We start from the raw sequence: 70,770 nt of genomic DNA on the forward strand, positions 1-70,770 counted from the left end.
GCCCAGTGGGGGGCAGTGGGGCCCCCCAGCACGCAGGTCCTGGAGGCCATCTGTCCGTGAGGAGGTTGGTTCTTCTCCCCGTGTCCACGTGCGGTTCCACCTGTTGCTCCGGTTTCCTCCCACACCGCAAAACATGCAAGTTAACGCTCCTGCCCTTCCCCTGAGCAAGGCACGGGCACGACTTGAAATGGTTCCAACAGACACATTTCAAACCTGATGTCAGACTGTGTTCTGCTGCCACCTACTGACTCAACTCGAGCCGGGATTGAATTAAGCTATTTTATTATTTTATTATTTCATAATACATTTTGAATGTAATAAGGTGTGGATGGGTTCGATAATGTGTTGGATCAGTTTACTGCTGGGCATGAAATACTTCGGAATCTCGCTTTAAGTTGAAAGACTTTAAAACTACACTTTTCTGGCTCTCTTCATCTGGTTGGTAAACAAGTTGAGACTAAATTTAACTCCAACAATGATATTTTCTTCTTCTGTGTGTGTGTGTGTGTGTGTGTGTGTGTGTGTGTGTGTGTGTGAGTGTTTGTGTCTACCTGCATGTCCAGACACGTGTGTGCGTGTGTTTGTGGGCCTGCGTGTGTTGATGTGTGTGTGTGTGTGTGTGTGTGTGTGTGTGTGTGTGTGTGTGTTTGTGTTTGTTTGTGCGGACACACGTGCGTGTCAGGGTATGTGCGTGTGTATGTTAGGCTGCATGCCCAGGCGTGTGTGTGTGTTTGTGTGTGCCTGCGTGTGTGTGTTTGTGCGTTTGTGTGTGTCGACTACCCTAAGTCAACCATACAGCTCTTCAAAGTCCTGCTGATTGAATCACAGACCGCTTTGTTTGTCAGGAGAACTCGTGTTTCATCAGCGGGGCCGGCATACTGAACGAGGGGCGTTCTGCCCGAAGGTCTGGACCCGCGACCGGAGACAGCGGACCGTAGACGCTACAGGGTCTGTCTGTACAGACGAGACGCGATAAAGCACTGGGGGGGGGGGGGGTTGTCAACTTGGAGAAGCCTCTGTGCTGGTTGTTGTGTCTCCGGGGCGCTGGGCAGGCCTGGAGGTAGAGCTGCTGAGCCCCACATGATTAAAGTCAAACTCTGCTGCTCTGCTCCATCATGGCCAATACCCTGGCAGAATATTTACTGAAACATTTACAAACACACACACACACACACACACACACACACACACACACACACACACACACACACACACACACACACACACACACACACACGTACACGCACGCACGCACACCCACCCACCCACCCACCCACCCACCCACACGAACAAACACACATTTATTAATATGAATTTATCTAATCTGGTGTTCTTGAGTAAGATATTGGTTCTCTCTAGTGGTCAATATATGCAACTTTTGAAGCCTACTGACTTTTAATTGAGTTTTCCTCAAAAATAATGAAATCATAAGTATGTGGAATCAGTACTTCTGTACTTTTAAAATTCGGTTTCAAGGGCATGTGAAGGAATATGGTAATATAACATATTTTTCTTAATTATAAAGCAACATTTGCTGTCCTGCTCTTCCTCCACTCCGCCCCTAGTGGGCGCTAGAGCCGAAGGGAGATTGTGTGAACAATGTGTATTTGTTTCAAATTGAATAATATATCTATTTTAGGGTGGAAAGATCTGGGGACATAGAGGCTGGCTGAGAATTTATCTTCAGGAGATGTACGTGTACGAGTTCATCCTCGAACCTCAAGGCATCGAGACAATTCTGCTGCCATCATTTCTGATGTTGAAATTATGGTGATATTATGACCTAAATAATATAAGATAAGTTTGATCATTGTAAATCGTATAGTCCAAACCTTTTGTGGAGTGGATTAGTGCGTGGTATAAAAAGATCTACATTTTTACATTTGATACGAGAATCACCTCTTGATTTATATAATGTGTGTTTCATGAACGTGATTTTCACATCTTCAGATTCGTGTCCACCCCATAAATCAAAAGTATTCTTTTCAATATTCTTGGACGATAGAAAAGCCTTAAACATGCTGGTTTAATATGGACCCTTGCTCTGTGGAACATCAGCCTCAGGCTGTTTGACGTGTAGGTGTAAATATGTATATATGTTTATGCAAAATCATCAAATTTATCCTGCAAATCTAACACAGAAAGCTCTCACACTCTCTAACAAAACGACCACCTTAAAGGTAAAAAGGTCAAACTACCTCCAGGGGGCTGGTCTAATATTCATGGTGATCTAATATTGAAGATAACCATTAATACCAAGGTAATATGAACGTATGAAACATATAAAGAAACGAGGAGAAGAATAATGATTGTCTCTTGAATCCTAAAGCTTTTTTATAATCAAACAAACATTTACCTTAGTAAACCCATGTTTGATCCCACAATGATCTAACCCTGTTTCTAATCCCAGAGGCCCGACTCCCCGCGGCGTCTCTTCACGCTGGTTTGAAGTTCCCACGGAAAGCTGGCCCCGCCCCGCCGGGCAGGGACGGCCGCTGATTGGCCCGGCGCAGCTCATTTGCATTAACGTCAGTAAAGGCTGTAGGTCAATCCTTGCGGGTGCTTTCATTGGATGTGCTGCTGTCAAGCAGCACTGAAGAACTGGAAGGGCAAACGCTGGAAAGGCAGAGAAAAGACAAACAAGGAATAATCCTAATGTAGCTCTCTGTGGCCGGCGCTCAGGAACTCATCCCATGCCTTCCTCCTTCATCTGCCCAACTTGCGGACGCCGAGCGAGCTTTCTCCTCCTTCTCCAAGCGGTCACGTTCTCCAACGGTGGAATTACCTCCACATATTAATATATGACAGCATCTGGCTATTTTTTTTCCTCAAAATGAGAGAATATCGTGGGCCCGACACACTGTAGCTTGTTCGAGGGTACCCGGGTTTGTATTTCTGCGGTTAGCATCTCCGATCCGAGCAGCAGATATCTCTAAATGCACACTGGAAACCATCCGAAGGTTTCTACGTGTCCTTCTCGTCCCTTTTCGGGCTGATCCATGGACCGTGTGGCCGGACTCCACCGCGTTATGCTGCCGCCGACGGGAGTCCTGACATGGGGAGGGCTGAGCAGAGGCACCAGCAGCGTGGATCTTCTCGCCTGTTGACGAGCGGCTGGAGAGCGGAGCCAAGTGTCGTAAGAACCGGCCTGTGGCCCATGTCTTGAACTCGAGTGGGAACCAGATCGGCCGAGCGGGGAGAAAGGAGGACTCCCCAGGAACAGTGGATGGCTTCGGGGGTGGGGAGAAGGACGAGAGCGCAGACGATTCCTGGACGAGAAATGGATAAAAGTACTGCATGATCAGAAGAGGACTGGCCGGCAGGCCCGCTCGATCACAGTAAAGTTGAGAATGAAAAAAATATGATGTGGTACGAAGGCAAAAAGAGGGTCAAGCGTTAGGGATGAATTGCGCATGAAGTGATGAATAACGGTGTTCATGTTTTTCTGGACTTGCATAAAACAACTTCAATTAAGTTGAGGTGAATGCCACACCGAGGAAACCAGCTTCCTGCTCAGAAACACACTACTCTTACTCACTCTGTATGCTGTAAGCGCGAGTTTAAGTAACCCTTTTGGATTAGTTTATCTATAGCCAACTATACAACAAAATAGCTCAGAAACAACAAGTGTGAACACGCGTCTAAAAACACAACACCAGAGGACAGTTGTGAATAGCCAATAAGTAAAGCACTTGCGCGACAGAAGACGTCTGGAGTGGGTTGCAGCATGGGCTGTGCTTCAAGTATTCATATCTCTGATAGGGTGGTCTACCACAGTGGAAAAGAGTCCGAGGATTCCCACTCCCCGCAACAGACCAACTCCACTCAGCACCCAGGAAACCCCGCCGCCTCGGGGCTGCCCACAAAACCCGCCAGCTGCAAGGTGAGGGATGAGTATCTCTGTTTCATTCACCTGTGTGTGTGTGTGTGTGTGTGTGTGTGTGTGTGCGTGCGTGCGCACTATACAACTGTATTATCTTCGACAACAATGGACCAAGCGGACGTGCGTGGCATTACTACTTTGGGGATGTTGGTCGTTTCGAGCTTGCGTTGCTCATGGTCAGACGCCCCAGGTGAGGGGTCAGAGCCTGGCCGGAGGTCCAGCCCCCTGAGGCATTGTTCCCTCGGGGAGGTGGAGGAGAACGGTGAGGATATGGCCCCATGCTCTCACACCACCTCTCCACTGATACAGCGTTCCTGGGCCGTGAGTCAGTGGATATGTATTTTCCCACATCTCGAGCTGGCTACTCTAATCAGAATGAAGTAACGTGCACAGTGCACGTTGTGGTGCACGGAGCACACTACTTACCCCTTTGAAGGATGTGATCCAGCCGACTGCGGCACAATCACACAGGCGCTATTCATTCAACAAACACACAGTGCTGTGGCGACAGGCCAGCTGTTGCGGCCGTAGCCTCCAGCAGGATACCTGCCGACAGGTAGAGCTGCTCAAAGCCTCCGCTCAGTGTGTGTTTGTGTGTATGACAAAGGAAGGCCTCATTAAGGGAACAGGGAAGATAATTGGTGATCATCTTTAATGTTTGAGGTAACATTTTGTTCCTTTCATAATTACACAGTGAAGTAAATATGAACCTTGTTAACCACAAAAATGTGGTCGTGTTCAAAAGAAGACGTCATGTTCTGAGCAGAGCTCTGGTGAAGAACAGCATAGTTGGACATAGTTGGGTGGTTAGTGGCTGGTTACCCCTACAGATGACCTCTCCCAAACAGTGTATGGATTAGTTCAGGTATGACCTGATGGTTATGAATCTGATGCACACTTATGTGTATATGCGGGCTTACATGTGCTTATATTTGTACATACATGCATATATGTGTCTGTGTGTGCATATGTGTCTGTGTGTGCTTGCTTCTGCGTGTGTGCACATCTGTGTGTGTGTGTTTGAAGACCTCTGTCAGGCTAGGTTCTGCAGGCAGACGTCAGGGCAGGACAGAGCAAGAGGGTAGACCCCCCGTCCAGACCCCCCTGGTCTCTGATCCAGTTAGGGCCGGACTGAGGTAGACTAAAGACCCGCCCCCCTTAGCTGGAGACGGTTCAGCTCCATCTGGGGGGTCGTCCGTCACAGCCTCGACCTGTCGGACGAGCTCCTCTTGTACAGGCAACTACTGACCGCATCATAGTTACCCTGACCAGTCCACCACCGCTGGCTGTACTGGTCTGTGTGGGACACACTGGGAGAGAGAGTTGTAGTTCTATGAAATCAGAACTTTAATACATTGTAATGAAAACGATGAAAACTTTGTTTTGCCACGTCTTGTATGAGAAACGCTGTTTCACGCACCAAATAGTTTTCCCATAATGAACAATATTAAAACTATTCCTAAACGCATGACCAAAAAACTAAGACGACATAATAACTACCACGCCAATGCTCCTTTGCTTCCAACATGGAGGCGTTCATTTCGACCTCTCAGTGAACCAGTCCTATGAGTCTTATTTTGTCCAATGGCTGCAGTCTGAGATGTCCTCTGATTGTCCATTGGTTTTTTTTAAATCCTAATGTTATCAACGTCACTTCCTGTCCAGCAGACGCGTACAGCCGCCCTCCCGCGGGCTTGGAACCGATAACATCAGGTTTCCACTCCACTTTGTAAAGCCTTCTGCGGGCCAACACCCAGCCGGGGAGCGCTCCTTTATCTACGCTGAACCGATCCTCAGGATGAGATCACACCCCCTGTTGTGTCCTCGTTGGAGGGAATGGAGACGCGCTCTTATTGTGGAACTCTAGCCTCCCAGTCCAGGAGCTTCTCCTCAGATTGGGGGCCGGTTAAGTTGTGCTTGGCCCCAATATTTATCTTGATGTGTTCATTTGTGTTTTTATCTAGGCTTTATCACTTTACACTTTTCATGGTTTCCTTTTGTGACAAAATCATAACAGGAAAAAAATCGGATAATAAGTTTTGGGAATGAACACATCAATGATGATGGTTATATTAGCCGACGTCCCTGCCATGAATTTTTGATAAAAGTGTAATTTATAAAAATTAAGCTTTATAAAAAATGAGACTACTGAAACTTAGAACAGGAATTTAGGGATGCACCGATTTATCGGCCGATATTCTCAATAAGTCTATCAGCCAATCAGATGGTGTGACCGATGCCAGCGGCCGATCTGTTGTGACGCATGAATGGTGTCAGAGACGGTGTGGTGAAGGTAGGGCTGGGCGATATTGCAAAAATTATTTCGCTATTATTTTTTTGATATTAATCACGATATATAATTTGATACTGCTGAAGCCTGAAGAAACTAGAGTGTTCATTAGTTAAACCATACACTTTTGTTTACCATATTTGTGATAAGGGAACATTTAATCACATTTAAATATAAACATTTAACTTCACATGATTTATCTGCCATCAACAGAATAATTTAAGGTAGCTTGCCTTGTAACCTATTGAAAATAATGTAAATAAAAGCGCTGACTTCTTTAACATTATACTCCTTTGGCAGGGCTTCAGAAAACATCTAAAATCAACACAACCAACACATAAAAAGTAAAAAAGTGGATGAACAAAGGCCCTGGCACATGAAATCAACTTTAATATATATAAAATATGAACTGTAAGTGCAAAATGTAAACATTGTAAAACCAGATATTATACTACATAAAATAATGTGTTTAAAACTAGAAGATCTGTGAATGACTATCACATCAAACTACTTTGGCAGGGAGGCAAAAATCGTCATTTCGTCGTAATCTACGTGAGTTTTATCACGATTAATAATCGTAATTGAATTATTGCCCAGCCCTAGTTGAAGGGCCGTATCCCAGTTACCCTGACCAGTCCATCACCTCTCCCTGCACTGGTCTAAGTTTTCCACATTGAGAGAGAGACAGTTGTAGTTCTGTAAAATCATAAAGTGAATATACGGTATATACCGTAATGAAAACTTTGTTTTGATTCGTCTCGGATGAGAAACAAAACACATACTAGTGTGTGGCACTAGGGTATGTTCCTAGAGGTGTGAGGCTCTCCGACTCTGGGAGTGTAACTCCGCTGCCATTGCTCGTTTGCGTGTTCACTGAACAAAAGTATCACAAAGTTCATGATTGGAGCTGAAGCAGAGTTCAGTTCACCTTTAGTACACAGAGAGACGGAGGCCGACAGACAGACAGACAGGCAGGCAGACAGACAGAGAGTGACAGACACTAAACACACTAAACAACGGACAGAGCTAAACACACTAAATGAGTCTTCCTTTGTCAAGGGTACACTACCATCTGGGCTGCTCCGGCTACGATAAGACCATCGCACAAGGTCTTGTGGGTATATGTGTGTGTGTACATGTGTGTGTAGGCGTGTGCCCGCGGTTGTGTATGTGTATGCACGTGCACATGCGCGGACGCACAGACAGAAAGTTCTCAGCCAGACACAGCGGTGTAGATCTGTCCTTGACTCTAGCATCGTGAGCTGTCCGGCTCTGCCCTCCCGCTCCCCCCAACTCCCCACCCCCCAGTCCTGAGTATAGCACCGGATCCTGCTCCATCCTAACCTCCGTATCTCAGGGGTAGGATGGCAGTGAACCGCCCTTAGCCTGGTCTGATCGCTCGGGCCTCAGGGTTATCTTCTGAAGGTCAGGGGTCACCGAGGTCAGGGTCAGGGTTCGCCCACTCGTCTGGAGACCCAGCTGGGCCCCTCGTGACAGAACACGGAGACCGGGGCGCTCCGACCGTCTGGGGGTCCGGGGTCGATGTGGCTGTCTGTGCTCCGTCCTGTGGGTGGAGGCTGTCTGTACTCCGTCCTGTGGGTGGAGGCTGTCTGGGCTCCGTCCTGTGGGTGGAGGCTGTCTGGGCTCCGTCCTGTGGGTGGAGGCTGGCTGTGCTCCGTCCTGGCCTGTGGGTGGAGGCTGTCTGGGCGCCGTCCCGTGGGTGGAGGCTGTCTGTACTCCGTCCTGTGGGTGGAGGCTGTCTGGGCTCCGTCCTGTGGGTGGAGGCTGGCTGTGCTCCGTCCTGGCCTGTGGGTGGAGGCTGTCTGGGCGCCGTCCCGTGGGTGGAGGCTGTCTGGGCTCCATCCTGTGGGGGGAGGCTGTCTGTGCTCCGTCCTGGCCTCTGGGTGGAGGCTGTCTGTGCTCCGTCCTGGCCTCTGGGTGGAGGCTGTCTGTGCTCCGTCCTGGCCTCTGGGTGGAGGCTGTCTGGGCTCCGTCCTGTGGGTGGAGGCTGTCTGTGCTCCATCCTGGCCTGTGGGTGGAGGCTGTCTGGGCTCCGTCCTGTGGGTGGAGGCTGTCTGTGCTCCGTCCTGTGGGTGGAGGCTGTCTGTTTAGTCTAAGTTGAGAACCATTGGGTAATTTATTCCAGAGGAAGGCGAGGCCTTAAAGTGCTGATGAATTAATCCACTGTGCTTTTTCTACTGGCTGAGAGGACTCTGGTGCCTCTCTCGCTCTCGCTCTCTCTCTTTCTCCCCCCCCTTTTTTTTAATTCTTTACTCTGTGCTGGATCTTTTCTCCGGTCGGTTTGCTAGCTCAGCGCTCGCCCCCAGACAGCGTGGAGTCGTCTTGGTCGTTCACCCCGGTCCCTATCACGTTGTGGCCTCCATTATTCGCCCATACAATAGGGCTAATCTCGCTCCGCACACCAATAGTAGGGCTATGTTCTCCAAGTGCAGCTGTCGCCTGCACTTTAGGCCGAGCACAGGATCTGCTGCTGATAGACTGCGCTTATCTGCTTCTGTCAAGGATCTCGTTCATTTACAATGGGTAAATACTGGTGGTATTTGATGACGTTATTGACACAGAGAAGGCCTGTGATGGGCCACTTCTATATTTTCAGCTGCTCACGGAGGCAGGGTTCGGAGTTTGTTTCCACACTTGGCTGCTCGGCTCTGCCTGACCTAGGACGACCTCACGGTTCCATATGGTGTGATATCATATCTCCCACCTCTGAACGTACCACCTCTGAACACACTCTGAACACACGCAGAAACAGAACCACTTGTGTTCTTAACAACCTCAATGAATTGGAAATTGCCAAAGCTAAGTCAGAAAATGTCATTAGTGAGAAAGTCATGAGCGGTCTTCTCTGTTGAGTTTCTGTCTGGGACAGATGCTGCTATTGTTGTTCTCCTCTGGTACTGCCATATTCAAAAGGCCTTCTTTTTCTCTCCTACCCCCATTCCCCTCCAGGTTAAGAACTCTGCATCATAGGGTCAGCATGTGATGGTTTCATAACATTGTGGAAGTTGTGTTCCGCCAAAACAAGTGTGTACTCTGTTGCCTGCACCGGGTCCTAGTGTTGTGATTCAGAAGATGTGTTCTGGGGCCCTCGTGTTCCTCCATGGAGGACAGGTCCCTAGGCGCGAGGCTCGGACCGGTCTTCACCTGGTGTGTGTGTGTGTGTGTGTGTGTACCTGGTTTGTGTGTGTGTGTGTGTGTGTGTGTGTGTGTACCTGGTTTGTGTGTGTGTGTGTGTGTGTGTGTGTGTGTGTGTGTGTGTACCTGGTTTGTGTGTGTCCTGTGTGTCTGTACCTGGTGGGTGTGGGTGTCGGTGTGGGTGTCTTGTGTTGAGCGGCCTCACAGCTCACATAATCACCGTGTCTACGTTTGAAACACACTAAACGTGAGGAAAAAGTGTAAAGGTTTAAATATTGTTTCAGATGTATTTACTCTATCTACACAAAAGCCCTTGTGAGGCAAAGGCTCACGGTCCAGTGTGAGAGCAACCAAGTGAATGTGCGGTTGATGTTCGCTGTATATAAATCTACGTGACTGTCGTTAGTCTCTCTCTCTCTCTCTCCCTCTCCCTCCATACAAGAGGCAGAGGAGAGACCGTGTTCCCTGTACGCGTGACGTTGATCCGGGTGGACACATCAGGCCTCGGGTCTGCCAGTATGCTCAGCGTTGTGTTGGGGAAAACCAGGGCTCACAGGATGGAAGTACGTCTCTTACCGTCATAGCGGTGCTTCACTCTTTCATTGAAATCCTTGGAAAGGGCAGCGGGATCGTCTCCGTGACGGACACGGAATCCGGAACCGTCGCGCGCGTCACGCAAATTCTAGGAATATTGCTACATTTCTGATCTGTGCAAAGCATTAAGATATAATTAAATCTGGAAATCAAATTATTAAAACCTCCATAGTCTGAATCAGGCATTTCAGATTATCATTTCATTAAAGTAAATACTAACTGCATCGCTGATGAGACGTTAATCTTGGATCGCTCTAAAGGAACGCTGAACCGTGTTGAGGCCGGCATTCCTACACAAGTGAATGTGTGCGGTGCGTGCCAAGCCGTTAGCATAACATAACATAGCCTAGCCTAGCCTGGCCTAGCACGGCTCATGTTTCACTCATCCCCTATGCCGTTAGCCTATCCTAGGGTGTATCATGGCTCACTGATCCCCTTTGCCGTTAGCCTAGCCTAGCCTAGCCTAGCCTAGCCTAGCCTAGCGCGGCTCATGTCTCACTGATTCCCCATGCTGTTAGTCCAGCCTTGCCTTAGGTGGCCTAGCCTAGCATGTCTCACTGATCCCCCATGTTGTTAGCCTAGCCTAGCCTGGCCTAGTGCGGCTCATGTCTCACTGATCCCCAATGCAGTTATCCTAGTGTAGCCTAGCCTGGCACGTATCCCGTCTCGCTGATCCCCCCATATTGTTAGCCTAGCCTAGTCTAGCATAGCCTAGCCTGGCCTAGTGCGGCTCATGTCTCACTGATCCCCCATGCCGTTAGCCTAGACTAGCTTGGCCCAGCGTGGCTCATGTCTCACTGATCCCCATGCAACGGTGACATCACGGCTCTACTTTTAGCCGGGCAAGAGGAGGGGAAGTCCAGTGATTAACTAGCGTAGCGCCGCCTTGCAGCTCTGGGACTCCGCACTCCATGGTTTGGAATCAGTTTGGGACACGGCGCAGGCCAACCGGGGAGGCACTCGTCAGATGGAGTAAGTAGGGGGGGTAGGGGTGGTGGTATGGGGGCGTGCGAGTGTGTGTGTGCGCTCAACTCACTCCTATACAACTCTGTGTAATCTCTTTAGTCTAGAGGACAAGGGTGGCCAATTAAGAGTTCCGCCCGCCAGCGCTGCTTCCTGTTACAGAGGTGCGATCGCAGGGTCCGAGGGGGCTGATGGCCTTAGGGCCGGCCGTCTGACTCCATGTCGAGGTCCTTGAGCGCGCTGAGGCCCCCCTGCCACCGCGAGGAGGAGGAGGAGGAGGAGGAGGAGGAGGAGGAGGAGGAGGGGCAGGCGGCACTGGAAGGCTTCTCGGTAAGATTTCCCCAACGTTTCCCTGGATGGGCCCCTTAGTGTCCCACCCTTAGTGTGCTGCCTGCCTTAAGGGATCCAGAGCCGGCCCAGAGAGGAGGCTGTACGGTGGGAGCACCGTTTTGTTGAAGAAAGCCTGGTTAACTTGGTTAACCTGGGTGCCTTGGTTAACCAGGTAAACGGTTGACCTGGCGTAGGGGAGGCCGGGGGAGTCAGAAGGCGTGCTGTTGACATAAGAGAGGAACGGAGCGGGCCGGGGTGGACTGGTTCAGCGGTGTTGTCCTGGGTGCCGGTGCGGAGACGGAGGGGTTTTTTTGGAGATGGGGTTGCGGTTGTTTGGGTGGAGGTGCAGGCGGCTGTCAGAGACAGCACACCAGCGTTAACTCTGAGAAAACATATCTTACTTGGAAGGAGGCGTCTGGCCCCAGGGGAGTTTAGGTGCGGGCTGCAGCCCGGGGAGGCTCAGGGTGGTGGAGGTATTAGCAGGATTTCTGGGTAATCTGGATAAGCGCAGAATTACCTAGAAGGTGAGCACTGGTGAAAGTGCTGCTCTCTTCAGGGAGCGCGTCGGCCGTTTAATTTGCTGAAAGACTTTGTACAGGTACACAGAAGGGATTGCCTCTCTATTTCCGAACCTGCCCGCCCACTATGCTGTGTGGTTTTTGTAGTGTGTGTGTGTGGCCGTCTTTTGCATACTGCTCCACAAGTGATTGCCGTCAATTCTTGCAGTTACACATGTTTCAATATGACCTTTATCCTTCAGTCTCAACAGGATGCATCGATACAGCTGGCATACAGAGATGACTATCAGGGCTTAACGGAACGACCACAAAACATTCAGAACAAAACCAAGCTGTCAAAGGTGTCCTTGTTAAGTAATCCAAATCGTGACCACTTTATTAGAAAAGGCCCAATGCATATATCTAGGGACCCCATTACCAACGCAAACAGACAATGTTTTAAACTACTTTAAACTACTCAACAAAGCTCCTTGAAATCGTATCCCCTAGATATCTTTCAGAAGTCTTTCAGAAGCCTCCCATCAGATAGATGTTTACTATCACACCCCTCAGCTTGGCTACGTTCAAGAAGTCCCGCACAGTGACAATCCTGGCAGCACTGCACTCTTCATCCAACCCCTTGACGTGTGTGTGTGTGTGTGTGTGTGTGTGTGTGTGTGTGTGTGTGTGTGTGTGTGTGTGTGTGTGTGTGTCTGTGTCTGTGTCTGTGTCTGTGTCTGTGTCTGTGTCTGTGTAAAAGTAATCTCTGTCTGTCTGTCTGTATAAAAGTCCTGGTGGTTCTATGAGTGTGTTTTTAGTGGAGTGGTCAGAGCGGCTCAGAGAGCGCTCCTGTTCCCAGCTCTCTCTCTCCGGCTCTCTGGCCATCGGCAGGAAGCGATACGCAGCCGGGCCTCGCTGGCTCTCATTGGCCGGGGTTCATGAACACGGCTCTATGCTGGCTCTCATTGGCCGGGGTTCATGAACACGGCTCTATGCTGGCTCTCATTGGCCGGGGTTCATGAACACGGCTCTATGCTGGCTCTCATTGGCCGGCGTTCATGAACACGGCTCTATGCTGGCTCTCATTGGCCGGGGTTCATGAACACGGCTCTATGCTGGCTCTCATTGGCCGGGGTTCATGAACACGGCTCTATGCTGGCTCTCATTGGCGGGTGTTCATGAACACGGCTCTATGCTGGCTCTCATTGGCCGGCGTTCATGAACACGGCTCTATGCTGGCTCTCATTGGCCGGGGTTCATGAACACGGCTCTATGCTGGCTCTCATTGGCCGGGGTTCATGAACACGGCTCTATGCTGGCTCTCATTGGCCGGCGTTCATGAACACGGCTCTATGCTGGCTCTCATTGGCCGGGGTTCATGAACACGGCTCTATGCTGGCTCTCATTGGCTGGGGTTCATGAACGAGGCTCTATGCTGGCGTGGGGTGCCTGGCATCGTGCTGGTTAGCTGGTTAGGGCTGTCTGTCTGTCCGTTGGTCCGCTAGAGTATAGAGGCAGACGTACAGACGCATGCCCGCTCCACTGTTCAACTGTCAAGGCCTCGTTGTGTCAAATCGAACAATCCACTGAGGAAAGTCTGTAAACAGGAAATTACATAGATAGTGAGGATGGTTGAGTAGTAGTGAATCTTCTTTAGTGGTTTTGAAACAAAGTCTACCGTTGACTACTGGTGAATGTCTTCAAACAGGAAATTAGTTTGTTGAGATTGTTTATTACTAGGGATCCATCACTGGTGGTTCTGAAAAGTATGTGATTTAAAAACGTTTAAGACGTGTTTTTAAATAAAGTATAGTCACTGGTGAATCCATCACTAGTGGTTCTGAATTGTTCTACCGTTGACTCCCGTTAACGGTAGAACCTTTCAAAACCACTAGGGATTCACCAGTAATAGCATGTGATTTAAAGAGCTTCACACAGCACATATTTCCCGCCTGCTGCTCTGGGCGAGAAAAAGAGGGCAGGTCAGCTCTTGAATGTTCTGCCCGCCACCGTAACGCTATCGCTGTATTTTTAAATCGGTGGGACGTCACTTTAGAGGCGGTAGGGACGTAGTTTCAGGTCAAGAATTAGTTCACTCTCCTGTTACTTCTGCGTCATGAGCCTCCTGCGTGCGTGAGAGTGACCCCCCCGCAGAGGTGGAGGAGGAGGAGGAGGAGAGAGGAAGGGAGGGGAGGGGAGGGTGGAGGAGAGGAGAAGGTGACGCTGCTTATACCTGCTGCCAAGGGAGCACTTCAACTAGGAGGAGGAGCAGGAAGAAGAGCAAGAGCAGGAGAAAGATCAGGAGCAGGAAGAGCAGGAGCAGAAACTGGAGCAGGAGGCAGATCAGGAAGAGGAACAGGAGTAGAAACAGGGGCAGAAGCAGTAGAAGGAGCAGGAACAATAAAAGGAACAAGAGCAGGTTCAGAAGAAGGAGAAGGAAGATGGCAGTGTTTGCCGGGAGAGTTTTGGGTCTTTCTTCTTGAGCGTGTTATCAGCAGGAATGTCCAGACGGGCTGAAGGAGAGTTCAGGAGAAGGAGTCAAGAACGGGAACGCCATAGAAGTCCCAAGAAAAGTAGGAGATGTAGAGGAACATAAAGGGACATGGAAGAGAGAAACAGGAAGAGAGGAGCGGAGGACCGCGGCGAGGATGTTCTGGGACACAGCGCTCTACGTTGGCCTAGTTTTAGTTTCAGCCGAGCCAGTGAGTCACCGCCCGGCTTCTGCTGGGCTGACTGCCGGCTGGATGGAGAAGGCATTCTCACACACACACACACACACACACACACACACACACACACACACACACACACACACACACACACACACACACACACACACACACACACACACACACACACACACACACACACACACACACACACACACTGTAATCACATTAGCATGCTCGGCGGGTACCTCCGCAGCCGGAGCGATGGGGGTTGGTCGTCGTGGTGATGACGTTGACGATGATACACATTCTGTTTTTTTCACTGTTCTCTCCGACTGCGGTACCAAGGGCGACCAGGGGACCTTGGGAGTGTGGCGTTGTGATAGGGCGGGTGGGCGGGCCTGGTGAGCCGGTCAGAGGTCATTGATTGGTTGTGATGTCACCCTGGGTGGAGTCAGCCCCGCTGTCATCGATCGGTGGGCCGGCTGTAAGGGCAGAGAGGGGTGAGGGTCCAAACATCAATGTGGATTATGCTCTTTGAGGTAGCGCTGTGCCCGCCACACAGCTAGCGCCGCCGTGGTAGTGCCGCTGGTCTGACCTGTGCAGTTAAGCATTTAGCAGCGTAGCCTTGCGGCGCGTGTGCTGGACCGGCTGGCTGACCGCCTGGTACACAATGTGCAGGCCCACACCTGGAGTCGCTCCGTGTAATCAGTCCTCCTAATGAGGAACATTGAATCATGGCCGCATATTTAGATCTCGGAATGGGACACGTCCAGACCGCTGGCTGGAACGGGCACTTTGTCCTCATTCACACACACGCACACGCATACACACGCGCATACAGACACACACATAGACAGACACAGTCAGTCACAAACAATCAGTCACAAACACACAGTCAGACACACCACACACACACACACACACACACACACACACACACACACACACACACACACACACACACACACACACACACACAAAGCTTTTATCGTCCCTGACGGTAACGTGTGTGTGTGTGTGTGTGTGTGTGTGTGTAAGAGAGTGAAGGAGGCAGTGCAGGCTTTCCCTCGAAGCACGGTGGGGTCAGACATCCCAAGATTCCCTGCATCCTGGTCCCAGCCCGGGCAGGAGGAAGCTGTTTACTCTCTATCTCTCACTGCTGACGTCTGCACACCCAACAATGTCATCCAATTTCCTGTTTTTCTCTTCAGTGGAAAGCCACTCTCCCTGTGTGTGTGTGTGTGTGTGTGTGTGTGTGTGTGTGTGTGTGTGTGCGCCGTGGTTGTGTGCGTGTCTGAGAGCAAGGAAGACGTATAGGGAGGGACGTGTGTGTGTGTGTGTGTGTGTGTATGAGAGGGGGACGGGGAGAGGTAGATCCATAGGCCTGAATGAGCGGGCAGCAGGAAACAGGGTAACCGCTCCGTTGTGTAAATACATGAGGTGGAAGGGAGGCTTCACACTGCACACGTTGAGCTGGGAGCCTCCAGCATGGCGCTAACCCACATGCTAGCGCCCCATGCTAGCTCCACATGCTAAACCCCCATGCTAACTCCCCATGCTAACCCCCACATGCTAGCTCCACATGCCAGCGCCCCATGCTAATACCACATGCTACCTCCCACATGCTACCCTCCTTATGCTAACTCCCCATGTTAGCTCCACATGCTAGCTCCCCATGCTAACCCTTCATGTTCATGTTTTCGGGTTCATCCACTCTGTGCGCCAGCGTTGTGATCCGCTGCCGTGCGTGAAGGCGCTGGAAGGGTAACTTCCTGACAGGAAATGATGCGATTGCCTCGGTAGACGTTCCTCCCGTTGAAGGTTACTATGGTGATGGGCGTTCTCGCGCGGGGGGGACAACAAGGGAAGCGTCCGTTTGCGGAGGAAGAGACAGAGAAGACGGCGTGACCCTGATCACAGACCGTCTCAGCCTGCTGGGGTTTTGGAGAGGGGCGGACATTAAACATAACGTACAGATGCCAGCGGTTCTTTAAACTTTGACCCGTTAACACTGGCCAGCGGTGAACTGGCTACAGTACGAAGTCCTGTCCAACCAGTCTGAAGTACTACAATGTACTACTATGAATTTAGTGTGTGTGTGTGTGTGTGTGTTTGTTGGGTAAGAGAGAATGGCAGTACTCTGAATGAACTGTTACGCACGCAATTATGGTTGGAGGGAGGACAGTCACACACACGCACATGCACACACACAGGACTTTTACATAGACACACACACATGACTTTTACACACGCACAAGTTTTACATGGACACACACACAATGTCCATACGGCCTGGTCTGCATACACACTCACTTCCTCCATTCTGTTTGCCCCTGGCTGGCTGCCAGCACAATGTTTGCGGGATGCAAATGCATGGTGATTCATTTGTGGGTATGTGTGTATGAGAGAGTAAGTTACCGTGTGTGTATGTGTGTTCCACTTTGTGTGTGTTCCTGAGTTTGTACAAAATGTCCAGGTTGTATGACATTATTACATGCTAGCTGTGTGTGTGTGTGTGTGTGTGTGTGTGTGTGTGTGTGTGTGTGTGTGTGTGTGTGTGTGTGTGTGTGTGTGTGTGTGTGTGTGTGTGTGTGTGTGTGTGTGTGTGTGTGTGTGTGTCCGGTGTGCACTACATCACTTTACAAGGTGAGCCCGGTTTTGTGTAGAACCAGCCGGCCTTTTCCTGGCGGCTGCTCTTCCCGTTCCCCTGGGCCGGTGCGGAGCGTCGCTTGTGTCGGTGTCATATAGAGCGGGAGTCCTACCAGTCCAGACAGAGCGACGCATTCTGCTGCTCGGGGCTCAGGGGCCCCACAGCCCGGGCCCCTGAGCCAACCCCCACGTCACTGACCCCCGCTGCTGCTGCTGCTAGCGCTCTCACTAGGAAACATTGTGTGTGTGTGTGTTTGTGTGTGTGAGAACTTTTCCTTCTCCCGGTGATTTCTGAAGGAATGTCGTAGGAATGCCTGGTTGGGTCTTCCACTGGCAGACTTGTCTGTTCTGAACGCTCCCAGAAGTCCGACCGGCCGCTGGAGCCGCGGCTCCAAGACGCGAGATAAAACCGGGAAATTCCCGGGAACGTTAAACGCAGCAGTCCCACGCGGCCGGCCGGTGCTCCCAGAATAAGGAGGACTATTGGGCTGCACTTTTTTACACACACACACACACACACACACACACACACACACACACACACACACACACACACACACACACACACACACACACACACACACACCCACCCTCCCCCCGCGCCCACAAACCCACACGGCCGGGTCAAATGCTTCACATACGTCTCCGCGCTGCGGCACACATGAGCTTATCATGGGACCCCAGCCTGGGACGCTGTGGAATATCGGATTACCACGCTGCCTGAAAAAAAAAAAGCCATCTTGATGTCACCCACTTTGTTTGCAGACGCGGAGCGAGCGGGCCCAGTGTCCCGCTGACGTCAATGGGCGCGCTGCCGGCCTGCTCCGGACCGCTCCGGACCGGCCTCTTTGTGCTTTTTGTGTTCCTTTTCAAAAGGCTCACAACTTAGAGGGAGAAGAGATTTTTAACTGTGTGTGTGTGTGTTTGTGTGTGTGTGTGTGTGTGTGTGTGTGTGTGTGTGTGTGTGTGTGTGTGTGTGTGTGTGTGTGTGTGTGTTGTTTATGGAGAACAGGGAATTTTGCTGGGATGGTATTCCGCGGGGGGCTGGGTTGCTTTGGTTACTAACCCCTGTACTGAGGAGCGCCTTACAGGAAGGAAGCGGAGATGTTTGAGGACCGAAGAGGGAACGCTCGTTTAGGGAAAACCTACTGAGAGGAGAGATGAATCCATTCCCAATCTGGGATACGGATTATTATCTGTGTTTTTCCAAATGTTAAACTACACTTTGTTAGAAGTCTAGCTCTTATTACAGATTGTGGTGTATCAACAGAAGAGGAACATGATTTTGTGTTTGAATGTTGTACTAAAAGTCAAAAAGTGTATATTTTCCTATATTTATATATAACGGTTTGAATGCGTGTGTGATTCTATCTGCTGTGCGCTGAGTTTTCTCCTCTTCTGTTTCAGCCCACATTAACAGAGGTGCCATTTGGACCAATGAAGTTATTTAAAGACCAGCTTCAGGTGAAGTACAACATTTCTAAATGTCTCCACCATGGCTCTGGTGACTGTATAGATTAGTGTCTTGTTTAACCGATGAGTGCCTCGGTTGAATGTCTCTGGAGCATTAAGAAGCCATTAAGCAGCTCCCTGGGCTAATGGTCTCCAGTCATTGGATGGTTTCCCCTTGTGATGCTCCACTAAGTGTTTCTCAGTACAAACATTGTATTGAGAACTTCAGACTCATCCTGACGGCAGCGGAGATGACGCAGCTTGCCCAAGATTTCTGAAAACAAGCCTGGAACGCTGAAGAAAAGTGGAACGATTCCATAAAGGGACACGTCGTCTCATGTACCCTGAGGGTCGTCAAGGCAACGGGACCATGAGAAGCAACATACCATAATGAACAATGCGTGTCATGGAGGAGCTGCACAGAAGAGTCATAGAGAGGTTCTGTGGGGCTGGGAGTGCGTTGTCTCTCAGCGGTTCATGATGCACTATTGTACTGGGACTCTGACCCCCAGTGAAGAAGTTGTGATGAAGAAGCCCCTTCCTCCTCCTCTGTGTGATTGCTGAGGCAGGACTCCTAGCAGGAACGTGAAGTTCACCCCCCCAGAGGTTGAAGATCCTCATTCTTTGCTGCTGGGTCGTGTGTGTGTGTGTGTGTGTGCGTGTGCGTGTGTGTGTGTGTGTGCGTGCGTGCGTGCTCGCTCCACTGTAGGAAAACCAAGAAGAGAGATATCCCCTTCCTGTTGTTGTCACTCAGCTGATCCTGTCAGCCTCCTCCTCCCAGCTCACAGGATCTGGCTCGGCCTTCTGGATCTAACAATGATGTTTTCAAGGCTGGCCCGCCAAACCTGGCCAAGATGGTTGCCCTGGTTACCCCCTGAGAATCTCTCTTTCTTTCTGTCTCTTTTTCTCTCTCTCCCTCTGTCTGTGTGTGTTTCTTTCTCTGTCGCTGTCTGTCTATCTGTGTATGTGTGTCTCTCTCTCGCTCTGTGTATGTGTGTGTCTCTCTCTCTCTCTGTATCTGTGTGTCTCTGTCTATCTGTCTGTGTGTGTGTGTGTGTGTGTGTGTGTCTTTCTTTCTTTCTTTCTTTCTTTCTTTCTTTCTTTCTTTCTTTCTTTCTTTCTTTTCTATGTTCCTCTGCCACACTGCGTGTTTCATGTAAACTCAGAAAGTAAAGCCTGAGATGGACTCCGGGCTCCAACGGGTTGGGTTTGGTGTGGTCTCCTTGAACGGGACCTCCAGTAGCTATCTGACCTTAAGGAACAGGTAGCCTACCTGAGACAAGTTATGGTCCCGCGGCCAGTGGTCCGACTGTATCCTCACAACGTTTCCACCATCCCAGTGTGGACCCTCAGCTCTTTGAAACTCGCCCCAACTCATGCCTCACTCCTACACTGATGGTTGACTTGGTGAACCGGCCCAGTGGAGCCCTACACATAATAGCACTTTGACGGTCGTCTTCAGGTGCCCTGGTGTGGAACAGCCAGTAGGGAGGATCCCTCTTTCTAGCGACGAGGACATAGGGAGAGCACAGTGTAAGAACCAAATTCAAGGAACCAAATTCCAAATGAAGGCAAAGTAATGCCAGTTAAACGTCAACAAAGAAGTGAATGAGTTTGTGATTGGCTGACCACTCATCCCGTCAGATTCCCCAGTGAGCCACTAGGACCTGGTGGCTCTTCAAACCACTTCTCCACGTAAACACTGATTCGTCTCCATTCCAACACTGAATCAAAAGTCATGGTGCCCTGAATACCGTGCGTGTCAGAAGCCAACCCCGGCTTGGTTGAACAGAGCTGCTAGTCTCTGTGGCCCAGCAGAATGTACAGGTGCGCCACCAGACTGGGACTGCGGAACAAACTTCCCCTTTTGTACGTCGGTGCCGCTGCCTGCCAACAGCCGGGATGACGTCCGTGGCCGGTGACTCATGAGTCCTCTCTTAGTGGGGCAGCTCGCTGGGGCCCCGCCGGCATTCTGCTCTGGTGTTTACGCAAGTACGGCAAGAGTATCGCATGGAGGTATGCTGGCACAGGGAGAGAGGGAGAGGGAGGGAGGGAGGGAGGGGGAGAGAGGGAAGGGGAGAGGTTAGAGAGAGAGGGAGGGGGGGAGAGAGAGGGAGAGAGGGAAGGGGAGAGGTTAGAGAGAGAGGGAGGGGGGGAGAGAGAGGGAGAGAGGGAAGGGGAGAGGTTAGAGAGGGAGGGAGGGGGAGAGAGGGAGAGTGGGAAGGGGAGAATTTAGGGAGGGGGAGAGAGAGGGAGGGAGGGAGAGAGAGGGCTCTGAAAGGTGGGTCTCTGGGTTCCTCTGCACATCTCCACCAATGGGGACAGAGTTCACACCAGTGGACGGTTCGAAGCAGCCGTGCTCTGAGATGAAAGCCAGGCCTGACGGTTGAGCCCAGACCTCACAGCCTGACTGAAGGTTTAGAGGCCTGATGAGTCGAACCCAGACCTCACAGCATGAAAGCTTTGATGGTGGAAAAGAATGATAAAACACAGGTGTATCAATCTATTCACTCTAGACTTTTTAAAGTATATTCAACTTGCAAAACTACCTCACCATACTTACGGTACTTGTTAGCACCGTTCTTTCAAATTATATTCTTATAAATCAAATCCAGCATCTGTTGATTTGATTGACCTCTTTCTGAAACAAAACAGACCAAACTGACATCACCCTTGGCTCCTCCCACACTCATATCCCCAGCGTGTGATTGGCCGGTGATCCCATGACTTTATTCCAGGTGTAGCTCTACAATTCCAGCACTTGGAATAAAACCAAACCACCCCGGCGGTGCTGTTGTAACCACTGTTCTCGAGGGCTCTGGAACCAGTCTGGAGAGGGGTCTGAACCGGACTGGTTCCAGAGCCCTCGAGAACAGTGGTTACAACAGCACCGCCGGGGTGGTTTGGTTTTATTCCAAGTGCTGGAATTGTAGAGCTACACCTGGAATCCGGAGAGGGGACTCTGAACCCAGTCTGAACCCAGTGCGGAGAGGGGTCTGAACCCAGTCTGAACCAAGTGCGGAGAGGGGTCTGAACCCAGTCTGAACCCAGTGCGGAGAGGCATCTGAACCCAGTCTGAACCCAGTAAAGAGAGAAGGGTCTGAACCCAGTCTGAACCCAGTCTGAACCCAGTGCGGAGAGGGGTCTGAACCCAGTCTGAACCCAGTGCAGAGAGGGGTCTGAACCCAGTCTGAACCCAGTAAAGAGAGAGGGGTCTGAACCAAGTCTGAACCCAGTAAAGAGAGAGGGATCTGAACCCAGTCTGAACCCAGTGCAGAGAGGGGTCTGAACCCAGTCTGAACCCAGTAAAGAGAGAGGGGTCTGAACCTACTCCTGCCTCGAGTCCTGTGCGTTGTGGTGTCACGTGAACTGCGTTGTGATTGGTTGTGATGTGTAATGTCTAAAGTTATGCAGATGACATGCTACTGGTTGGTTGTGATGTTATGAGTTATTTGATGGTTGCTCCTGGTAGTCCCAGGTGTTGTCTGACCCCGGGGTCTCCCTGTCTTCAGGTACTGTTAGTATTTGCCAAAGAGGACAGCCAGAGCAATGGGTTCTGCTCTGCGTGTGAGAAGGCGGGCTTCAGGTGCAGTGTTGTGCGGAGCGCCGAGTCGGCCGCCGAGAGCTTCCAGGAGAAGCACCACGACCTCGTCATCATGGACCACCGACATTCCAGACACTTCGACGCTGAAGCGCTTTGCCGGTAAGTGTAATTAACATAATGATGAATGAGCGGGGGGAGGAATTTGTGTGTGTGTGTGTGTTTGTGTGGACTCCCAGCTGGGTGGGGGGGGGGGGGGGGGTTCGGGGGAACCCAAAGGCGTGTTTTGGCCCCCAGGGCTGTTCACATGCTGGGTCACGATGGGGGCCCCCGCTGCTAAGTAACAAGTGGCTCCTAGATCCAATACCTCTCTCTGGCTCTCTCTCCCTTTTGCTCTCTCTTTTGCTCTCTCTCGCGCTCTATTTTTCTCTCTTTTGCTCACGTTCTCTCTCGCTCCCGCTCTCTCTCTCTCGCGCTCTCTCTATTCCTATCTTTAGCTCCGGCCTGAAACCAAAAGCACGCTCACAAACCTCCCTTTACCCTAGTCCCGCCGCGTACGCTCCCCCTATTCATCTCCAGCCAAGTCCATACGTTCAGCCCACGCTCGCGGCCCCTCCTCTCCTCCTCCTCCTCCTGCTCCTGCTCCTCCCCCCTCACTGATGGAGAACTAAAGGCTCTTTATTTCCACTGACTTGTGGAGCCCACAGGCCGATGAGTGCCACTGTACACTGCATTCTTTCAGGGCCCCTGAGGGCCGACCCAAGCAGCAGCACGGGGGCCCGCCAGCCTGGGGGCCACCGGTCTGGGGGCCCGCTGGCACAGGGGCCCCCAACCGGCCATGGGTCCTGGGGGCCTTCTGCTGTGACATATTGAACACGAGATTGATTTGATGCCACTTCTGTTTTGTTTTTATTTTTTTATTTTTCCTCTAACCCCATTGGCTGCCCTGACTGGGACCCTCTGTGTTTCTCTTGTAGGTCCATTAGAGCGATCCCCTCCTCAGAAAACACTGTGATAGTTGCCGTGGTGAAAAGGTAAGGACATCAAAAGAAAGCCTAAATAAATGAATCCATGAATCAGTAGGGATATAGTCTGCTTAACTGTGTGTGTGGGTCAGTGTGTGATGATTCAGACCTGTGGGCCAGTGATGGAGAGGACTGTAGCATCCCTTTAGCTTAGCGTTGTGCTAACACATGTTCTCCTGCTGAAGGCCGGACAGAGAGGAGGCCTCTGTGATGCCCCTGATCAATGCTGGTTTTAATAGGGTGAGTTGAAGTGTGTGTCTGTGTGTGTTTGTGGGGGACTGGGCTAAGACGGTAAATGTCCAAGTGTACATACATAAAGTATAGTTAAATTAAAAAAAAATCACGTGATATAAAGTTGTGTGTCTGTGTGAGTGTGTATGTCAACACTTGTATTCATCCATAACCTCCTGACTGTATGGGTTGACTTTGTATCGCTGTTCCTCCATCTCCACGTGTCTGGATGAGATGTGAGTTCAGACCTGTACCTTAACACGGAGAGATGCTCTCTAGCAACACAGCCTAGTGGTCTTGGCTGGAACTGCAGGCAATCATTTCCCTGGACCAATAACAAAGCAGCAAATATATATTCAAAGTTACAATGATACATGATAAAAAAATATCAGTAAGGTGCAGTCACTATATGTACAGGCAGAATTGACAGGTCACGGTAGATGTCATTAATACAGTTCCTAAATCCACAATGGCACACGTAACTGTTCTTTAGCGCCAACAGAAGAGTTGAAAGGTCAGATGCTACTACAAATACACAATGTCCATAAAATATTAAAATATCACCGGAACAGTACGGAACACAGAGACTTATGAGAGCAGCATAATGCATCATCTGAATTTAAATGTTCAGAGATTATGTTTCTGATATCTGACAAAGTCCTTGTTATTGCACATCACACTCTGTGAAGGACAGTAACATGAATCCACTTAAAAATAGTGATCCACACAGTGAGGGGACGATGTAACAAAGGCAGCAGAAACACACGGCCTGATCAGGGGCCTGTGGCCTTTGACCTGTGCGGCGCGGACCGCCCCTCTGAATCCCTCTGCTTTATTGACCTCTGACCCCCAGAGATACGTAGAGAATGCCAACGCGATGGCGTGCTACAACGAGCTGCTGCAGCTGGAGCACGGCGAGCTGCGGGCGCAGTTTAAACTGAGGTGAGGGAAGCGATTGGTCGATTCATCAATGAATCGACCAATCGTTGAAGCCTGAGTGAAAATACGTCAGTTTGCTGGTAATGCAAGTTTGGTTCATGGCTCGTCAAATTGTAACGGTATCGTTGGTCTTGGTCGTCAGATAAAGCGATCAGCTTTAGTATGTCACTTTGGTAACTTCTGATGGACATTTCGTGTTATTTATAATAAATAATCATTACATTTATATAGCGCTTTTCAAGTCCCCCTCTTGACAGTGAAGGGGGGGACGTCACTTACCACCACCAGTGTGTAGCCCCCACTTGGATGATGCACGGCAGCCAACCTGCACCAGAACGCTCACCACACACCAGACATTTATGAAATTTTAGAGACTAAGTGAATAATAGATTAAACAGAAATATGATCTTTAGATGAGTTTAATTAATGTTAGTGACTCTGGATGTGGACAATGATGGAGCAGCGAGTTAGCGAGTCTTTCCCAGCAGCTGTGAAAGTGTTCTACCACTGTTTGTAATCAGCTGTCGTTCTTAGAACCGTTTCCACCATACACAATCAGGCATTAACATCAACCAATGATGGATGAAAAGTGTCAGCTGCGTTCCAATGATCCTCGATGGACTGAAGGTTCCTCTCGTGTGTCGTGGTGACCTGTGAACTGGGATCGACTGGATGTGTTTGTCTCCTCCTTCCTGGGGCAGGGCTGGGAACGCTATTTTCACAGCGCTGGAACAAAGCCAAGAGGCCATAGAGATCACGTCTGAAGATCAGGTCATTCAGGTAAATCTGGATCACACGCTTCCAATTGTGACGTTGTCTCTCTGTCTTTCTCTGTCACTCTCTCGTTCTCTCTCTCTCTCTCTCTCTCTCTCTCTCTGTCTCTGTCTCTGTCTCTGTCTCAGTCTATATCTCTCTCTCTCTCTGTCTCTGTCTCTGTCTCTGTCTCAGTCTATATCTCTCTCTCTCTCTGTCTCGCTCTCTGTCGCTCTGTCTCTCCTCTTTCTGTCTCTTTGTCTCTGTCTCTCTTTCATTATCTCTCTCTCTGTCGCTCTCTGTCTCTCTCTCTTTGTCTCTGTCTCTGTCTCTCTTTCATTATCTCTCTCTCTGTCGCTCTCTGTCTCTCTCTCTTTGTCTCTCTCTGTCTCTGTCTCAGTCTATATCTCTCTCTCTCTCTCTCTTGTCGCTCTCTGTCTCTCTCTTTGTCTCTCTCTCTGTCTCAGTCTATATCTCTCTCTCTCTGTCGCTCTCTGTCTCTCTCTTTGTCTCCCTCTCTGTCTCTGTCTGTCTGTCTGTCTGTCTGTCTGTCTGTCTGTCTGTCTGTCTGTCTGTCTGTCTTTGTCTCTCTCTGTCTCTCTCTCTTTGTCTCTCTCATGTGTTTTGATGTTGACCAACAAGTCTATAATTATCTGTGTGTGTGTGTGTGTGTGTGTGTGTGTGTGTGTGTGTGTGTGTGTGTGTGTGTGTGTCTGCCTGCAGTATGTGAACCCTGCCTATGAGTCAATCATGGGCTACCAACAAGGGGAGTTAATAGGGAAGGAAATTATCGAAGTGCCTAAAAGTGAGAAGAATAAACCAGATCTCCTTGAAACAATAAACTCCTGCATACGAAAAGGAAAGGTAGGTTGTAATGTGTCCATCACTCACAGCACACACGCAAACACACACACACACGCAAACACACCCATTTCCACAGCGTCTTCCACCACAGTCGTCACTAAAGTATTCTGCCGAAGTTCAGTCAACAGGCCACGCCCCCCCCCCCTTCACCCTCAGAGTGAGAGTGTGTGTGTGCGCAGCAAAGAGTGTCAGAGTGTGTGTGTGCACAGCATAGCGGCTCTTAAATCACGGAATGCTGAGCAGGAGTGAGCAGCCGTGTGGAGGAGGAGTGACGTTCACACTCTGAACCCTCGGTCGGCTTCATGTGCGTACGGGCGCTGGGTGGGGGGAGAAGGTCACACCCCAGGCAGACGACCAGCGGGGCGGGGCTTTTAAAGGCGGCGCCGCGGGACCGGTGGGGGGGGGGGGGGGGGGGGGGGGACATGAAACGGCTGTGCCGGAACGCAGCAGGATCACCCCCCGCCCTCCGCAGACCCCACACTCATTCCACCACTCTTCACCGCAACACAAAATTCACCACCAAACACATATTTCACCACAACACACACGTTTAGTATTTTTTTAATTCCTTTTATTCAAATTGAACCAACATATGCAAAAGGCTTGTTGCTTGCTTGTTGTTGTTGATGTAGTTGATGTATATTTTAACTCCCCGTCCCTCAGCCTAAAATATGAGTTATTATAAATTAATACCATAGATGTACACATGTTTATATAAGTACTTATGTTACTGGCTCATTAACAATTGCGTGCACATTTATGTTCACCTACAAATATGTGCATGCTTGTGAATAAACATAGATTTATTGTAGTAGTAGATGATCACTTATATATGTCATATGTTCCATGTTATTACAAACATTGGATGTTTGTTTCCAAATGTAAACTGCGTAGAATTTGACCCACACTTACTGAATTCAGCTCAGAACGGTTATATATATATATATATATATATATATATATATATATATATATATATATATATATAATGTCTTTATGTAATATATGTTAGCCTTGTTGAACACCTGAGGCCCTCTTTATGTTTATGTCTGTCAACTAATTGTGTGTGTGTGTGTGTTTGTGTATGTGTGTGTGTTATTGGCGTGTCAGGAGTGGCAGGGGATTTATTACGCCAAAAAGAGGAACGGAGACAGCATACAACAAAATGTGAAGATCACACCTGTGATTGGACAGGGAGGGTGAGTCCGGCCCTCAGGTGGCCCCCTGCTGGTCCCAAAATGCATCACTGCGTCCACATCACTCACCTGAGATCCACCTGTTTCCACTCTGCTCTGCTGATTACCCTCTGCTGTCTTCCACAGAAAAATCAGACACTATGTGTCTATCAACAGGCCTTTAAATGATAATAATAAGGTGGGTCTTGTGTTCAATGTGATCCATCTGGTCTCTCATTGGTCGATTGGTTCCAAATGGCTCACCTGTGGTTTTGTGTGCAGAATGATAAACCTGGAGTCCAGGCCGAGTCCCAGACTGGTGAGGGCTTCTTCTGATCATATCTGCTCACGTCGTGTGTGTGTGTGTGTGTGTGTGTGTGTGTGTGTGTGTGTGTGTAAGGTAGGGGGTAATGTGCTTGTTACCAAGGTTACGCTGACCTGTGGGCAAAGGGCAGCGTTTGTATCTGCTAATGTGACATGTACCTCTCTCTCTGTCTCTGTCTGTCTCTCTCCCCTCGCTCTCGCGCTCTCTCTCTCTGTCTCTCTCTGTCCCGTCCCCCCCCCCCCCCCCCAGACATCCAGTCCAGTAAGCACAAGGACCGCAGGAAAGGCTCTCTGGACGTCCGATCCACCACGTCCCGGGGCAGCGACGGTGAGGGGGAGGGAGGGGGGAGGAGGATTTGGGGGGGGGGGGGGGAGAAACAACAACAATGGAAACCCGGGTGTCTCTGGCCGCCTCGTTAGCCCTCTGCGAACCTGTCCTGCCCAATTAAGTGTTGATTGGACACGCAGACACAAACAGGAAGTGACAGTGGTGGGAGGGCTGATCACCGTCTCTGGAGTCCATTTTGATTTGTTGTTCTTGGTTTGTTTTTGTCGACAGGGAGCTCCCAGCGACGCCACTCGTCCATGGCTCGCATCCACTCCATGACCATCGAGGCCCCCATCACCAAGGTAGGCCCCCTCCCCTCTCCTCCCTTCTCCTCCTTCCTACTCTGCTCCCCGACCTCCCCCTTCCTTCTCCTCCCTTCTCTCCTTCTCCTCTCCTCTCCTCTCCTCTGCTCTCCTCTCCTACCCTCCTCTCCCATGACTCCCGCCCTTGGCTCCATCATACGCCCGGTGGTTTGCGTTTGTCTTTCTGTCTCATGACTCGGGTCTGGAGGGTGGTGGTGGGGGCGAGGAGGAGGAGGAGAAGGATGAGGGGCCCGTGACACTCTGCAGATCCTCATCGCTCCCTGACCTCCCTCTGATAACTAAACACAGTACCTAGCATGGTGTAGCGTCTTCTCCTAGCTATCTTTGCTGTGTACGGGGAATGGGATAGCCTAGTGATTGTTAGTGGTGGTTCTATGAAAATCCTTACTGTACAGACAGAGATATGTTGTTGTTCTTCGTTCTTCTGACAAATGGACTTATTGTAAGTGGCTTTGGATAAAAGCATCTGCTAAATGGCCTGAATGTGAATGTCAGTCATGTGAGTTGTCCCGGTGCTAAGCCCCTCCGCCCGGTGCCCCAGGTGATCAACATCATCAACGCGGCCCAGGAGAGCAGCCCCATGCCGGTGGCGGAGGCCCTGGACCGGGTGCTGGAGATCCTGAGGACCACTGAGCTGTACTCCCCCGCGCTAGGCACCAAGGACGAAGACCCCCACACCAACGACCTGGTGGGGGGGCTCATGACGGTGAGGCTCAGACACCATCTCCTCAATTCCCCCCCCCCCCCAGCAGAAGGTTAACTCCTGGTTGTGGAGGAACGGCGTCTCGATCACTAGTAGCTCTAGAGAGTCTTCGCTGACATGAACCACACAAGGTGTGTGTGTGTGTGTGTGTGTGTTTATCATTTTTTTAAGAGTTTTCAGAGAGGGAGAGGTAGAGAGCGAGTGAAGTGGAGAAGGAGAGAGGGAGAGTGACGTGGAGAAGGAGAGAGAGTGCCAAGTTGGCAGTCTTGGCACTGTCCCTAGTGGAAGTGTTAGATTGTCCTTTATGCTCCCATAGACTGGGAGGAAAGCTCCCCCCCCCCCCCCCCCCCCCCAACACACACACTCTATCTCTATCTCAAACACACTGAGGCTCCTCCCCTCTGATCTCTGGGACTGAAACATCCTGCTGCTCCCGGGAATACCACTGGAAAGACTGTAGGCCTACATGGGGACTAGTCCTACATGGGGACTACAGGCCTTAGTGGGGAGATGTGTGTGTATGTGTGTGTTCGTTCCTCAATGGGGAGGGGCCTTGTAAAGCTGGCCTTAACACCGCCTACTTGGACTAGGCCAGCACCCCCATTGGATGTTTCTCAGGGCAATGCGTGTGTCAGTATGTGTGTGCTTGTGAGTGTCAATATGTGTGTGTGTGTGTGTGTGTGTCAGTATGTGTGTGTGTGTCAGTATGTGTAAGTGTGTGTGTGTGTGTGTGCCCTGCCTTACGGCGGTCATAGTGTGTAGATGCGTAGTCTCACTCTGCACACTCCAGCGCGGGGGTGGGAGCCGGATTGTGACTGGGGGCGCGCAGTCTTAGCCGTTGGAGAGGGAGCTGTCATCTTGTGGGTGGGTTGGGCGGGGTAGGCTGAGGCCATAAATAGCCTGTGCGTACAGAAGCTATGCTGCCACAGACAATGCCCAGGTCAAAGAGGAGTCTCCCCCTGTTCCTCTCTCCCTCCTGAGGTAAACACCCCAGCCCGGACCCCGCACACTGGCACGCCGACGTCCAAGCACACACTGTTGTTTCCTCCTCTGCTTCGTAGAATAAAGCACATTTTAAAACTACAAGAGTCGTTTCACAGTCCGCTTTTGAGCGGCTGCATGCTGATGTGTTATCCTGTTGACAATTCATAAATGTGGCACGGCCATTTTCTCAATGGCACATATGTCTCATTATCGAGGTGTGTGTGTGTGTGTGTGTGTGTGTGTGTGCTCCCTTAATCTGTGTTATTTGTTGTGCGCTGCAGGATGGATTACGCAGGCTGTCGGGGAACGAGTACATCTTCTCCACCAAGCGTAAGAACACACCCCGCTTCCTGCACACCGCTATTTTGGGACTGTCCCGTTTACGTAACGTCCACAAGTAGTTTGTATCACCAAAAAATACAACACGGTTTATCCAGCTTTTACCTTTTTTTTCTGGGTCGTGTTACATGAATCCAGGATGTGTTTGTGACCCTGAATCTACTGCACAAGGTGCCTGTCAGAGACATATTTAGTAAAAGTCTCATTTGTATATATTGAGTTATTGTTTTGTATTCTATACATTACATGATTATTATATTATTATTACGATTGAATATTAGCATGGACCCATAAGGCTTCCGTAGAGTCATATCAAAAGTAGTGACGTAATGTGCGGGCAAGACAGAGCTAGAAGCCTACGGAGCAACTCTGTTTTCTTATTTGGATTTCATTGGTTTCAAGCTCGTTGCTTCTATAAGATTCTATAAGCAAGTGTTGTGAAAGAAAACGCAATAGTGCCCCCAGGTCTCCAGAGAGTCTGACCCTAACGGCACCCTGTCCCCCCCCCTGTCCCCCCCAACAGCCCCCCACGCGCCCAGCCACCTGGCCACGCCCCTGACCCTCAACGACATCCCGCCCCGCATCGCCGTGACCATGGAGAACGAGGACTCCTGGGACTTCGACATCTTCACCGTAGAGGCGGCCACCATGAAGAGGTAAGATCCTGGGGTCCGGGGGTCCTCGGGTCCTGGGGTCCGCAGCTCGCGCTAAAACTTGTGCCGCTCTGCGGCCATCTTGATGACACCACCACACATTTGCCACGGCTGCACTATGTTCTCAACTGAATTCGTTTTTTCATTTCTGCACTAACATGTTCTCTACTGATTCCTGTGTGCTTGAACTCACATGTTCTCTACTGATTCCTTTGGGGTTGAACTCACATGTTCTCTACTGAATTAGTTTTGTGGTTGAACTCACATGTTCTCTATTGATTTCTGTGTTCCTTGTGTGTGTCCTCCCCTGCAGGCCGCTCACCTTCCTGGGCATGCAGATCTTCTCGCGCTTCAGGGTGTGTGAGTTCCTGAACTGCCCGGAGGCGGTGCTGCGGTCCTGGCTGCAGGGGGTGGAGGCCAACTACCACTCCAGCAACTCCTACCACAACTCCACGCACGCCGCCGATGTCCTGCATGCCACCGCCTACTTCCTGTGCAAGGAGAGGGTCAAGGTAACCACGCCCCCCGGAGAAGCGCCGCAGACGAGTCGGGGAGGGGGGGGGGTTAATTTGAAAAAACCGTGTCACTTCCTGCTTCTGACCTTGTTTTCTCTTTTGTTTTTCTGTATTTAACTTAATGCCAAACACTGTACTGGTACTTGCTCTGAGTTTGAGGAGGGTAGGGTATCATCATTCAAATCTTTCTAGGGGTAAAACCGGACCGTTAAACTCTTGCCGATGAATAAAATGTGGACAATTAGATCGCCTTTTTCTATTCATAAGATCACATCTAAAAATAGAATGAATCTTTTTCTCAGAATAGTTTTTAATATCTTTAATTTCGGCTAGTTCCCTCCACTGATGAACCCCGGCAGCCCGGGGTCAGAATGTGTCAGGCGCTGGTGGACCGGTTAGGTGTGTGCGTGGGCTAAAGCTGATTACCAAATAATCTATTTCTGGCATTGGGGGAAGCGATCTTTCATTGGCTTAGTCAGCGGCCTGTGAGGTCAGAGTACCTATGCCCTCGGGCCGTGTTCTGGAAGATCAGAGGAGCGGTTACATAGCAAATATAAATAAAGAGTGCCATTGTGTTGTGTCCTACATTGAATAAACTACAGAACCAAACGGGCGCTTACACAAGCGATCAATGGCCTGTTGTTACGTCTCTGATTGTGTCAGGCCCACTTCACCCTATAGTCCCATGATTTGTTGGTATAAATAGGCCTGGAACATCAAGCAGCACATGAAAGTACGCGTTAACGTCGACACATGAATCCACACGGCCGACGCGGTATTAAAAGTAGAGCAGCTGATTAGTTTCCACTCTTATGCGCTACTGTGTAAGTGGTAGTTTGAGACAACGACAACACGCAGAGTTTACAGACAACAATCCGCCTGCATCCACTCAAAACGATAAAGAGCGCTTTGCCCTGCACACCCTCCAGGATACCAACCGAGGCTTTAAGATCATTCTCAACCGAGCAGCATGCTTATGATAATCTCACTCCTAATCCCATTAGCAGGCTGGCCTGCAAGGCCTTCATAGGGGGGGGGGGGGGGGGTGGGGGGGGACAATCCATGAGGGAAAGATTTGGTCTGGAAACAGTTCGGCGAATCTATCGGGTTATTTGTAGAAAACACAGGTGGAGTGACAATAGAAGAGACTCAAAGAACAGACCTGACTAAATCTTACGTGGTGTTTATTTTTAGACGTTCCTTTATGAAGTATTTGGCCTCTTCTGACACCCAAACAGCAGCGATGGATTATAGAAACGTGACGAGGAAAACATTGTTTCCTGTCGAGTCTGTCGAGGGGCCGTCCTCGTATAAAAACAGAACACGGATTGGCTGCTCTGTATTCCTGCCCGGGTCCTGTTTCTCCCCACCTGACATCCTCATCCCTCCGTCCTCAGCAAAGCCTGGACCCCATCGACGAGGTGGCGGCACTTATCGCCGCCACGGTCCACGACGTGGACCACCCGGGCCGCACCAACAGCTTCCTGTGCAATGCAGGAAGTGAGCTTGCCATCCTGTACAACGACACGGCGGTGCTGGAGAGCCACCATGCCGCGCTGGCCTTCCAGATTACCACCCGCGACGACAAGTGCAACATCTTCAAGAACATGGAACGGTAGGCACCGCGCCATCCCAGCTTACATGAACCTACCACTGTCCCAGCTAGCTGAGATGAACCCCCTGCTGTCCCAGCTGACAAGAACCCCCCGCTGTTCCAGCAAACATGAACCCACCCCTGTCCCAGCTAGCTGACATGAACCCACCACTGTCCCAGCTGACATGAACCCACCACTTTCCCAGCTGACAAGAACCCCCCACTGTCCCAGGTGACATGAACCCCACGCTGTCCCAGCTGACATGAACCCCACGCTGTCCCAGCTGACATGAACCCCACGCTGTCCCAGCTGACATGAACCCCACGCTGTCCCAGCTGACATGAACCCCACGCTGTCCCAGCTGACATGAACCCCACGCTGTCCCAGCTGACATGAACCCCACGCTGTCCCAGCTGACATGAACCCCACGCTGTCCCAGCTGACATGAACCCCACGCTGTCCCAGCTGACATGAACCCCACGCTGTCCCAGCTGTCATGAACCCCACGTTGTCCCAGCTAGCTGACATGAACCCACCGCTATCCCAGCTGACATGAACCCACCGCTGTCCCAGCTAGCTGACTTGGACCCCCCGCTGTCCCAGCTGACATGAACGCCCGCTGTCCCAGCTGACATGAATCCCACACTGTCCCAGCTAGCTGACATTAACCCACCGCTGTCCCAGCTAGCTGACTTGAACCCCCCGCTGTCCAAGCTAGCTGACTTGAACCCCCCGCTGTCCAAGCTAGCTGACATGAACCCAACGCTGTCCCAGCTGACAGAAACCCATCGCTGTCCCAGGTGAAGTGAACCCACCGCTGTCTGAGCTAGCTGACTTGAACCCCCCGCTGTCCTAGCGGACATGAACGCCACTCTATCCTCGCTAACATGAACCCACCACTATCCCAGCTGACATGAACCCCCTGCTGTCCCAGCTTACATGAACCCAGCACTGTCCCAGCTGACATGAACGCACGCTGTCCCAGCTGTCATGAACCCCACTCTGTCCTCGCTGACATGAACCCACCACTATCCCAGGTGACATGAACCCCCTGCTGTCCCAGCTGACATGAACCCAGCGCGGCCCCTGGCCAGAGGTCCTGTCTGTACTGTACACACAGCCCACAAGCCCTGTAGAGATCTGATCTTTTGAGGGGAAAAGGAGGTGGGGGGGGGGGGGGGCAGTTGAATGGTCCTCACTGTATTTACAAAGTCCTGGAAGCATGGAAAACTCCAGTGATCATTTTAATTGCTGACATTATCCGTGAAAGTTTGGACATGTTATCAACATCATCTGAGTCACACGGGCCAGGCTGGGGAGGGGGGGGCTGGTAATGTGATTTGATCCCCGAGCACCGAGGCTCACATGCACTGATCCCCCTGGGGGGGGGGGGGGGGGGTGGTCAACAATGCAGGCCATTCATTCCCACTGTCACTGCCATCAGAAGAGCACAACTCCTCACACACACTTTCATGCAACCAAGCACACTCGTCTCACTTAACCATCTCTCCCTCTCTCTCCCTCCCTCCCTCTCTCTCACCCAATCCATTTCCCTCTTTCCCTCCCTCTCTCACCCACTCCATTTCAATCACTCTCCCTCTCACACATTCCATTCCTCTCTCTCTCTCCATCCCTCTCTACCTCTTTCCCAATCCATCCCCCTTCTCGCTCTCTCCTTCTCACCCATTCCATTCCTCTCCTCTTTCTCTCTCCCTCTCTCAGCCAATCCATTCCTCTCTCTTCTCCCTCTCTCCCTCTCACCCATTCTATTCCTCTGTTGTCCCGTCTCCCCCCTCACATGCGAGTGTCTCTGTTCCTCTGGCAGTAATGAGTACCGGAGCCTGTCTCATGTCTCATGCGTGTGTCTCTGTTCCTCTAGTAGTAATGAGTACCGGACGCTGTCTCATGTCTCATGTTTCATGTGTGTCACTGTGTTCCTTCTGCAGTAACGAGTACCGGACCCTGCGACAAGCCATCATCGACATGGTGCTCGCCACGGAGATGACCAAGCACTTTGAACACGTCAACAAGTTTGTCAACAGCATCAACAAGCCACTAGCCGCGCTGGACGAGAACGGGGTGAGCAGGCGTCAGCAGACCCTCACATGTCAGACGTGAGCGTCTGGAGTTCAGCCACAGGCTTCGGTATTTTACACACACAGTGTGAGACGGTTTGGTTCGATGGTTCAGGCGATGAGACACTTGCGGGTCAAAACCGACCATTGGTGAACACACTGGTGGTTCATCAGTAAGTAAAGTGGATCTGATACCGATATCAGGAAATTCCCCCAGCACTGCCTGTGTATGGGCGAGGATGCAAGTCTATGCGCCGATCCGATACCATCACATGACTCATTTACTACACAGGCTGAGAACATCACCAACACTACTGTGTTATGCTGCGTTCGTTAACGGTCGGAGGTGGAAAGTCGAAACGAGAAACAGGTCATCTCCGACGTACGTGCGTTCGATCTACTAAGTCGAAAATACATGGATGCTCATGCAAATGTATTGTTCTAATAATAGATTAAAAATGTATATGATCGAGTTCTGAAAAAAGAAATTGTCGACAGTAGGTGAACATCGCTGTCATCGTAAGAGAACCCTTCACTAAGAACAAGTGCTGTGAGTAGTTATAATAATAGATGCTTTATTGTTTTATACTCTGTATCGGCCAATACTCAAGTTCAGGAATCTGAATCTATATTGGGATTGAAAAATGGTTTGGGAACATCTCCACCAGTCAGCCCGTCCTGGTGGAGCTGTGTGCCTGGCCGGGCCCCTCAGCTGGGGCCGCGGGCAGCAGGTGTGTGCGGAGCTACCGGCCCGGAGGCCTGGAGGCGTCGCCACAGCGAGGCCGCGGAGACGTGTGTGGGGGGGGAATCTGACAGTTTGGTTCCATCTTTCCCGTCTGGGTGTGGAATGCTTAGCACAGCCATTTAAAAGATGTCGGTTCTTTTAAGACACGGATGGCAGTAATAAATAAAAAGAACGCTGACTTCATTACAACATTTCAGGCTTCATTCAGAACAGGGTTTTATTTTATCTTCTCCCACCGAGAGCAGAGTTTGGTCTGCTGAGCAGAACGCTCGGAGAACCAGCAGAGATGCGGAGACACACGCGGGGTGTGGAACGCTGGCCTCTGCGGCATTCCCATCGTAAACATCAGGATGTCAAACAGTTAAAGTCCTTAATTAGAAGTTAGATGTAGGCCACACCGTAAGTAAGAATAGATCATCAACTCTCCTCTCGCCTTTTCGGAACAAAGAACAAGATCAAACATTGTGTGTGTGTGTGAACCAAATGAGGCTTCCTCGCACGTTGTGTGCTAAAAATACAAAACTAATCAGGGATAGTTCAAGGGTGTAATAGCCACTCTCACAAACTTTGCTATCTTCTGTCGAGATTAGCTATGTAACACAACCTAGAGGCTAACCTATATCTCTCCCCCATGGACTACAGTCATGGCCCCTGTTGAGAACAAACATCGATAAGTGTGTTAAAGTGGGCTCTAAAAACCAGGGTCATATCCAGTCATAGGTCCTGAGAGTAAGCTTTACATTTACATTTACATTTAGGGCCTTTAGCTGACACTTTTATCCAGAGCAACTTAAATAAGTACATTTGTCAGAAGAAAGAGAAACAACAATATATTGCTTTCGGTAAATTAAGGATCTTCACAGAACCAAGATCCAAGCACTAAAAATCACTAGTTTAACCCATTCCCTGTATACAACAAAGATAGCTAGGATAAGATGCTAAACCATGCTAATGCTAAGCTCCTCTGATTGGCCGTCTTGTTTCCAGGGTAACGGTGACGAGGAGTCCGTAAAGGGGGTCCTGACCACGCCGGAGAACCGCATCCTGATCAAGAGGATGCTCATCAAGTGCGCGGACATCTCCAACCCCTGCCGACCGCAGGAGCTGTGCATCGAGTGGGCTGGCCGTATCTCGGAGGAGTACTTTGCACAGGTGGAGAGCTAGTGGGTCACAGAGAGAGAGCTAGTGGGTCACAGAGAGAGAGCTAGTGGGTCACAGGGAGAGAGCTGGTGGGTCACAGAGAGCTAGTGGGTCACAGAGGGAGAGCTAGTGGGTCACAGGGAGAGAGCTAGTGGGTCACAGAGGGAGAGCTAGTGGGTCACAGAGGGAGAGCTAGTGGGTCACAGAGGGAGAGCTAGTGGGTCACAGAGGGAGAGCTAGTGGGTCACAGAGGGAGAGCTAGTGGGTCACAGGGAGAGAGCTAGTGGGTCACAGAGGGAGAGCTAGTGGGTCACAGGGAGAGAGCTAGTGGGTCACAGAGGGAGAGCTAGTGGGTCACAGGGAGAGAGCTAGTGGGTCACAGAGGGAGAGCTAGTGGGTCACAGAGGGAGAGCTAGTGGGTCACAGAGAGCTAGTGGGTCACAGAGGGAGAGCTAGTGGGTCACAGAGGGAGAGCTAGTGGGTCACAGAGGGAGAGCTAGTGGGTCACAGGGAGAGAGCTAGTGGGTCACAGAGAGCTAGTGGGTCACAGAGGGAGAGCTAGTGGGTCACAGAGGGAGAGCTAGTGGGTCACAGGGAGAGAGCTAGTGGGTCACAGAGAGAGAGCTAGTGGGTCACAGAGGGAGAGCTAGTGGGTCACAGAGGGAGAGCTAGTGGGTCACAGAGGGAGAGCTAGGGGGTCACAGGGAGAGAGCTAGTGGGTCACAGAGAGCTAGGGGGTCACAGAGAGCTAGTGGGTCACAGAGAGCTAGTGGGTCACAGAGAGCTAGTGGGTCACAGAGAGAGAGCTAGTGGGTCACAGAGAGCTAGTGGGTCACAGAGGGAGAGCTAGTGGGTCACAGAGGGAGAGCTAGTGGGTCACAGAGGGAGAGCTAGTGGGTCACAGGGAGAGAGCTAGTGGGTCACAGGGAGAGAGCTAGTGGGTCACAGAGAGCTAGTGGGTCACAGGGAGAGCGCTAACAGGGAGAGAGTGTTCCTAACATGTGCTGTGTCCTGTGCTCCAGACGGACGAGGAGAAGAGGCAGTGTCTTCCGGTGGTCATGCCCGTCTTCGATAGGAACACCTGTAGCATTCCCAAGTCCCAGATCTCTTTCATCGACTACTTCATCACGGATATGTTCGACGCTTGGGACGGTAAGACGAAGAGCGAAGACCCCCAAACCATGGACCCTAAAACCACAGCCTGCTGCGCCTGTGACCTTTGCCCTCTTTCCTGAACTTTGACCTTGTTCTCCTCTTCCAGCCTTCGCCGACCTGCCGAACCTCATGCAGCATCTGGACAACAACTTCAAGTATTGGAAAGGCATGGACGACAGGAAGCTGCACAAGCTCAGACCCCCCCCAGAGTAGCCCCCCCCCCCCCTCCCCGGGATGCCACGCCCGGACCCCGTCCAGTGGGGGGGCCTCTCTCTGCTCCTCCTCCTCCTCCACGCCGCTGGGTGGACTCTCTCCCCTGTGAGCCCAGCCTCCCCCGGGGGAGGGGGGGTCTCCCGCCTCGCACCTCCCCGTTTCTGTAGCACGCCACGCCGCAGCGGAACCTGTACCCTCGCTGCGGGACCCCCGCCCGCGAGGGGGGGGGGGGGGGGCGCGGGCGGGGATGAACGCAGGGACGGGGGGCGGGGGGACACGCGGGGACACAGTGGTACACATTAGCTGATGCACACATAGAGACACAAACACGCATAGACACACACATATACATATATATAAATACACACACACAAACACATACACACACACATCTATCGACACACACACAAATTTCCTTTTGAACTTGTTGCACCAGCCGGGTACAGTTGGTGGTCAGGTGATATGACTGAGAGAAAGTGTCCTGACAGAGGCTCCTCCTCCTCCTCCTTCTCCTCCTCCTGGCCCCACTGCGGGTTCCTCCCGTCGGCGTCAGAGAGGAGGACCTCTCCGTCCGAGCCTCCTGTTCATAAACTGGGTCCTGCAGAGCCCTGAGAACTACACTGGGACCTGTTCCAGTCCCGCTTCAGGTCCGGTCGCCGTCTCTCCGGCCTCCTCCTCCGCGTCCCCCTCCTCCACCTTCACCTCGTCCTCCTTCACCTTCTCCCCCTCCTCCTCTTCTTCTTCCTCCTCACCCTCCTCCTCTTCCTCTTCCTCCTTCTGCCCCTCCTCCTCAGCCTCACCCTCACCCTATTCCACTTCGTTCTCCTCCTCCTCCTCCTGGGCAGAGTAGCGCTGCCCACTGCTGCCCCCTGGAGGCCACTGGATGGAAACACGCTTTTCTATTTTGGTTTTCCGTCTCGTCTTCGTCTTCAAGCTCCGACACAACAGAGTGTGTGCGGTGACCTGTCCGTCATGAGAGTGTAGTGGGAGAGATGTGAGGTTCAGGGTGTGTGAGAATTTAATAAAGGCCACCGTTGAGGGACAAACTTCCTCAACGTGATGATCATAGGTCATGGATTACAGATGGTCTGGTTATCCTCATTTTCATTTAGATGTTCCAATTTTATTTTTCCTGTTCTAAAAAAATCATACATGGAATTAGGTAAAAGAACAAAATAAATTTAAAAAAAGCAAAGCCAAAGCTGATTAAGATGAGTAATACTATAACCCTCCAAGTCCATAATTATTACTTGTATGATGTATGACACCATTTTATTGCACTGTAAACAATAATAGAAATGTCTTTGTCTCACTGATTTGTCCAGGGATGTGATGTTGCATAAGCTATGTTATTTCTGACCATCTAGAGAGAGAGAGAGAGAGAGAATGTGTGTGTGTGTGTGTGTGTGTGTGTGTGTGTGTGTGTGTGTGTGTGTGTGTGTGTGTGTGTGTGTGTGTGTGTGTGTGTTGTTGCAACAGTCTCTTACTCCTAGTTTAATGCTGTAAAACGCTTGACATTTGACAAACAGCAGAAATATATGTGAAAACATTTTTTTGGACTTGAAATTAGTTTTTTTTTTCCTCCCAGAAATGTTTGTATCTGGTTTATCCTACTGAAAAGACTGCCTTATTTTATACAATATTTATACAGTACAACCCACTGTGCAACTTCAACACACACCTGGAGTTTTTATTGTAACATAGTCAAAAGTTATGTTCATGTAAATCTCAATATTTTTCTAGACAATGACTTTTACACTGGAGTAACAGCAGATCACCGTTCTATCTGAACCCCTGTGAACGGGACGGCCTGGAGCGGGGTCCCGGAGCAACACGAGGACGGGGAGGTTCAGATGTGGGGTCTAGGTTTGTCTATCACTGTCTCCACCCCTCAGAGGACTGGTCTCTGATCAGCACCATTCTGTTCTGGCCCTCGGTCAGCTCCTTATGCACAGACCCAGGGAACCACGTTTATTCAAGGTTGCTTTCAAGTGAGGATACTAATATATGTTTCAAAACGAGTTGCTTATTCGGTCAAAAGTCCTATTCAAAGCGTATTTAAAATGCCATAACAGCTAAGAGCAGATGGTGGGTGAGATGTGATGACCATGGTTTGTTGTTTTCTCTCGGACAGAACTGTACACTCGATCTTGGGACTTGTTTATTTCTTCTGATTCAATTCTTGGTCCGAAGACACAGAAACAAATAAATTAGAAGTTATTCAATGAAAAATAAAATAATGTCAACTATGATTTGACCACCTATTGTCGGTACTGCACCACTCTACGCTTATTTATTTTTGTATTGCTCTCCAGCCTCTCTTGCACAACTTTTACATTGCATGACTAATTCACATTCATCATAAAAATACTTCATCACACTTTCAAGACAAAGTTCAAGATCACAGCAATGATAGTTCTGATCACTTGAAGGGTTTAGAGCCATGAAAAGATATTTCATGAAACACTGTATTTAGAATAATTTTGTATACAAATTAAATCAAATTTGAAAATACTTAATCTCAAATTAAAGTAGGCATTGTGATTCAATTGTCAGAGCGCTAGGGGGAGCTAAACATGACCAGGACATGGCTTGTGTGTTAACTGACCAAAGCAGCAGGCCTGAGACAAAAACAAGTTGGTGCTTCAGAGGACACCTTCATTGGACGAATTGATTACGGGTTAATGTGGATGTTGGCTTCTGTGGTTGAAGATCGCCGTGGTGTGTTGCATTATCCAGGGATTGGACCTGCATAAAAAACAACAAGATACACGCCAACAAGGTATGGCTCACATCACAAAGCTCATACAAACCAATAAACATTGAGAGTTTCAAATGAGCTGCTACATGGTTTCAGAACACTGCTCAGAATCACCTCATATCACTCTTGAGGGTCTGCCTCCCCTGGCCAGTAACATGGACAGGGGATGCTGTTTGTTCCACCAATTAATCTTAAATATTAAAGTTAATTTGCTGTTTCTGGGGATGAAAATAAAAATCGGTTTGGTTTTCAAATATTCAGGTAAGGTTACATGCACAGGACTGATTTTATGTGTTGGTGGTTGTGAGTTTCAGGCCTGGATGGTTTCATAATAAATTGGATAACTGTCAAATATTCCGGGTGCCTGAATGACTGACATAATATATTAAGAAACGTATACTAAGAAGTTAATCAAGAAACACAACAGAGTTCTTGATGGGAATCCTGCAGTGGTCCAGAATCTACTCCACTCTGAAGGACCGGTCAAGGCTTTATTTTGATTTTACACTGATTAATGCAAACTACAAATGCGTGATTAAATGATAATATTTTCCAATTGGCCGAGGTTTATGGAACGAAGACCCGGATGGTCGGCCGGAGGACATACCGTACTGGGCGCTGGCCTATACTGGGAGGTGGTCTACTGGGTGCTGGTCTGTACTGGGAGGTGGCCTGTACTGGGAGGTGGCCTGTACTGGAAGGTGGCCTGTACTGGGAGGTGGTCTGTACTGGGCGCTGGTTTGTACTGGGCAGGGGGCTCGTGATGTCATCGTTGGAGAGGCCAATCAGGGCGCCGTGTTGCTTTTCCCATCCCATCAAACTGTTGATGTCCATTTAAAGGGACAGTACTTGAGAATTCTGCCAGAATCCACGACAATAAAAATGCTGTTTTATTTCATGACTCTTATTTATCTAAATACTCGTGTCTTTGTGAGAGACAAAGACGGTGTTGGTACCAGATTGACTCGGCTGCCAGATCGACTCGGGGTCCTGCGCTTACAGATGACATATCGACACTTGACGTATCGATACAAGCCAACGGACAAAACCCCGGAAGTCTCTGCGTGTGCGTCGCTGTTTTGACTCTGTGTTGGGAGCGCTGGAAATAAAATGGATCGGCCCATTCAGTGAATGGAGTTAACCGATTCTTCTTTTATATATGACCCAAGTAAAGGCAACAATAAAACGCTCGGTTACACATATATTTTTGTTTTCACATATGTTAAAGTAATTATCACCTACAAAACTAATCCTATATTGATGAAAGCCCCCCCCCACTCTAACGTTTATTAGCTCATGTTAGCCATCAATCTAAAGCCACAAATATTATCTGATTAATCTTTGTACATTCGATTATTTTTCATAGATTAGAAAACAAAAGGAGATCGTCAATACTTGGGAATAACATGTGAATGAATGAAACGCGCATGCACATTTAAAAGACAGCGTCTACAGGAAGTGCGTCATTATTGCGCATCTAGGACCCCGAGTCATCTGGCAGCCGAGTCAATCCGGTACCTACACCGGCAATAATCGTATTCTACATATTAGTAACCGGTCCATAACGTTACTGTCTGTTGATGTGACAACTGTCGACTCTCTAACAAATCCTAAAGTTCTTTCCTCATGCATGAATAACTTATTATTACAATGATGCATACCGATGGATGCGTTGTTTTAAGAGCAGATCAATCGTTTATTTGGAGTCTAGACTTGAAACTGGGTACAATAATTCCGAGTTGTTTTGAACGAGACATTGACGTCAACGCTGTCATCGCGATGTTGGGAAATTGTGGGAAATGGTGTTCATTTCAACCCCACACATTGACGGGCAGCTGTCAACCGGAATTATGACTGTGTGCTTGTGTCACTTTTTTTTTTACATTTTTATTTTAGAAATTACTTGGAATTGTAGAATTGGAACAGATATCAAAGATGTCCCAATCGAAACGAAACTAAACCCGGAAGTTCCGGTTGCTCAGCGGCGACAGCTCAGCGCCTCCTAGCCTCCCGATCCTCTGGTTGAGACGCCTGTCGGGACACTCATACAACCATGGCTTTATCGTGTCGTAAAGCGTGACTAATCACACCAAGATGATGAGCGACATTATCGAGGAACAAGAGAAGGACACGCTTCTGGAGGCACGGCCCGACACGCAGGAGCTGACGGTGAGGAGCACTCCTCCAGGGGATTCCGCTGAAAATCACTCCTCCAGGAGACCTGAGAGGAGCCCCGAGAGAAGACCTCCTCCAGGAGCTGGCTCTGTCACGGTTCCTGGAGGAGTTCTCTTGTCAGGAGCACTGACGGGAGCCCCTCCAGGAGTCCTGACAGCTCACCTGTTTTTTGTTGTTGTTGTCGTTTATGCTATTGTTGTTGTAGTTGTTGTCACGTGTAATACCGACACTGTGAACTACACGTCTAATGTGAAACTAAACGTATGGCACCAGACGGGGTCCCACTCCGCCGTTTTGTATGTTTGGAAGTTTGCAACCATCCCCTCAATGGTTCAGTAAACACTCCTATCTGGATGCTAAAGTTCATAAGTGAGCTGTTTGGTTTACATGTCTGTGCTCCTCAAACAGAACCTCTGGCATCTCTGACGCAATCCCTTCGCATTCCAAACCAATCATTCCTGTCAGTTGTCTCTAAAGCCACATTCACCCTCCAACCCAGGGTCCCGTCGGAGGGGCCCGACCCAAGACCGATGGAGGGATCCGGCCCCTGGAGAAGAGGGGCCCCTACATCATGTCCAGAGTTCCGGCCATCCACCTTAAACTTAGTAAGTCGAGGAGTGCGTAATCGTAACGTTTTATAGAAATAGAAAAACATCTTCAACATTGAATATTGTTTCGACTAAAAAATTCTCATTACATTTACATTTGAAGATGCATGAAAACAAATGATAAAATAAACACCTAAATGAGTGGTTGAGTTGTTTGAATCAGTGAGACACATTTAGCATGAATTGTAACAACGGTGTAACAAGTGTTAATATGCGTGTCTGTATATTTTCAAATGTAAATGACTCTCTCAACTACAGTCCTACCCAGTCCTACCCAGTTCTACTCAGTGACTGACTCTGCTTGTGTTTCCGTAGAGAAACACCGGGAGTTGGCCAGGAAAGCTCTGAAGAAGAAGTCTCTGACCGCAGGCGCTCCTGTGATGCAGCAGCCGAGACAAGGCCCCAAGAGGTCAGAGGAACGTTTAGGAAGGAGTTCTGCTGGGTTCAGGGAGTCGTATTGTTGGAACTGGTAGTACTGTTGTCACAATATAAACCCCTTCACCATTGGACAACCGCATGCCCCAGAACTAATAGCCCTATGTTGTATACCACCTTTACTACAAGAAGATAGGCCTACTACTGCTGGTTAATCAAAAGGTCCTCACTTCTGTAGCAAAGTGGAAAACATCCCCTAATTTTGTTTGTTTTTTTAAAAATTGATATGTATGCAAATAAACTGGGGGGGGGGGGGGGTGGGTGGCAGAACACATTGTGTGCAGACGCGCTGCACGGTGGAATGTGGATGCAGGCCGCTGAGGTCGGTGTGGATTCCGGTTCTTCGGGTTCTGATCATTCGTTTTTATTTCCTGGTCTATTTAGAGCCATGAAGTTCAACAAGGGTTACGCCGCGCTCAGCCAGCACGCCGAGGACCCCCTGGTGGTGCTGGACTCGGACAGGTAGGTCTGTGGGGGCGGGTTGGGGGGGTGTGCAGTTATAAAACTGCAAATTGCCTCCCCGATTATGTTTCATGATACATTTAGAATATGTCAGTGCACGTCTTGGGTCCTGTGGATGTACCCTCCTGATGTTGTCTTTACCTTCTCAGTGATGAAGAGGTGGAGCAGTACTCCTCTGGCTATTCCTCAGCAGAGGTGAGTGGGCGCGGGGGGTGAATCCTTTATATCATTCACGTAAAATGACGTGAATGCACGTGAAAGCGCTATACAAATACAATGTATTATTATTATTAATAGCACTTCCTTTTATTAGGGATAATAAAGGCACCGTACCTTTATCTCTCTGTCTGTCTGGCACTCTCTTTCCTACTCCTTGTCTCTCTCTCTCTTTCCTTGTCTCTCTCTCCCTCTCTCTCTCTCTCTGTGTCTCTCTCTCTCTGTCTTTGTCTCTCTGTGTCTCTCACCCGTGTCTTCAGGTCCATCCAGACCTGAGCCGTCAGCTCCTGCAGGATGGCTACCGTCTGGACGAGGTCCCGGACGACGAAGACCTGGACCTCATCCCCCCCAAAGCCATGGGCTCCTCTGGGTGCTGCTGCCTCCAGGTCCTCTCCTGCTGCATGCAGTGAGACCGCCTCCTCCTCCTCCACCAACACCACCGCCACCTCCGGATCCCCTCCTCTTATATCATCCTCAGTGACCAGGAGACCCTTCACCCCTGATGGGGAAGACCTGAGCTCCTGACCCCAACCCCCTGCCCTCACTGAATGACGTTGGTGGTGGTCGTGTCGGTGGGGGTGGTGGTGCTGGAGATGTGCAGTCAGCAGCAGTTGAGCAGCACCAGTGAGGAGCACGGACCCTTTTCCACTGTGACGCCTCTCAGAAGCGGTTGGTTTTTTAACAGCTGAAACAAAACGCCGGCCCCGCCCACGCCGGTTGACCCCACCAACAACCCCTGCTGGTGGCTGGGTCCGTACCCGGAGTCGGTCACAATAGCGCAGCAGGGACCCTGGAGGGGTACTGGGACAGTGACTACAGACCAGTAACTCTTCATAGCCCCAGTCCAATCCTCCACTCTTCCAATCCCCCCCCCCCCCCCCCCCCCCCCCCCCCCCCCCACCCCCACCCCCGTTGGTATGGTCGGTTCCTGTTGGTTTTTACATCGTGCTCCCATCGACTTTTATCACTGTTTATTTACAACACAATGAGTAATGTTACATGACCGTGTTATTGTCTTAAATGTCTCCCACTACTGCATTGAGGGACGTGTTGCAACACCTTCTGACTGAGAGTTGGATCGTTATCTGGCTGCTCTCACTACCTTTGTGTTTCCACCAGATGTTCTGAATGAGTGGAGGCGTTCATGTGTGTTTGACTGTGGAAACCAGAGCGTGTGACACAGCTGCCTCTTCAACAACATGTTAAGCAGAACTATACCCCAGAATAGACGGCTTCCAAAATAATATATACTGTATATATATACACACACACACACACACACACACACACACACACACACACACACACACACACACACACACACACACACACACACACACACGCATACAAGCAACACACATCAGCCTATGCTTAAGAGAAACATATTATACAGAGAGTAGGATTATGACAAACCTGTTGATTCGGTATTACCATCAAACTTACACCAAACCACAAATCTAAACGGCACCTTTTAATTACTCTTTACAATGCAACATCCTCCCCCCCCCAATGTGCCCTAGTGTTTACTCAGTCTATGTTACCACGGTAACGCAGTGGCTTGCTGCCTGCTAACTAATGCCTGGACCAGACGACCCCAGAGGCAGATGACGAGGCGAGCTCGCTGCAGGGGGTGATCGATGCTGAGCTGAAGAGTACATTGAAGATCGTCTGTTTCACCATGGGTCTCTGTGAGTGGGGATGAATGCGCCGAGTATCTTTGAGAAAACGACCTCTGAGCGACACCTCTCTGTCTGCGGCGCTCTGCGTGTGCTCTGTCTTCACTGGACTTGAAGACAAGCAGAGATCATTATATAGTTAACGTCTGTCTACTTTATTGCTACATCTGTCTACCAGTCTGGTCATTTACTTTGCAAAAATATCTGTCACTGAGTGCTGGAAACAATAACTTGAAATTGTTACTTTAACCTAATATCACACTACTTATTGCTAATATTTTTTGTATTATAACTTTTATTTTACTTCACTGAATAAAATATTATCTAAACCATGAGCTTTAATTTAATGACTTCCATTCTCCAAGACATTCAGCTATTCCTCAAAGAAAAAGGTTAATTATGAGTGCAGTAAATGTTGGTAACGTCGTTTGTGCACACCGTGTATGTGCATTAACTCCCCGCTAGGTGGCGTAGTGTAACTGCAATACGTTGGGCTGCAACGCTTTAATTCCGTTGTTTAATTGCAAATCAGGGTCAAATTAAGTTCCGTCGTTTCAGCTATATTCCATGATAATTATATACAATATCTCACCTGTCTCACCAGCTAACTCACCTTCCACAACATCAATAAAAAAATAACAAAATAGTTTTCAATGCTGGTTCTTGAATAGGTAAGTCATTGGGGGAAATTAAAACGGATTTTTTGATGGTTGAATTAATCATTTGAAACATGCGGGAAGGGAGGTAATGTGCATGTTGTGGAGTTTCACGGGCCCTCGGAGCGCAGGCCCTGGGCGGGCCCTCGGAGCGCTGCGCCGCGGACCTGTTGCGGCCCTGGGCGGGCCCTAACGCGGCTGGGCGCTCAGGAGGGGAGGAATTGAAGGGGAGGAAAAGCGAGTCAAGGGAGTTACCTCTACGCTTTTCGAGTTATGAGATCGGGCCATTTTCCAGTCGGCCCTTTTTTATATTAAAGAAGGAAACGCATTGGGATAAAGAGTATTTAAAAGGCACCAGTGGACGTTGTCGCCGCTCCGACGTTGATCATTGGAAATCTCCCGTGCGTGCACATTTCCTCCGTGTGTTTACTAGTGATTGAAAGCGTGCCAGCAACGAGGGAAGAGGAGAAGCAAGGAAGGAGGGATGGTGGACAATTCCGGTAGCAGCAAGGCACAAATGGTGAGTTGTCTCCCCGCTGAGCAGCTCCTCTCCTCCACCGCGGTGGTCTCTCAGCCCGGCTCCGGCGGTCTTTCGGCCAGGGTCCGGGGGTCTCTCAGCCCGGGTCCGAGGGTCTCTGAGCCCGGGTCTGGTGGTCTCTCAGCCCGGGTCCGGTGGTCTCCCAGCCCGGCTGAGAGACTGGTGGTCCTTCTGCTCCATGACACAATCAGGCCAATCTGTGGACCTAACGCATGTCGTCTATATGTTTACTGTAAACTATTTAGCCCTCATTATCTGTGTTTAGATGGATCGTAATGTGAAACACTGTCTGTTTTTTTTCGCGATAGGACACCCTTTTGGCAAGTATGTTTTTTGCCTCCTCATGATAGACAATAACGTAAAAAAACTTTTTGCATTGTGCTGCGAGTGTCACCGTTTATGGGCTTACATTTAGGTACATTGACACCCTGGCTTCCCGTTGCTGCTGTATTGTTTCCAGTTTAACGTGTATTACCGCTTTAATGTCAGTATTTGTAAGGGGTTTCCAATGACAGGATATTTTGCTTGTATGTAATGTATGCACCATATTTATTGATATCGTCGAATATTAAACCCGCTGCAGTCCCTTAATGTCCACAGTCGTGAGTTGCGGTTCGGTTTATATATTTCTGGCACGGCTCCAATTCAATGCCTGGAATTGCATAACGCACCGTACCAAAGGTCAAATGAATTATGTTTGTTCATGTGACACATGTCCGTCTTCCCTTTCCGTCCCGCAGCCCAGCATGTCTCAGGAGGCCAGTGTGGCGAGCGTCTACTCCCAGGGGGGCTCGTACCCCCAGGGGGGCTCCACTGGCGGCATGAAGCTGGAGGCGGTCATGGAGCAGCTGCAGCGGCAGCAGCAGGCCCGGCTGGAGATGGAACGCAAGGAGCGGCGTCTCCGCGAGGCGCACATCATGTACGCCCAGCAGGTCGCCGCGCAGCAGGCCATCCTGGCCGCCGCCCGCGCCTCGGGGGCCGGCTTCATGGGCAAGGGGGGCGCCCTGTCGGGGGCCCTGCCCCTCGGAGCGGGGGCCCCACCGCCCCGGGTGTCCAACCAGAGCAGCGTGGACTCGGAGCGCGAGGACGAGGAGGAGAGGGGGCGGGACTCCATGGAGGAGGACGAGGAGGAGGAGATGATGGAGGCGGACGAGATCAGCGAGGAGGAGGAGGAGGAGGAGGAGGAGGCGGGGGCACGCGGCGCCAGCGGACTGGAGTTCCTCCGCAAGCAGACGCTGGCGCTGCAGCAGAGCGCCGTGCGGAGCCTGCCCCCCGTGCGGCCCTTCGTCAGCTACCCCGCCGTGCCCCCCCCCCAGAGGCCGGCGTCGCCCCCTGTGCGGGTGAAGCAGGAGCCCGACGAGAGCCTCTCCCCCGTGGGGCCGCACTCGGCCCCGTCCCCCAACGGGCAGGCGGACTGGAGCTACGACGAGCAGTTCAAACAGGTGAGCGCTAGCACGCCGCCGCCGCCGCGACCCCCCATCTGACCACCGGTTAGCTCCTTGTTAGCTCCGTGTTAGCGTGAGTGTGACCCCCCCCCCCGTGAGTGTGGGTCACCGGTCGGTGAGTCGCTCATCAGTAAGGCCACACGCCGACTGAGTCAGCGGTACTCACCTGACATGTGTAGCGATGACTCAGTCAGTGTGTTGTAGCGTCCTTACGGGAGGCGCGGCTCCTCTCAGAGCGGAGAGCGCGCGCTGGTTTAGTGACGCCTGGAGAAGGAGAGCTAAACGCCGGTTCAATTTCCGCGCTCCAGCTGTGTGTTCCCCCCCCACCCCCCGGGGAACCGGTCTAATCCCGCCGCCGTGCCCACCTCCTCCAGCGCTGTCTCTGGGAGACCCTTCAGATGTCAGCGGCTCTCTGACCCTCGCCCAAAAAAAACTCCTTTAAGTGGTTCCTGGCAGCGGGCCAGGCGCTCTGAGCGGCTCTCTCCTCTCCTCTTCTCTCCTCTGCTCTCGCTCTCCTCTTCCTCTGCGCTCTCTCCTCCACTCTCTTTCTTTTCTCTTTCTCTTTCTCTTCTCTTCTCTCTCTCTCTTTCTCTTTCTCTCTCCTCTTCTCTCTCTCTCTTTCTCTCCTCTTCTCTCTCCCTCTCTCTCTCTCTTTCTCTCTCCTCTTCTCTCTCTCTCTCTCTCTCGCTCTCTCTCTATCGCTCTCGCTCTCTCTCCTCTCTCTCTCAATGTGTGTGTGTGTGTGTGTGTGTGTGTGTGAGCGCCGCTCCGTCTCGGGCTTGGCCCCCGTCCAACTAGCGGGTTCAGTCAAAGCAGGACTGCCGCTGGGAGGCTGGTGGTGGCGGGGCCGGCACGGGGCCGCTCGCCGGGGCCCGAGGAGGAGGGGCCCCAGCACAGTAGCGGCCGCTTTACACCCTCCAGTGTTTCGGATGTCTGCCAAGTGTACTTTCACTAGAAGGTAAATATTGCCTCACTGTAACAGTACGCAGGAATGCTCCGTCGGAGCCAAGTCTGTGACTGCGGTGTGTAGCCATGCAGTGCGCTAGGGAAGCAGCAGGTTGAGGTGAGAGAAAGAGAGAGAGCATCAGCTGACCCGTGTTATGTTTATCATTTGAAACATTTGGATTAAACCCTTTAATGTCGCTCCTCCTCCGGCTCTGTCCGTGCCTCTGTCCGGGCGTCATGCCCGTCTCTCCCCCACGGGGCCGGGGGTATAAACAGAGATGGAACACGACTGCGCCGTGTCAGAAGGTGTGTAGTATGTGTGCGGTACTATCAGGTGCTAGCACTTTATTGCCGTCTATTTAAAGGCAAATGTCTTTCAGCAGTGCCTCTTGAGCCTGGAGTATATTTAGCCCACGGTGCCGCTCTGTGGCGCTGGCAGGAAGATGTCTCGGAACGCAGAGTGCTGGTGGGGATAGCAGAAGTAGAAATACTAATTATGGTACAATTAGGTCCTTTGTGAGGGTTGTAATGATGGCTGCACTAGGGAGGGTTTAGTAGACCTCATAGCAGCGGTGATCGGGGGGGGAACCTCTCTGAAGCCGGTCGGGTCTGGCTGGGTTTGATATCTGCTTGGTTTGATACACTGTGTGTATCAGGGGGCCTCTGGTCTTTGTGAGCTGCTATGAGCTGTCAGCCAGCGGAGGTGTGGCCCTGCTGTCTGGAACGTGGCGGCATCAGCAGCTTGGCCCGCTGAATGCGGCTGCATTGTGCGGCCGTTGTGTCCAGTGGTTTGGGGCCGGCAGGACGCGCTGCGGCCATTGTCCCGCGAGGCGCTCGTGTTTTGTGTGAGCCTTGGTGACGAGAGGGAAGATCACAGCAGCAGAGTAGGGCCCGGGCCGGAGCCAGGGTGGGCCTGTGTCTTTTATGAGGGGGGGGCGGGCTGAGCCCAGAGGGGGGGGGGGGGGGGGGGGGGGGATTGGGGGGGCTAGTGCATTATGGGACAAGAATTGGTCTGGGCCTTTTTTTGTTTCCTCCCTTTTATCTGGGCTGTCATTATGTCAGCTCTGCAGTATTTAATGATGGCTCATCTCTTCAGCCTGGTCGGGTTACACCCGGGGGGGGGGGGGGGGGTAGTAAAGGCAGGGCAACAGTGTTGTTTTTGATGTCATTGTCTTTGAGGGGCCAGAGACGAGCCTCCCCCATAAAATACCATCCCCGTATAATACTGTCCCCCGTAAAATACTGTCCCCCATATAATACTGTCCCCTGTCTAATACTATCCCGTGTAAAATACTGTCCACCGTAAAATACTGTCCACGGTAAAATACGGTCCCAGTCTAATACTGTCCCCATATAATACTCTGCCCCCATTTCTAAAGTTCCCTTTACAATGCTGACCCCCCCCGTCTAATACTGGTCCCCGCAAAATAGTGCTCCCCCCTGTATTATCATCCCCCCATTTGTAACGTCCCCTTTATAATACTGTCTTCTGTATAATAGCATCGTCAGTATAATAGCCTCCCCCGTTTAAAACCCTCCCTGTATAATACTGTCCCCATAGCACCAGCACCATGTACTGGTGGTGGTCCCCATAGCACCAGCACCATGTACTGGTGGTGGTGGTCCCCATAGCACTGGTACCATGTACTGGTGGTGGTCCCCATAGCACCAGTACCATGTACTGGTGGTGGTGGTGGTCCCGTACTGGTGGTGGTCCCCATAGCACCAGCACCATGTACTGGTGGTGGTGGTGGTCCCGTACTGGTGGTGGTCCCCAAAACAGCAGCATCCTGTAGTGGTGGTGGTGGTCCCCAAAACAGCAGCACCCTGTACTGGTGGTGGTGGTCCCCAAAACAGCAGCATCCTGTACTGGTGGTGGTGGTCCCCAAAACAGCAGCACCCTGTACTGTTGCTGGTCCCCATTTTGTTTATTAGGTGCTAAAAGAAGAGGCAGAGATCTCTGTCGGTGCCTCACTGCTCTGTACGATTTGGTTAACCCACTGTACTTCCTGCCAGACTTAAGCGCTCAAGCTTTCAAAGACGTGTTTGTGGAATGCGGGGGAAACGCCACTGTGGAGCCTCGGCTGAATGTCTGCGGCAGTCGAAGATCTGGCGTTACTTGATCAGCGACATTACACAAACACAATGGGGAGCCAAGCATGCAACAACTTGTACGTTGTACATTGAGTGATAAGAAGATTAGCGTCTAGGACTCTGCTGTGGGTCTTCCTGAATGAGATTATTATCCACATCCTGGGACAAGAACCAATCACTCAATCACTTGACCTGCCGTTCAGCGGCTGGCTCTCAGTTCTGTTTTAATCTTATTTAGGTGCATGTTGCCGAAGTGAGTGTGGGCGTCGTTGTTACCTGTATATATGTATGTATGTATGTTTATATATATATATTGTGTGTGTGTGTGTGTGTGTGTGTGTGTGTGTGTGTGTTTGTGTGTGTGTGTGTGTGTGTGTGTCTGTGTGTTCACCTCCGCTCTGAACAGCAGAGTAAATAATTGTCAACCAAGGGGCCACAGGCGTTGCGTAGCGAGGGGGGAGGGGTGCTCTGTCGCTTGTTGCTCCGGCCCCTGTTGCTCTGGCCTGGCCACAGCAGGTCACACAGGCCAAGTGACCCCCATGTTTAATCCCCCCCCCCCCCAAAAGTCCAACCCCCTTCGGCTGCCGCCCCTCCGATAATCTCTCTGTGATTAATGGAGCTTTAATCAGGCCTTTAGCCCCTGTGTGTGTGTGTGTGTGTGTGTGTGTGTGTGTGTGCGCGTGTGCTACAGGTGACCCTTTTGGGCAAGCTGGCCCTGAGACAGTTCAACAAAATGGAGGTCTCCTTTGTGGCGTGTCGCTGCGGCGGACGTCCTTCTCTCCGCGGCCGTGACGACGGGGGAGGAGCGGGCGGGCGGCCGCTCAGCATTCAGCTTTGCCGTCCGGCCGCCGCTCCGAGCTCCCGACCAGTTTTGTTGTGCTTCATGCTGTTGAATAATTCATTTGTTGCCCCGGCAACACATCGAACAGGAAGTGGGGAGTTGCACGGCGTCAACCCAGTGATCGATGCTGTGTGTGTGTGTGTGTGTGTGTGTGTGTGTGTGTGTGTGTGTGTGTGTGTGTGTGTGTGTGTGTGTGTGTGTGTGTGTGTGTGTGTGTGTGTGTGTGCGTGTGTCTGTGTGTTTGTGTGTGTGTGTGTGTGTGTACAGGCCGTTGTGGAATGCTTTCCCTGGTCCGTGGACGGTGTGGATCGTAGAGCCGGCCAGTCTCCTCCAGATCGGCCCATGTGTGCATTTTGACTCGGCCATGTGAAATAAACGTGCCTCTGTCCGTCATCAGCGTGTGAGGAAGGGGGGCGCAGGGGGGGCCACACGTGTTGTCAGTGGAGCCCCTGGTTCGTATCCCGGGTTTCTAGCCCTGGTTTTATGCTCCACAGTGGCCCTCCCCCTCCCCTCCCTCCCCTCCCTCCCCCCTCCCCCCCTCCCCTTCCTCCCCTTCCTCCCCCCCTCCCCTCTCTCCCCCCCTCCCCCCCTCCCCTATCTCGCTCTCCAATAGTGGCCAGTTGTCAGTGGGTTCTGAATGGTGTTAGTTTGTGTTGCTTCCTGTTAGAGCTGGGATTATTGGTTTACTCGGCAGGGACTTCCTGGTGTGCTGATGTAATGGTGCTGGAGTAACGGCCTGCTTCCTGTTGGGTCAGAGGGAGATGTAGGTTGTTCATCTGGAGGAAGGGTCATCAGTACGAGAGCGTCTCCAAGGCTCACCGGGAATTAGTGTGAGGGCGGATCGAATGGCCGGAAGATTTAGAATAAAAGATGAGGAGGAACGGGATCCTGGATGTGATCGGCAGATAGTTGAAAAGGGTTTTATAGTTGGGGGTCCTGAAACATGTGGTTCAAACATTTCCTCTGTAGAGGAAGTTAATTTAGTGGATGTTGAGGCTGAGCTAATAAACGTCTAGTTTGACTTTCGCAGTGAAAGAACATTGAAAACAGATCTAATGGTTTGCATTTATTTGTGCAACACTTTCTTGTTCCTGAAGCCCCCCCTGTGCTGATCCAATACACACGCTAAGATCATCGATCAAGTTATTATGGGTATATATTATTACTGTGTTGTTGCGACACAGCGAAATGCTTCATAGTTCGGGGTTCGCTGTAATCCAATCTTGACGTAGGGCGACGCGCTCCAATGTGCGGCCGGGCTCGACCGTCCGTATGGCTGGGTGTACTTTTGACCCTCACCGCTCAGGCCTGGGTCGATCTCTAATGACCTCGCAACAGGAAAATGCTGTTACTAATGACATGTGTGATTAATGAGCTGGCCACTTAATGGCTAACCTCATTTCCAAATATGCTCCCTTAAATGCAAACCCTGATCTCAGTGTGGATTAGGCGGGCTAAAGGTGTCTTATTACACATTTATTTTTAGCCTGTGGAGCAGAAATTCCGCCCAGCTCTGTAACTTATAGTAGCTCTGTGAAGAAAGGGTGTTTGCGTAACGCTCTTGGTGGATTGCCCAACAGCAGCGATTAGCTGAAGACATTAACGTAGGCAAATCGGTCTGATTAATATTTCGAAAAAGACAAATGGAGTCATAAACATTGAGCCTGTGACCTATTTCTCCTTCTCTTCCTTTGTGTACATTCAAAGTCTGCTGATGTCCTAATGGGGAGTTTGGTAGGGGAGTTTGCATAGCCACCTATTTAAACGGAGATGTTTACCACATGCTTCCCGCACAGCGTCATGCGTGTTGTTATTTGTGTTTCCAGCTTATTGCCTCGCGGACCCTTTCCTCACAAGCGTTTTCTAATGGTGGCACTGTTCAATGGAGGCAATGTGACCTTTCATTTTGTGTTTATATATATATATATACCTAAAGGCCATATAAGGCTTCAAACCTCCCCTCCCGTTCAGCTTTGACCAATTGTAGGTGTGTGAATGTTTGTGTCACACATTGGTTTCTACTGGTCACATTTGATGTTTATTTTTATTCAGCACAGTTTGACATCACATTGTTCAGTCTGGCTCAGCGAGTCCTCTTCGGCACTGCTAATTAACGTGCACGCAAATAAGAATTAATCCACAGCTTCAAAAATAACTCAATGTCAATCTCTGAATACTAAGTAACAGGCTGCTCGCATGGTATTAACGCCACAGCACATGTCTGTAAAGCTTGAGGTGGGTATACTGGATGTATTGGGGAGACTGGGGACACTCTTCCACATGGTTGGAAGCCCAAGATGTCCCACTCACCAGAGGCTTTGGGTTGAGTTTGTTTGGTTGATCCTCAGTGAGTCAGAGCAGTATTGAGATGTTGAAACATGTTAATAACATGCTGAGCAGCGCTGATCATATTAGGTTGGTCACGGCAGCAGAGAAGAGAGCAAATGCATCTCCCTGATAGTGATCCATGCTAATTGTGTTTAGTCTCGTTGGAGGCTGCTGCTCTTGAAGTGGTTCAATGTCAGAGCGTCAGACACACGTCACACAGAGTCGGACAACCTTCTCTTTTACGGAATACCGAACATTGTGAAGGAAAGTGCGATGGCTCCTCGACACGACCGGGAGCCCAGAGGGAACGCCGGGAGCAGTAGACTTCTCACGGGCCGTCCGTGAATCCGGGGGTCGTGAACGAAAGGCGGAATTCTGCCTACCTTTGGGACGAGTTCTGTCTCGCTCAACGCAAGCGGCCGTGCGCTGCTTAATGTTGACTCATCTGCCATCGCACCCTCTGTGTGAGAAGTGTATCAGAGCCCCCCCTGCCCCCCCCCCCCCAGCCTTCATCTGCCTCTGGCTGCCCTGGCTGCTGTCCTGCCCCTAACAGGGTGGTGTGGGAGATTCCTGCCAGGCCAGAAATAGAGGTATTGAATTTAGTAGAGAGATGAATGGGGGCTGGTGGTGGTGGTGGTGGTGGTTTGGGTGTGGATGGGGTGGGGGGGGTTATTGGTCTGTCTCAACACTGCCCCACCCAGAGGAAACATTCCAGACGGAATTAGAGTTAACTCTTCAAACAGTAAGAGGGGGCGGTGCCCACCGTGGGGGGAGGGGCCTGCTTTAATTCGTTTCACTTGGTTTCATGGGGGCTGTAAAAAACACTAATAAAGGAAAAAGGTTGTAAGTGTGTGTGTGGGTGTGTTTTGTGTGTGTGTGTGTGTGTGTGTGTGTGTGTATGTGTGTGTGGGGGTGTGTGTGTGTCCGAGCACACATGTCTTGTTTTTATATTGTCTGTCCTGAGGTAACATCTGCTGTCGTCAGCAGAGACGATACAAGATGTCTGCGGCCACATCATCAGTCCTCCCCACAGGCTCCCAGTGCCTTTCCCAATGACAAACCAGTGTTCCCCACAAGGTCCCAGTGCCTTTCCCAGTCACAAACCAGTCTCCGCACGGTCCCAGTGCCTCTCCCAGTCACAAACCACTGCTTTTTATAGAGCTTAAAGGCTGACGTCCGGAAAGACAACAAGAAGATGAAAATTGACGTGATCCTGGTGTCTCCCTGACCGTGTCAGTGTGGAGGTCCGTCTGTATGTGAACACGCAGGAGAGAAGTCCTTTAACCACCTGGTTTCTGCTCCCCCCTCATTAGGATCTACATAATGCTATGTGTGCGGCTGTGATGAAGCGCTACGTATTATTACAGGATAATTACTATTTTGGGCCGTTTGGCCGGGGTTGTCTCGAACCGAAGCGAGGCCGGTTTGAGGCGGTTCCTGGATCAATGTGCTGCGTGTTCCAGATGAGAGGCTGTCCTTGACACGAGGTCCTCGCTGTGTTTTGGTTTGATAGTCGTATCGATATGTGTTGAGGAGGAGCTGCTGGCATATTTAACCAAGGAGGCCACGTGTCAGAGATAATGTGGCGCTTTAACCAAACGCCAACCTAGGTACATGGCCATTCATTTGAAATGTGTATGGTTTTGTGCGTGTGTTGTGTGTGCCTTTGTATGTTAGATTTGGTTTCGGTTCCCCCCACTCAGGGGGGCTATACCTCCGGTGACCCCCGGTCTAGAGCCTCATGACCGCTCCTCCAGACCTTGAGGTATCGGTGGCGACTGAGAGAAACTTGTCTCCCTCTCATCTCCCTTTTGTGAATCGTGGCTTTTGTGCGCTCAAGGTTCTTCTGGTCATTGTGCGAGTGTCGTGTGTGTCTACAGTTGCCATGGTTATCGGTCCGGCGAGATGCAAATCTTGGACACCGCGGCGGACGGCGTCTCCGCATGCCTCCTCTCCTCCGAGCGTAAGGAGAGGCCGACGTGCGCGCCTTTTAAATGCAAATGGTGAATCTCCATTAGTGTGTGCTCCTCTAGTGTGTGACGCGCCCCTGGAGGATTCTTTCTCACGTCTAATGGAAACTCGGCTACTGATGGCTGCTGTAATACGATCAGGGGGGGGTGGCGGACCGCAGCCCCCCTCCGCTGCCCCATTGGCCCTCTGCGACCACTCCCAGTCAGCATATCTCAACACCTGCTTTTCTATGAAGGCAAACAGAGGAGGCAACGGCAGGACAAGACAAAGACCTCCACCGACGCCTTCAGCAGCTGCAGCCCAACCTGGTCCAGTTTCACATGACACCGGTTAGCCTAGCTGCCGCGGCGCAGGGAAGCTAGCTGTGAGCACGGCATGCCCTTCGTAGGAAAGGGGGATGGGGGGGCTGAGTTGTGTTTCCCCTGGAGAACCAGTGTTGTAGTATATACTATATGTAAAGTATAATGTCTGTTTAAAGTATCATGTGGACAGACAGACAGATTCCTGAACATTAAGATTAAACTTGGAAATCTGGATGGGGTCGGTAAACTTTACTCAGTAATTACTTATTCTAATTAGTTACAGGTGCCTATTTGACTAATGTAAATGATATGCATATGTATAACATCCCATCTAGAAACAAGAACTAAAGTGCATCAACTTTATTTTTGAAAATAATGATTAGAATTGTTATTGTGATACCTATATCACTATATAGTTAGATAGATTTATATATCAAGATAGATGGGTCCATGGATTTTACTGAAGTAGAGTCAAACATTGAGAAAAGAACAGTTCACTTGAATAGCCGGGTGAAACTTACTACACCTTTACTACAATGAGAGAGAGAGAGAGAGAGAGAGAGAGAGAGAGAGAGAGAGAGAGAGAGAGAGAGAGAGAGAGAGAGAGAGAGAGAGAGAGAGAGAGAGAGAGAGAGAGAGAGAGAGAGAGAGAGAGAGAGAGAGAGAGAGAGAGAGAGAGAGAGAGAGAGACCTTTACTACACTGACAGAGAGGGATGTGATCTTGCTCCTCCTGTTGGCGCCGTTCTTGGCCCGCCTGTGTGTTGGCTCCGGCCCAGGCTGCAGGTGCTAAGTGGCCCGCTGTGAGCCAGAGGCCCTGGGGTGAAGCCCCAGCTGACGGGCTGGCACTGGGCCAGGCCTTACCACAGGAAATGAGGGACTTGTTGCAGGCTTTGCTCTCCCTGCAGCGGGCCGGCACGTCAGCTCTGCTTCTCCTCCGCCGGCCGGCTGCTCGGCGCCCGCCAACATCTTGTGTGGTTCCTCCCCGCGGTTGGCCCGCTGTGTCAGGGCAGAGTATTAACACACGTGAGCACAGTGGAAACCTGGGGCTGTGTGTTCGTGTGTGTGTTTGTGTGTGTCTCTCTCTCGTTTTCTCTTGTTTCCTCTCTGTCTCTGTCTCTCTCTCTCTCCCCCTCATTCTTGTTCTCTATCTCTCTCTCTCTCTCTCTCTCTCTCTCTCTCTCTCTGTGTCTCTCTTCTCTTCTCTTCTTTTCTCTCTCTCTCTCTCTCTCTCTCTCTCTCTCTCTCTCTCTCTCTCTCTCTCTCTCTCTTAAAAAGCATTCTGTGTAAATATGCTGAAAAAAAGATTTACTAACACACATTACTAAGTCAGGCCTGAACCAATATTGCAGTCATATGGGATATGTTGTTTAACATTCACTTCTCCTTTAGATGAATAAGCGTTACATTAAAGGACTGAAGAGAACTGTGATATGTTACAGTCGGACCTGTGTGTTTTATCTGCTGATAGGCCAACTTTTTAGTGTGTGTTTTGGATGAAGCTGGAATCAAGAGTTTCTAACAGGAGATGAGCAGTCACCTGTTAGTGGGACGGGATCAGCAGCTTGAAGAGACGCTGGTTTGGTTCACAGTCCGTCTTCAGGAGAACACTCAGGGTATATGAGTAACGCTGTGGGAGACATAGCCAACCTACATCTCAATGCACAACTACGCTGCCAATAATTAATGATGTCTGGTTTGGTTAAAGACTCAGCACTGGGCCTGTAGGTGTGTTATACTTTATTACACTTTGTAAACCAATAGGTTGAGAAATAGTGTTGTTTTTATGACCAGGTCAGACAAACGTAAGAAACGTAGAGTAGTGATCTGTGACGTCTATAACCCCCGTCGTCTTTCTGCTGATCAGGTAAATAAACAATCAAAGAGCGAATAGAACTATGGACCATGTCAACTACAGTCAATAATTCCAAAAGCCATGTTAGTCAATGATTAAAACGGTGAATGAGAAATAATTCTACCTGCCGGAATTTGGGCGTTTGCCCGCAATAAATGGACATTATTAGCATCAGCTGTGTTTGAGCTGCACGGATTGTCCCCTTCTTCACGGTGATAAGGAACCATTTGAATAGTCCTCTTGGCAGGTGTCACCCATCAGACTCTCTGCACAATAAGCAACCCTGCTGTTTGCATACTGGCAACGGTGCGAGAGATGCTCATATCTTAAATAAGCAGCCAATGTGTTTCAGGTTGTGACTCAGAGGACATTTGTGGTTTATTAAGACAGATATTGGGATTGCAATTATTTTCATTGCGATTGCTAGATTATAGATTAAATTGATGTTCTGTGGCACCTCAAGTTTTTGAAGAACAAGTATAATAAAAGCAATTCCCTTGGCTGTGTTTGTAAAAAAAATAATAATGCGTATTCCAATTTATTTCTGTTTTTCCCTCTTCTATTATAATGAATTAATTGCAACCTGATACGATTAGCTAATTGCAAATGCCAATATCCGGATCTGGAATAATATGCAATTAATGGTCCAGCCTTAAGGCAGGCAGCAACGGTTCAATAATATTAATTGCAGATTAAGAATGGCTCCCCTCCCCCTTTCTTCCTTGATTAGCTGACCATCTGCTCAAACAGAGACATCTCAAGTTGGCCTGCTCTCAATAAATGTCATCAGAAAACCATCCGTCGATGGACTGATCTGAATAAGGGTTTGTGTGTGGCTTGAATAGAGATGCATGGATGAGTTGGAGATATAGATCGGTTCCCAAAGACACGACCAGGCTTCAGCTGAAGTGAAGCTCACTATCACGTGAATAGATAAGCATTGTTCTGACCGATGCAGGACATCCGGTCTTCTTTGAAACTAAGGCCTTCATTTAAAACGAAAAAAATAACAATTCATCACTTTGTTTAGTGATGTCCTAAACTTAAACGCTGACTTAAGTTGGGCAAGTTTTAACACCACCTCCAATTGTGGAGTGTGTGTGTGTGTGTGTGTGTGTGTGTGTGTGTGTGTTTGTCAGTAAGGAGAGGGAGATGGCTTTACAACAAATGGATAAAGTGTGGAATGTTGAGGTACAGATGTCATTCCACATTAGTGACAAATTAGTTGAATGGTGTAATAACTTACTGTATCGTACTACTATATATAAACTATACAGAATGACTGCCGTGTTCTACTGAATAATATAAACGCACCTAAAGGACTGGTCATGGTGCTTCTCATCTCTTTATTGTAGTGGAGAACTGAGTGTGTTATGGGTGGACCTCAGCAAGTCTGAGGTAATGTAATGCATGCTCTTCACTGACCCTTCAGCTATTTCAAGAGATATTTGGGGTTTAAGACTAATGATTTGCCTGATATATATTTTCTATATATGTTTACATATCTTTTGATCTGCGTGATCAGGAAGGGGTGTTTTTTCGAAATGACAAATTGTCCCCAATAATATATCTGTGTTCCTCTTGTTTTCTCATTTAATTATTTTATAAATGACAAATGAAATGGATCATGTTCTTCCTATGCAGTGTGACCTTTGCACCCCTTCTGTAAAGGTTTCTTTGGAATGTCTCACATTGTATTTAGAGCTCCACTGTTGTTTCAGTGGAGGTCATACATCATTAATGATTTAATCACATAATAGGCTTAAGTCTAAAAGAAGTAAGACTAATTTAGCCTTATTTCTGTTACCATCGCAATTATTGACGCAGGCCAGCTCTGCATCTCCAGCTTATTACAGGAGCAGCAGCTGAACCATGAAGTCGTCCACAGTAGCGTTACGCTTAGAGCAGAACGCCGTAAAGTAACGCTCCCCACACACACTTAAACACACACACAAACAAACACACAAACACACACAAACACCAAACACCAAACACACTAACACACAAACACATAAACACACACACACACACAGGTTTATATAAAAACGAGATCTAGCTCATATTAAACTTGATTAATCTCCTCCGTGCCAAGTTGGCTACCATGGAGATGCTAATAGTTCAGCAGTAGCGGTACAGGTGGGCGGATCCCCGTGCCGGCCCCGCCCCCGGCCCCCCTTGGCTCCGGGGAGAGATTGGCGGGTCCGGGGAGATGTTCTCCAGATGCGTGACGGTACAGAGACACCGTGGAGAGGCTCTGTGCGGCCGGAGCCCAACACACGCGCGGGCTCTGTTTGGCCATCCCTGGGGGGCCGGGCCTGTCAGAGGAGGAATGCCCCCCCCCACGCTTAATGCTGGCTGAGAGGAAGCGGATACCTCAGCCTCGGAGCGCGGGATTGGCCCGTATCGATTAGGCCGGCAGAGAGCTGTGAATTGTGCTTATGGGTCGTACATTTGATACTGCAGATCGGGAGAGATAGTCATAACACTTACTCATTCTATTGAGAGCAGCATGAGAAATAAGGCTCTGATTTATAACCGCCCCCACCCCCCTCCCTCTTTGTTACCACCGCAGACAAAGAGGGCCGTTTATCGTCTGACTGCAGGCGTTGGGACCTCCTTCATTTCATATGTAATTAGAAGTGATGCGACTAGAGGCAGCATGGCTGTTGATGATGTGTGGATGTGTTGGGCGGTCTGTAGGACGGACGGGGGTCTATGAAGGGGTCTCTGGCCTGGGTCTGTGTTTCTGGCTACCTGTAGCCCGAGGGTGAAGTGGCTTTCTGTACTTTGAAAGATATGCATGGTATTTTTAGCCAGAGCTTTTAACCCAGGAGAAACGGTTATTGGCTCATTTTACCTAAATAGAGCAGTCAGTGTTTCCCTCATTGCGTCCAGCAGGGGAACAGCGCCGCTGCTGGCCGATCTGCGCCACTGCAGCTAGCCATGCCAAATATACATTTAGTGTTTGAGACACTCTCAATGCACACACATATCACTACCGAGCATGTGCACCTCAGCACTGTGCACACACACAGTGCATGGCGTGCAGGCACACATCAGCACCGTGCACACCACATCAGCTACGTGCATGTGTACAACAGCACCGTACACGCAGATCAGCACCGTGCGCGTGCACTTTAGCACCGTGGACACACCATGAACGCATACATCAACACAGAGCACCTTGCACACATCTCAACGCCGCTGCTGGAGGGATGGTAGGGGAAACACTGGATTTTTCAGAGCAGCCCTGGTCCAAGAGAGAGGAGCGGTTATCAAACTAACTCGTCCTGTTTTCAACAAGCGGAGGCGGTCAGCTCGCTGCTCTGCACAACAGAGAAAGAAAATCCACAAACCGCACCAACCTCTTTTATTGTGCAATCCACAGAGCCAAATTTATGGCTTAAAATCTAATTATATGTGAGGGGCCCGCGCAGGCCCTTAGCCTGCGTCAGAATAGGAGCACGTTGTTCCTCTAGGGCTGGTTTCGGCCTGGCACTGGGGGCCCCTCAGGAAGGGGTTAACCCGGAGAGTACTGTATGTCGCGGTCCAGATGTGATTCACTCAAATGTTTGCTCTGCCTGTGAAAGGGTCTTTGAACCAGCTAGTGTGAACCTCTGGCCACAGCCAGCCAGTAAACCTTGCAGTTATGTGAGGAAGTGAAAGGGGGGAGCCGGCAGAAGGGGGAGGGGGCTGGCCTGAGGAATGTGGTGTCTTGGTGATAGACCGCCGCTGAACAAATGCACAGGGTTTATTTGGCAAACCAGACTTGCTGGTCCTCAACAGATCTATTTACCCAGGAGCTAAACAGTCAAATCCAACAGCTTTCCCTCCGACATGAGGCCTTTGTCTGGGCTTTTGTTGCTCTCCCTCTCCTTCTCCCCCCCTCTCTCGCTTTCTCTCTGTTTCTCTCCCTTTGTAATCGGAGTGATTAATGGAGGGAGGGGTGCTCCGGCCCCGGGGCCCACCTTTTCACAGGAGCCCGGCACTGGGGGACGGGGCAGGTAGGGACTCGTCGGGCCCCGGACCTCCGAGGCTGGACACTCAGGGGGAGGCGGGGGGAGGGGTTCGTCTCCCCCGCCGCAGGCCGCACGCTCCTCCGGCGGCTGCGACGGCCGTTAGCGCGTAGCTTTGTGTTAGCGCCAGCGGACGGCCCACTCCCCGAGAGATCCATGAGTAGTGGATCTCTCAGCAGTGAGCGGATACTGCTGTGATGTGATCCCTCTCTCTGGCTCTCACTTGCTCTCTCTCTCCCTCTCTCTCTCTCTTGCTCTGTATCTCCCTCTCCCTCTCTCGCTCTCTCTCTGTCTCTCTCTCCCTCTTTCCCTCTCTCTCTCTCCCTCTCCTTCTGTGTCCCCTTCTCTCTCTCCCTCCCTCTCCCTCTGTGTCTCCCTCCCTCCCTCCCTCTCCCTCTGTGTCTCCCTCGCCCTCTGTGTCTCCCTCCCTCCCTCCCTCTCCCTCTGTGTCTCCCTCCCTCCCTCCCTCTCCCTCTGTGTCTCCCTCCCTCCCTCCCTCCCTCCCTCCCTCCCTCCCTTCCTCCCTCCCTCCCTCTCTCGCTCTGTATCTGTCTCCCTCTGTGTCTGCCTCTTTCCCTCTCTCTGGCTCCCTCTCTGTCTCTCTCTCTCTCTCTCTGTCTCTCTCTCTCTCTCTCTCTCTCTCCCTCTCTCCCTCTTTCCCTCTCTCTCTCTCTCCCTCCCCTTCTGTGTCCCCTTCTCTCTCTCCCTCCCTTTCCCACTGTGTCTCCCTCTCCCTCTATGTCTCCCTCCCTCCCTCCCTCCCTCCCTCCCTCCCTCTCCCTTCCTCTTATGTTGCCAGAGACTCTAGATACCACAAATCCCGCTGGGGGATTAACACCCCAAATATTTGATTGGGATTACAGATCTCAGACCCCCGCCGAGCCTGTTGCTACAGGCGTGCTGCGAGCCACAGATTCCCTACAGTGTGTGTATGTGTGTGTATGTGTGTGTGTGTGTGTGTGTGTGTGTGTCAGCTGCAGTACTTCTCGGTCTTGTGGGTCAGTCTTTCTGTCCGTTGTGATTAAAGAGGGCGGGGTGTTATCGTGGTCTGGGGGGGCTGGGCTGGTGGTGGCTGGGTGGCTGGGTGGGGAGGGGGCGTACGGGTCATGAATGGGTGTAATGGGCCCCCCTTCCAGGGTAACGGTAACAGCAGTAATTAAAGGCAGCGCAGTGGCGGTGGCTTACGCCCCGTTTAGCACGTCGCTTGGCTCCCCTCCAGACTCCTGCTCTCTGCTCTCGGCCGTTCCTTGATCGTGATTACATTACCCTCGCCGCGTCTGGGCAAAAGATTTTCCTCCCAACGAGCTGTTTTGACAGCCAGTTAGTCGGCCACAAAGGATTAACCCGGGACCACGTGTTGAGTTTACCTATGGGGGGGTGGCCCTGGTGTTACAGTGGGCCGTGGTCCTCTTGTAAACACAGGAATGCTGGCCACCTCACTCCGAACCCCCCCCACCCCCCCTCCTTTCTGCGGGCTCTGGTCTCAGAAGCCGGGGTCGCCGGTACCGAGTACATTATTACTACTAACAGCTCTTCATCTTATTGAAGGGTTCTCTTACGATGACAGAAATGTATAGGCGGTTCACTTACTGTCTATCGTTTTTTTTTTCAGAAGTAGATCATTAACGTTTATAATCTATAATTATAATAATGCATTTGTATTCCTGTAGTTAAGCATGAGCATCAATGTTTTTTTTATTTATTTTTTCCAACTTGGTAGCTCGAACGCTCGTAGGTCGGAGATGACACGTTCCCACACTCTCCATCTCCGACCGTTAACTAACCTAGCATAACACCGCAGTGTTTGTGATGTTCGAGCGTGATGTTCGAGCGTTCACGCGATGGCATCGGATCGGGGCAAAGACTTGTGTACTCGCCGATACCCTATCAGAGGAATTTACGATACAGCTTAACAGACGACGTGCTTGTCGTTGTTTTATTATAATTGTGATCTTAATTGTAAGCTATGGCCTGCAGTTTTACACACTCACTAACTTAATACTATTTATAAATGTATCCATGAGCCTCATCCCTTGACCCTTGGCTAGAGGATGACATCATCTAGAAGTTCCTACTGCACCTCACATGCCAGTTCAGACCCCATAGCTGCTGTGTTGGAAAGCAAGAGGTAACACGTGTTCAGTTACTGTTAGGGTAGGGTCGGGGTTAGACCCCTAATACTACACACTGCCCCTTAAAGCTTCTACAATGCTTCTGGCTTTTGATTTTGTTGTTGCTGTTTTGTTTCGCTTGGAAGCCTGGCGAAGTATTCCCTTCAGAAATGTCTCTCTGAACAGTAGTTTAATGTCTGTCTCTCTGATCAGTAGTTTAATCTGTGTCTCTCTGAACAGTAGTTTAATGTGTATCTCTCTGAACAGTATTTTAATGTCTGTCTTTCTGAACAGTAGTTTAATGTCTGTCTCTCTGAACAGTAGTTTAATGTCTGTCTCTCTGATCAGTGGTTTAAAGTCTGTCTCTCTTTAAACAGTAGTTTAATGTGTGTCAGTTGTTAAAGTCTCCCTCCCTGATCAGTAGTTTAAAGTCAGGGTCTGGTCTGGTAGCCCTGTCTCCAGCCCGGTCTCCTATCCCGGTCTCCCCGCCCGGTCTCCAGGCCGCGGTGCTGAGGGAGATGATTATTGACGTGTGCTGTGTTATTACGTCCGGGGGGGTGGGGGGCTTCCCTGTGTTTGTCCGTCTACGCCACATCGACCCGCCTGCGTTCAGGGGCAGCCCCGGCCCTGGGGGCCACGGCTGTCCGAGGGGCCACGCACGCAGACCGCCTGGCATGGGCCCCAGAGAGAGCGGCCCTGGTTCTAGGAGAGCAGAGGTCTGAGGGGCGCCGGTCGCAGCTCGCGGCCGCTGGTGGGTTCTCCTCCCGCGGTCAGACGTGGCCACACTCAAGCTAGCTGGTTGCTAGCTTGAGTGTGGCGTTGTGTGAAAGCTGCTCCTCCACTTCGCACTACGGCCACGCAGTCGGTTATCTATAGAACAATACTGACCTACCTGCCTCAAATAGAACGCACCCCACCCACACTGCATGCGTGAAAGGGATTCGGGATGGCCAGTTTTTCCAAACTTGTGTAAATTAATGTGAACACCTTCTCCTCTTTGAGTTCATGGCTGTTTTTCAAGTAGAGTTCCCTGTTTGAACGGCAATGAAATGTCAAGCACTCCCAGGGCTGGCGTTAAAAACAGGCCTCTTTATCTAATAACAGTGGCGCTATCATATTGGACAAGTGCTGTCAGCATCCTCTGCAATCAATCCTTTCCATCCACTGACCCCCCTCCCCCCCTTTCTCTAGAGTGGCAGCCATTAACCCTTCTTGTTCCAGCTTGCCTGGCTTCACCTAAAATGGAGGCTTTGCGTCGGAAATCTGTTTTCTCTCTCTCTCTCTCTCTCTCGCTCTCCTCTCAATGGCTGCAATGAATTGCATCCCTGAGGTATGCGTCGACTTTTGGGTAGGACTCGACATGTCAAAGGTTGCATGTCAAAATTGACAAATGCAAATAGAGGAGTGTGCAAAACAATGTGGGCCATCTGCTGCTCCGCATGAGAGACGCCGGCGTTTTGTGTTCACCTGCGCATGTTTCTTTCCGATCATATGTTTTCTTTGCATGTTTGCAGCGTATTTTGAACCATAATGGTGGAACCCCTTTGCATGTTCTTAACAGAAGATGACTCCTCTGGAAGATGAGGATGATGTCTCTGAAAGACCTGCAGGAACCTGTGTGGTAAAAGGCTTTTAGCAGCATTATCACCCAGTCCATGGATTTATCAGTAAGACCTATTCATCTCCTGGACGAGACTACAATGAGGGGCAGCTCAGCACCTCTCATCCATTCTCTCCCTTATAAGGCCCTGAGAGAGAGAGAGAGGGACGGAGAGAGAGAGATTTGCATAGAAGTCCCCACAGACACAGGTAGAGCGCGGGACAGTCACCACACATACAGGTAGAGACTAGACGGGTGTGCACCACCACGGGTTGTATTTGGTCATGTTCTCGTCAGACCCTGTAATCCCCCAGAGAGCGAGGGCGAAGGGGAGCATCAGAATGTGTCTGGTGTTGTCCTTACAAGTCGGGTGCAGCAGGAGAGCTGATGGAGGAGCCTGATCACCCCACTCTGTCCCGGCGCAGCAGAATAGCATAGCAGTTACATTCTTCGGCTGACCAGGCGTTCCCAGTCAAGAGCCAGCACGTCTATTCCCGGATAATGTCTTCCCGGCACTAATGACCACGTCTCCGTAACGCCGCAGCCCTGCCCGTTCCCTTTCAGACCGAATCAGCTAATTTATATTATATGTACATTCAGCAGATGCTTTTATCCAAAGTGACGTATAACGGTTCATACACACATTCACACGCCGACGGCTGAGTCCACCATGCAGGGCGACAGGAGCAGTCAGGGGGAGGTGTCTTGCTCAGGGACACCTCAACAATCAGCTAGGAGGAGCCGGGATCCAACTAGCAACCTTCTGGTTTCAAGTCAACCAATCTACCTCCTGAGCCGACCCTCAACCCCACATTTGTTCATGTTAACGTTTCTACTTCAACTACTAATGCTTTCAACGCACTCCGCTTAATGCAGCGACAGGAAGAGTCTGTCTGTCTGTCCGTCTGGATTCCACCAGTTTAGTGGTCAGCCAATAAAGAGTAACCTGATCTATATATTTGTTTATCATGCCTTGTAAAAAGCAGCTTTTGAATTGCGATGACGCAGCAGAGATGCAGCGTTTGTTTGTAGCGGGTAACGTTGTGGGGAGCCGTCTGCAGAACGTAGCAGAGCAGTTAAAGTCGGCCATTAAAGGTCCTCTGCTGTGTCAGGAACTACATGGCCTTCTGATCTATAGGGCACGCGGACAAGCACACACACACGCACACATGCAAACACACTCACACACTCATACAAGCATGCAGACACGGATAGAAGCATTCACACACATACACGCATGCGTACACACACAGACACACACACACACACACACACACACACACACACACACACACACACACACACACACACACGTACACACACACACACACAGACACACACACACTCTTACACATACATCTTACACACATTAGAACCTTTTTCCATAAGTGTGTTTTACAGCACACAAATGAACATATGCATAAACATATACACAAAAATGTACATATGAACATACATATACACGCACACATACACACACACGCACAGTCACACACATACTTACACACATACAAGCACACTCACACACAAACAATTGACAGTGGACTTAAATGATTAGACTTAAGCTATAATCTATTTCCAGTCACTACATTTTGTATTTGATTGATGAAGAAACTTAGCAAAAGGTGCAGAACACAACTTCATTTTATGCAGGAGTTAGCATTTGTGTTTTTACATTTATCATGGGTTAGAACTGTTTATAAGGGGTAAAGGTTAACATGAAGCCACCAGACTGGACAAAGGTCAATATAGCATCCAAATGTTCTATACATTTACCGAGCTACGATGATCCATTGTAATCTTTCTTACAGAGATAAAGTGCGGTAGATACACTCCATATAGTGGGGGAGGTTTTGAAGTATACTATGATCTATAGAAGTGCTTCAACTCTGTTTTATGTCAGCAGTTCTACCCTCATCAAGCTATCTATATGATGTTTGCTCCTGTGCTTGCAACGTGTAATAAATGGAACCGTATTCATTCATTCATTCATTCATTCATTCATTCTATCCCATTTCTGAATCCATGGTGTGAGTGTTTAATGTTTCCTGGCCGCTGAAACCTTTACTTTGACCCCTGCTTCACAAACGACGGCTTGTATAACAATACTGTTTGTTAGCATGGAAATCCTGGTCATATATTAACATCGCTCATGTCTAGACTATTTTAAACGCGTATCAATATATATCAATATGCGACAATATATTGAATCATATTGTTGGCTGCAACCATTCTATGGTTACACACCCATCGCTTTATGGTGTTAGATATACTTAATGGTGTATGGTGTTACTAGATCTTACTCATCACAACAGCAGCCCAGATGTGAGGTTTGGAGGATGAACTTGAGCTGTTTCCTCAGGGAGGAGCGCTCTGATTACAGGAGTTAGCCGCTCCCGTCTGATGGGTATTTGTTGAGCATCAATGTTGACAACTGGTACAAGCGCCGAGCAAGAGGGTGTAATCCAGGGGCCAGGACAGGGCTCTCAGGGGCCTCCGCGACCTTTGGCCTCCTGGCTCTCGTTTCATGCCCCCACCCCTCCTGGTCTCCGCTGACCAATCAGGTCGCGGCTGAAACCAGACCCCGCCACGCACCTATTAACGCTCCCTTTGAGCAGATCTTGTTTTGATTCCCCGTGCTTTTATAGGTTTGTCTTTAAGAGACATTCCTGCTCTGCACATACCGGGCCCCCCTCGCCCCCCAGCCCGCTTCCTTCCCGTCTTGTGGGGCCATTAACTACCCCCCAACCCCCCGCCCCATCCTGCTCGACTTAACACACACACGCAGCAAACACACGCGCACACACACACACACTGACGCAACACATACAACACACGTACACACACACACATACACACGCACACACGCAACACACACACACACACACATGCATGCACGCAAGCGCGCACAAATGCAACACACACACACGCACCACACACACGCACGCAACACACACCCCACGCTACACAGAAAAGTAGAGATGCACATGTCCTAAGACAGCTCTATAGAGGCCCTGAGACAGCTCTACACCCTGAGACAGTTCTACACCCTGAGACAGCTCTACACCCTGAGACAGCTCTACACCCTGAGACGGCTCTACACCCTGAGACAGCTCTACACCCTGACACGGCTCTATAGACAGCTCTACAACCTGAGACAGCTCTACACCCTGAGACGGCTCTATAGACAGCTCTACACCCTGAGACAGTTCTACACCCTGAGACAGCTCTACACCCTGAGACGGCTCTACACCCTGAGACGGCTCTACACCCTGAGACAGCTCTACACCCTGAGACAGCTCTACACCCTGAGACAGTTCTACACCCTGACTCGGCTCTATAGACAGCTCTACACCCTGACATGGCTCTATAGACAGCTCTACAACCTGAGACAGCTCTACACCCTGAGACAGCTCTACACCCTGAGACGGCTCTATAGACAGCTCTACACCCTGACATGGCTCTATAGACAGCTCTACAACCTGAGACAGCTCTACACCCTGAGACAGCTCTACACCCTGAGACGGCTCTATAGACAGCTCTACACCCTGAGACGGCTCTATAGACAGCTCTACACCCTGAGACGGCTCTATAGACAGCTCTACACCCTGAGACAGCTCTACACCCTGAG

The 70,770-nt window shown here is 50.3% G+C and overlaps 3 protein-coding genes across 5 annotated transcripts in view; all 3 read left to right on the plus strand.

Annotated features, from left to right (window-relative positions):
* The first annotated feature begins 2,593 nt into the window (after nucleotides 1–2,593).
* Nucleotides 2,594–38,312, plus strand: pde8a (phosphodiesterase 8A). The gene is made up of 22 exons (XM_079736698.1): nucleotides 2,594–3,883; nucleotides 18,442–18,498; nucleotides 21,999–22,189; nucleotides 23,005–23,061; nucleotides 23,238–23,292; nucleotides 24,137–24,225; nucleotides 24,924–25,002; nucleotides 25,699–25,839; nucleotides 26,950–27,038; nucleotides 27,162–27,213; nucleotides 27,297–27,333; nucleotides 27,589–27,666; nucleotides 27,898–27,968; nucleotides 28,531–28,695; nucleotides 29,958–30,006; nucleotides 30,539–30,671; nucleotides 30,982–31,180; nucleotides 32,581–32,798; nucleotides 34,725–34,857; nucleotides 36,586–36,750; nucleotides 37,761–37,890; nucleotides 38,000–38,312. The coding sequence occupies exons 1-22, from the start codon at nucleotides 3,728–3,730 to the stop codon at nucleotides 38,104–38,106; spliced, it is 2,451 nt and encodes an 816-aa protein (XP_079592824.1). The 5' UTR covers nucleotides 2,594–3,727; the 3' UTR covers nucleotides 38,107–38,312.
* Nucleotides 38,313–42,688: 4,376 nt separating this feature from the next.
* On the plus strand, nucleotides 42,689–45,626 carry fam219b (family with sequence similarity 219 member B). The gene is made up of 6 exons (XM_079736731.1): nucleotides 42,689–43,036; nucleotides 43,542–43,647; nucleotides 43,966–44,059; nucleotides 44,470–44,547; nucleotides 44,697–44,742; nucleotides 45,024–45,626. Exons 1-6 carry the CDS (start codon nucleotides 42,962–42,964, stop codon nucleotides 45,171–45,173), a joined length of 549 nt encoding a protein of 182 aa, XP_079592857.1. The 5' UTR covers nucleotides 42,689–42,961; the 3' UTR covers nucleotides 45,174–45,626.
* Nucleotides 45,627–47,366: 1,740 nt separating this feature from the next.
* The window catches only part of LOC307075452 (AT-rich interactive domain-containing protein 3B), a 52,331-nt gene continuing 28,927 nt past the window's right edge, over nucleotides 47,367–70,770 (plus strand). For all 3 annotated transcript variants that reach the window (XM_079736036.1, XM_079736038.1, XM_079736037.1), the window contains exons 1-2: nucleotides 47,367–47,615; nucleotides 48,374–49,075. In XM_079736036.1, the coding sequence (XP_079592162.1) occupies nucleotides 47,580–47,615; nucleotides 48,374–49,075 (738 nt within the window). In that variant the 5' untranslated portion in view covers nucleotides 47,367–47,579. The remainder of the gene's footprint in view (nucleotides 47,616–48,373; nucleotides 49,076–70,770) is intronic.

The sequence above is a fragment of the Pollachius pollachius genome, assembly GCF_949987615.1.
Source record: "Pollachius pollachius genome assembly, chromosome: 5".
Taxonomy (NCBI): Eukaryota; Metazoa; Chordata; class Actinopteri; order Gadiformes; family Gadidae; genus Pollachius; species Pollachius pollachius.

Bases quoted from the DNA above. Each gene is read 5' to 3' on its own strand.
- pde8a (XM_079736698.1), top strand. From the start codon at position 3,728: ATGGGCTGTGCTTCAAGTATTCATATCTCTGATAGGGTGGTCTACCAC. The intron at 27,969-28,530 runs GTAGGCCCCCTC...CCGGTGCCCCAG, and splicing joins TCGAGGCCCCCATCACCAAG to GTGATCAACATCATCAACGC. The intron at 30,672-30,981 runs GTAAGATCCTGG...CCTCCCCTGCAG, and splicing joins GAGGCGGCCACCATGAAGAG to GCCGCTCACCTTCCTGGGCA.
- fam219b (XM_079736731.1), top strand. From the start codon at position 42,962: ATGATGAGCGACATTATCGAGGAACAAGAGAAGGACACGCTTCTGGAG. The intron at 43,037-43,541 runs GTGAGGAGCACT...CCTCCAACCCAG, and splicing joins CCGACACGCAGGAGCTGACG to GGTCCCGTCGGAGGGGCCCG. The intron at 44,743-45,023 runs GTGAGTGGGCGC...CCGTGTCTTCAG, and splicing joins CTGGCTATTCCTCAGCAGAG to GTCCATCCAGACCTGAGCCG.